This window comes from Micromys minutus (assembly GCF_963924665.1).
Source record: "Micromys minutus genome assembly, chromosome: 2".
NCBI classification, from domain to species: Eukaryota; Metazoa; Chordata; class Mammalia; order Rodentia; family Muridae; genus Micromys; species Micromys minutus.
The window spans coordinates 58,746,470-58,818,558 of NC_137971.1; the positions used below are offsets into that span (position 1 = coordinate 58,746,470).

The window sequence follows — 72,089 nt, forward strand, 5'->3', positions numbered from 1 at the left end:
GACACTGTGTTCCAGAGATAGCCAAGGTTGTACCTTGTGCTGTGGCTGGACTTGGTAATGTGTAAAAGTCACCCAAGTGGTACTGGTTTTGAAGGCATGAAGGGGTCATGAAGAGCAGCTGAGGCTCGGCATTGTGAAAGGCCATGGAAGGCCATTGGTGAAGGTGCAGCCTCAGCTGCAGTCAATAGCCCAGGACTGAAGGGGTCAATCACCAGAAGACAGCAATGTTTTGGAGATTCCAGTACCATGAGATGACCACCAAGAATAGCAGCAGCAGTGGAGAACAGGCATCTGGAGCCTAGAAGACAAGGTTTGTGCTACAAAGGGCAGAGCTGGAGAAATGACCCAAGACCTTGGAGGAGCCCAGAAGATTGTGAGTAGATCCCAGACATTGGATGTTACAGTTTGATTTCATTTTTGTTTGTGACTGTGCTCTGATATTTTCCCCTCTTGACAGAAGAAAGTATTTTAGTGGAGCCAACAGTTACAAGACTTTGGATTCTAATAAGGCTTTGAATTTTAAAAGAGATTGGATATTTAAAAGGGACTGAAATTTTAATATGTAAGATTTTGTAAAGACTGTGGACTCCTAAAGTTATTTAGATCTTGGCGATGAATAAGAAAGTAAGGGTTGAGTCTTAATAGTGATGTGTTTTGTGTCAAGTTGACAAAGGGTAAATTGTACTGGCTGGTTTTGTATGTTAACTTGACACAAACTGGGGTTATCACAGAGAAAGGAGCCTCCCTTGAGGAAATGCCTCCATGTGATCTATATGTAAGGCATTTTCTCAATTAGTTATCAACTGAGGAGGGCTCCTGTGGATGGTACTGTCCTTGGGCTAGTAGTCTTGGGTTCTATAAGAAAGCAAGCTGAGCAAACCAGGGGAAGCAAGTCAGTAAGTAACATCCCTCCATGGCCTCTGCATCAGCTTCTGCTTCCTGACCCGCTTGAGTTCTAGTCCGACTTTCTTTTGTGATGAAAAGGAATGTGGAAGTGTAAGCTGAATAAACCCTTTCCATGCCAACTTGCTTCTTGGTCATGATGTCTTGTGCAGGAATAGAAACCCTGACCAAGACACCACCAAAAGCCAATTGGATGCTTGTGCTCTGGGCTGCCACTGGAGACTGAGGGCTGTATTGCTAAGGCAGGACATGCTGATCAAACTGACCTTTGCTGCTACTTGAAGCCATGAGAATATCAAGGCCCATTCTGCTGCTGGGCCATGTTTGGGTCCTGGTCAAAAGCTTACATTGCCCATGATCCAACCCACAAACAATATGGAGCATAAAAAGAAGGAAGACCAGGGTGTGGATGCTTCAGTCCTGCCTTGAGGGGCACAGTGGAATTTTTCCAGTGGTGCTCTACACCAAGTTTTCTTCAACTATTAAAAAAACAGAAGTAGAAGGATCATCCTCAAACCCAACAAAGCCTGTATCACTCAAATATTCACACTAGAAAAAGGTGTTGTCTACATTCAGGTCAAGTCACTTTGCAGTTATACCTCACTCTGAGCTATAACCAGGAATGTGTTTCCACAGCAATTCTTAAAGCAATTTAGTTGACAATGAAGATTAACCATCATAAATTGAAAAGAAGTGCATGTCTATTTGCTGTCCTTTAAAATATACAAACATGTAACTATTACATTCTCACATTTCTAATCATGAAAGAAAATTATATATATATAATTTTATAATTTTATATTTATATTAATTTTTATTATATTTAAATATTTAAAATATATTAATTTTATAAAATTATATATATATATATATATATATATAATCACACACACAAATATATATATGATTGTGGTTGGATAATCCTATCAATATATCTATAATCAGATTACAAGGAGTGATTTCATTCCTTCTGAATTTGTAAAGTATGGCCTATTTTAGAAAAGTTTCTATACACACACACACACACACACACACACACATAGTATTTTATTCCATATACACTCTCTCTATATATATGATATATATATATATATATATATATATATATATATATATATATAGTACTTTAGTCTTGGTTTTCAATGAAGCAGAATATAGAATTCTTAACAATATAGTAGTTTAGAATTTTTTAAACTTTATTTTAAAAAACAAAGATAAATGTACAGATTTTTAAGCATTTTTGCATACACATATGTATATATGTAACCATAATATAGGAAAAGAGGTTATTAATTTGAGGAGATAGGAGAGAAACTGGGAGGGGCTTTAGAAAAAAAAGGAAGATGTGATACAGTTCTATTTTAATTAAAATATATTCTTTTTTTTCTTTTTTCTTGATCTTCACACAGTCTGTGGGTTGTTTCTGGGGTGTTCAGGGCTTTCTGTAGTTTAGAATTTAATACATATAGTATTTTAGTCTTGGTCCTCAATAAAACCAAATTTATGATTCTTAATATATTATACTATTTATTTCCCTTTGGCCACCTAATTCTGGGTTATTTATTAACACAATGTATACAAAGCATCTCTACAAGCCATCAGGAACAATCTGAGAACTGGGTATTCATTCACATTTCTAGAGTGGCTGCTGAGTGGAATCCAGTGAGCCTTACTTAGCATCTGTTCAGGGTAGGAGTCCACAAGACGCTCCCCAGTCCCCACTTCCATTAAGAAACCTGAGAACCCAGTGTAATCCAGGGCAGATATTTTGAGACCTTAGACTGGAATTGGGGCCAGCAAACTACCAGACAACATGGACTATTGGAGCACCTGAGTCATACACGAGCCAAGGTGACACCCCCAGGTAGAATGTGCCACAAGTGCTCAAACCCGATCTCTTATCTCGGCAGATGGCTTTAGATATAGCGTGGGTGGAGACACCCAGGTTTTTTTTTGGAAGTAGTGGTGAACTGAGTGATCTTTTTGGGAACTGGGAACCCGGCTGTTTAGCATGTTCACTACAGGTCCTTGGGGTTCTTTTCAGCAGGCATTATGGATCTACTCAGTATTACCGTGCTGACTGAGCATAGAAACTTTCTGTATTCTAATCCTAATTTTGACGACCTTAACTATTTTTTTTTAATTAGATATTTTCTTTACTTACATTTCAAATGTTACCCCCTTTCCCGGTTTTCCCTCTGGAATCCCCCTATCCCATTCCCCTCCCTCTGCCTCTATGAGAGTGTTCCCCCACCTACCCACTCTCTCCCATCTCTTTGCCCTGGCATTCCCCTACACTGGGGTATCTAGCCTTTACAGAGCTGAGGACCTCTCCTCTGGTTGATGCCTGATAAGGCCATCCTCTGCTACATACGCTGCTGGAGCCATGGGTTCCTCCATGCGTACTCTTTGGTTGGTGGTCGACCTTAATTCTGTTCCTAGTAACCATAACCCTAACCTTTGTAGAAGGTGAGACTTTCATGCTTGTTCATGCACTTGTCTCCAAAACTGGACAATCACTGCTTAGAAGGCTTCACTCCGACTATCTCATTTAAATAGGATTTGTGTTTGGTGGTGATGGTGATGGAGGGCATGCTTTCTTCCTGCGCATGCGCAGCACTGGTCACGTGGTTCTCTAGTTTACCGCGCAGCATACTGCGCAGGTGCAGTGTTTAACAGCCTGGAAGCTGCTGTGGCAGCTGAGGAAGTGGAGGAGTATGGCCTCCAGACCGCGGCCGCTGGGTGTGGAGCCCGAAGGACCAGCAGATCTGCTCCACGGGCCTGAGGGGGCCAGAGGTAGTGACGGAAGGGTGCCTGGGTTGTCCTGGTGAACTGGCGGGTGAGCAGGCCGCCTGTCGAGGTCTGAGGAGATCCGCGAAGGTGGGCGCGAACCTCGGGCGGGCGCTGACTGGGATCGCTGACTGGGATCTTCGCTGAGGAGAAGCCAGCTTACTGTCTCCCTGTGTTGCCAGGCCTAGTGCGGGGTTGTTGTAGGTCACACACCTGTCACCTTCAGAGCGGGCCTGTACCCAAGCCCTGAGGCACCAGGCCTGAAGTCCAGAGACCCTACCTGAGCTGGAGTCGCCCTTTTGCTGTCCAGAACTTGATGCCGTCTCAGCGTCCCTGGCATGGGGGTGCTGGGACTGCATCCGAACAAAACTACCGTTCTCAGAACTTTTCTGCCCTTTTCTGTATATGGGCGGAAAGACGGTATTTTTATTGTGATAAACTTAAGTTTGTACAAAAGCACAGAGCAAGGTGGGGTTGCGCTGTGACTCTACTGCCTAGCTTTGATGTTTATGACTGTTGGTCAGTCTCCTTCCCATCACTCAGTCCTCTGTTTTATGACTGACCACCTCAGACAGCCATGTCACCCATTAATGTCCCAATATGTGTCTAGAGGACAAGTACTCCAAAAAAAAAATAACAGTTGCCACAGCTATACAATAGCACTAACAATTCCACAATCACATAAAGTATCTAGTTGCTTTTAAAAATCTATTATTATTTATTATTATTATTATTTATTTATAAAAGTAAGCATTTAATTGGGGGCTTGCTTACAGTTTCTTCAGGGTTAGTCCATTCGTATCATGGCAGGAATCATGGTAGTAGGCAGACCACTAGGCAGGCATAGTGCTAGAGCAGTAGCTGAGAGCTTATATCTTTTTTTTAAAAAAATATTTACTTATATATATATAATTTTACAGTCCAGCTGTTGCCCTTCCCCACCCCTGTTCCAAGTTTCTCATCCCATCCTCCTTCCCTCTGTCTCCTAGAGGAATGTCCCCCACCCCCGCTTCCCTTTTCTTGGGGCCTCAAGTTTCTTGAGGTTTAGGTGCATCTTCTCCCACTGAGGCCAGACCAGGCCCTCTTCTGCTATATATGTGCCAGGGGCTTTGGACCAAGCCCTGTATGCTGCTTTGGTTGGTGGCTCAGTCTCTGGGAGCTTCCTGGGATCTAGTTGAGACTATGGGAGACATACTTCCTATGGGATTGCCCTCCACTTCAGCTTCAGTCCAATGGTTAGGTATAAGTATCTATGTCTGTCTCAGTCAACTGCTGGTAGGGCCTCTCAGAGGACAGCCATGCCAGGCTCCTTTCTGTAAACACATCATAGCATCACTAAAAACTGTCAGGCCTTGGTGTACCCCCCCCCAATGGATCCCAAGTTGGGCCTGTCATTGGACTGTCTTTCTTTCATTCTCTTCTCCATTTTGGTCCCTGCAGTTCTTTTAGACAGGAATAATTCTGGGTCAGAAATTTTAACTGTGGGTTGGTAACCCCCCCCCCCCCAACTTGAGGCTCTGTCTATCTACTGGAGGTGGACTCTTCGAGTTCCCTATCCCCACTGTTGGACATTTCAGATAAGGTCATCCCTGTTGAGTCTTGAGAATCTCTCACATTCCAGGTCTCTGGTACTTTGTAGAGGGTCTCCTCACTTCCCACCCCCTGAGCTGCATATTTCTATTTATTCTCTTGGTTCTCTGGGCTTTTCTCCTGTCTTCTCCCATACCTAATCCTGTTCCCACTTTCTACTGCCCTCCCCTCTCCCATTCATATCCCTCCCTCCATCTGCCTCCTGTGATTATTTTTCCCCCTTCTAAGTGGGATCGAAGCATCCTTGGGCTCTTCTGCTTGTTAATCTTCTTGTAGGTATTCTGTACTTTTTGGCTAATATCCACTTATTAATGAGTACATACCATGCATGTCCTTTTGGATCTGAATTACCTCACTCAGAATGACATTTTCTAGTTCCATCCATTCGCCTGCAAAATTCATGATGTCCTCATTCTTAATAGCTGAGTAGTATTTCCTTGTGTAAATGAACCACATTTTCTGTATATGTTCCTCAGCTGAGGGACATCTGGGTTGTTTTCAGATTCTGGCTATTACAAATAATGCTGCTATGGACATGGTGGATCATGTGTCCTTGTGGTGTGGTGGGACATCTCTTGGGTATAATATGCCCAAGTGGTATAGCTGGGTCTTCAGGTAGATCTATTTTCACTTTTCTGAGGAACCACCAATTGATTTCCAGAATAGTTGTACCAGTTTGTTCTACCAGCAGTGGAGGAATGTTTCTTTTTCTCTACATCCTCACCAGCATCTGCTGTCACCAGAGTTTTTGATCCTAGTCATTCTGGTTGTTATAAGGTAGAATCTTAGGGTTGTTTTGATTTGTATTTCCCTGATGACTAAGGACTTGGACCATTTCTTTAAGTGCTTCTCAGCCATTTGAGATTCTTCAGTTGTGAATTCTCTGTTTAGCTCTGTACCACATTTTTAAATTGGTTTAATTGGGTTTTTGGAAGTTAATTTCTTGAGTTCTTTATATACTTTTGGTTATTAGCCTTCTATCAGATGTAGTGTTAATGATTTTTCTCAATCTGTAGCTTGCCGATTTGTCCTATTTACTATGTCCTTTGCCTTACAGAAACTTTCCAGTTTCATGAGGTCCCTTTTTATCAATTCTGAGCCATTGGAGTTCTGTTTAGGAAATTACCCCTGCCCCTGAGCCACCAATGAATTTGAGTCTCTTTCCTATTTCTCTTCTACTAGATTCAGTGTATCTGCTTTTATCTTGGAGTCCTTGTTCCAGTTGGATTTGAGCTTTGGGCAAGGTGACAGATATACAACTATTTTCAATTTTCTACATACTGCCTGATAGTTAGATCAGCACCATTTATTGAAGATGCTTCCTTTTTCCCACTGTATAGTTTTGGCTTCTTTGTCAAAGATCAAGTGTCCATAAGTGTGTGGTTTTATTTCTGGGTCTTCAATTCTATTCCATTAATCAGCCTGTCTGTCTCTGTACCATGTGTTTTTAAAAAATCACTATTGCTCTGTAATACAGCTTGAGGTCATGGGTGGTGATTCCCCCAGAAGTTTTTTTATTGTTGAGAATTATTTTTGCTATCCTGGGTTTTTTGTTTTTCAATATGAAATTGAGAATTGCTCTTTTCATGTCTTTGAAGAATTGTTTTGGAATTTTGATGGGGATTGCATTGAATCTGTAGATTCCTTTTGGTAGGATGGCTATTTTTTTTTTTTTAACTGTCTGAATCCTACCAATCCTAAAGAGCCTGGGAGATCTTTCCATCTTCTGAGGTCTTCCTCAATTTTTTCTTCAGAGACTTGAAGTTCTTGTTATATAGATCTTTAACTTGTTTGGTTAGAGTTACACCAAGATATTTTATATTATTTATGACTATTGTGAAGAGTGTTGTTTTCCTATTTTCTTTCTCAGCCCATTTATCATTTGTATAAAGGAAGGCTATATGTTTGAGTTAATTTTATATCTATTCACCTTGCTGAAGTTGTTTATTAGCTGAAGAAGTTTTCTGGTAGAATTTTTAGGGTCGCTTATGTATATTATCATATCATTTGCGAATAGTGATGCCTTGACTTTTTCTTTTCCAATTTGTATCCACTTGGTCTCCTTTTTTTTGTCTTAATTGCTCTAGCTAGAACTTCAAGATATGATATGATATGGATAGAATAGATATGGAGAGAGTGGGCAGCCCTGTCTTGTCCCTAATTTTAGTGAGATCGCTTCAAGTATATCTCCCTTTAATTTAATATTAGCTGTTGGTTTGATGTATATTGTTTTTATTATGTTTGGGTATAGGCCTTGAATTCGTGATCTCTCCAATACTTTTAACATGAAGGGATGTTGGATTTTCTCAAAGGCTTTTTTTTAGCATCTAATGAGAAGATCATGTGTTTTTTTTTTTTTCCTTTGAGTTTGTTTATATAGTAGATTACATTGATGGATTTTTGTATATTGAACCATCCCTGGATCCCTGATCATTTTGATATGTTCTTGAATTTGGTTTATAAAGATTTTATTTTTGCATTGATATTCATAAGTGAAATTGGTCTAAAGTTCTCTTTCTTCATTGGGTCTTTAGGTTGTTTGGGTATCAGAGTAACTGTGGAAAAGAAATTTATAGAATGAACTAGGTAGTGTTCCTTCTGTTTCTAGTTTGTGGACTAGTTTGAGGAGTGTTGGTATTAGGTCTTCTCTGAAGGTCTGGTAGAATTCTGCACTAAAAGCATGTGGCCCTGGGATTTTTTTTGGGTGTGAGGCTTTTTAGCAACTATTTCTATTTTCTTAGGGCTAATGGGACTGTTTAGATAGTTTACCTGATCTTGACTTAACTGTGGTATCTGTCTAGAAAATCATTCATTTCATCTAGATATGCCAGTTTTGTTTAGGCTTTTTCCTGATTCATCCCTAGCCATTTGCCTTTTTGAGATAGGATTTCTGTGATGCTCAAGAAGTACTTGACCTTGTGATGTAGGCTAAGTTGGACTTAAACTGTTGATTTTCCTGCCACTTTTTCTAAGTTTTAAGATTATAGGTAAACATCATCACACCTAGTACCCCCCTCTCTAGTAAAATCTACTAGGTGTTACTAGACCTAGCTTTGATAATATCAGCAGCACAAGAGAATTTAAGTATAGCACTGCCCTGGATCGGTAACACTGCTCTGGTTAGAGATCTCAGCTAATCTTTCATTATTTATTTATTTATAATAAGAAGGATCCACTACGAAAGCTGATGCTGAGTTTGAAATGTTTGGTTTTATTTCCACAGGGCAGAGTAGACCCACAGAGAAAATTGAAGACTTACTGGAAATGGTGGAAAAGTTGCAGAAAGGTCACGTGTCTCTTTTACCTATGAGATTTACTCCGAGGTTTGAAGTCAGGCAGATGCAGATTCAACTGCAAGCACTGCTATTTACAAAAATAAGAAATTATTTTACTCACATTAACTTTAAAACCTGAATTTGAATGTGTGTCTAGAGAGATAGCCCAGTAGTTAAGAGCACTAGCTACTCTTGCAGAGGACAGCTTTGTTTCTGTGCACTCACATGGTGTCTCACAACTCTTAGTAGGTCCAGTTCCAGAAGATCTGATGCCCTGTAGGCACTAGGCATGTGTGTGGTGCACACACACACACACACACACACACACACACACACACACACACATATGCAAGCAAAACATTCATACACACAAAATAAAATTAGATGCTTCTCAACATAAGTTTTAATTTTAAAAAAAATTTGTGTGTGCATATATGTATGTGTGTAGTACGCGTGATTAGACATACTATGTCACAGAATGTAATGAAGTCAGAGGCTAGCTTAAGTTCTCTCCTTTTCCTTTGTGGGTTCAAGGATTAAACTCAAATTGTCAGATTTGGTAGCAAGTGCGTCTACCCACTGAACTGTCCCATTGGCCCCTTACATTTTAGTTTTTGAACTAAAAAGGGAGCCCTGATGATTCAAAGTTATAGCAGCATGAGAGTGAACAGAAGGCAAAATGTTTTCCCAAAACCCTGGTCCAGGTCTCTTTCGACTCAACTGAAGTCTGTTAGATCAAGAGGTTTTACCCACAACCCTCTTCCATCTCACAGCCTGCCACCTCCTACTCGATCATATGTATCTTATTTCCTTGTCAGTTCCTCCTCAGGGCACCCTCCACTTTACCCAGAGAGTTTGAGCGCCTTCCTTTCTTCCTTGATGGAAGGCCCCCAAGACACTTTCCGGTATCTGAGAACCACTTCCTGACTTTTGCCTATACACCTTCCCACTTGCTTCATTTCTCTTGACTGAAGTTCCTACAGCCTGACTCACTATCTCTGTCGGTCTGTACCCTGTCCCCACAATCCTAGATTGAGACCGTAATATAGCACCTGTACGTAAGAGATGCTTAGGAGATTTTGTGAAGTAGAAGCTGCAGAATCCCAGATAGGCATACTCTGTCAACAGTGAGCTTCTTTTTTGCTTTGCAGTGGGACGTCTCGAGCCCCGGATTGAGGTCCTGATTAACCGCATTAATGAGGTTCAGCAAGGTGAGCTCAGTGATTGGCTGTTATCCAGGACCAGCTACATATTTTAACAGGCCAGGCCCAGTAAAGAGTAGAAGCACAGGGGTCCTTGTTAAAATGTCTGTAGTTGTTTCATGAGAGCGTAAGTGCAGAGCTTTTCTTCATGCAACTGCCAGAGTCATTTGCCTGTGAACACGGCCCTGCTGCAACCCGAATCTAGCAGGAAGAGCCAGGATTTAAAAAGCCTTGTTTCCTGCTTTCCAATCTAGGCCCCCGTGGGTTTTTTTTTTTTTTTTGGGATGAATATGAAACCTCATCATTTGTGCTTGGGGCTTTACTAACCAAATGTTTGTCCTACTCTTTGGTAAAGCAAAAAAGAAAGCCAGGGAAGAACTTGGAGAGGCCCAGACTGTCTGGGATAACCTGCAGAAGGAACTGGACTCATGTAAGTTAACTGAGAGCCACTTAAAATTTCTATGATGTCTTAGACTTCTCCTGCAGGCACTTAATATCCTCACCAGGGTCATGCCTCTTCATCTCTTCCAGCCTCATTTCTTTCAGCATTCCCATCTTCTACGAGAGTTGTGAAAATGCCTTTGAGGACATGTCTGCCCTGAGTCCTTTGCAGAGATGATCCTCCATATATTGCCACAGATAACACACGTTACTGCCCCACACCAGCAGCTGTGTATTATTGGAGAGGTCTTTCTCAGCCATCTCACATTACCTGATCACATGGCCTTTTTGATTGCTGTGGTTTTTCCCAGTCCTAATGATTGTCATACATGGTCACAGATACCTTTTGTGAAAATCAGGGCACATTGTGTTTACAGGAATCTGGGTACCCATAGTGGTGGGAACTATCTGTCTTCAAGGAAACTACATCTGGGTTAGGGTTACAGTTATACCTTGCCTCTTAAATGACTGACTGCCTTTGACATTTCTGTGTTTGATCTTTAATACCTGAATCTTTTCTAGTACATGAAGAGAAAGTACGTCTGAAGGATATCTTGAGCAGAAAGGAAGGTATTCCCATATGTCCCATTTCTGGGCTATGTGATAACATGTCTAAGCCCACTCTGTCTAGTAGCTTGAAACTTAACAACCTTGTGATGTTCTTATGTCTTTTACTGGACCCAGAAAATGTTAAAGTCCACTCAAGTGTCCACAGATTTGACATGATCTGTTTTGTTCCATCTGCCAAATTAGATGCCTTACCAATCACTCAGAGGACCCGTTGTTATCCTTACAGAGACCCTGAGGATTATGCAGCTGCACTGCCAGGAGAAGGAAAGTGAGGCACAGAGGTAAGATGGCATGCCTGTAACCTCCCACACCACCGCCATGTGAGACACAGGACTGCATGCAGAGGAACAGAATAGAAGTCCCCAGCCAGGAGAGTCATCCAAAGAACATGGCTGACTGTTGGTTTCCTTTCTAGGAAGCACAGCATGTTGCAGGAATGTAAAGATAGAATTTCTTTCCTGAACTCTCAGATTGACAATGAGAAGGCCAAACTAAGACAACTGAGGTAAACCTCAAGGCATGAGGCTTGGGCTGGGGATGTGCTATAGATACAGTGATGCCCTGGATGGCCAAGCATAGTCTTGGATGATCAAAGGGTGAAGGTAATCCTTGTGGAAGAGTGGACACAGAGTCCCTGGGTGCTGTATAGACTCAGGCCTTGACCAAGCTCTGTGGTAGCTCATGACCATTATGGCTCTGTGCTTGGCTCCTAGGTTGGATTTTGAAGAACATCTGGAGACTTTGATGAGTCAACATAAAGACACCTTGGAATTTCATGTGAGTCATATAATGCAATGCTACCTATTATACTTTGTCTCTATGCAAGCCTTGGTGATTCTGCTGTCACCATAAATCCAGCCTCTGGTGACCACTCTTGAAGTATTTGATGTCTTCATTATTGGTCATTCACATTCACTCCTGTTGCTGTGTCCATCCAGTGTTCTCTAGGTGCTGTGATAACAACAAATGGAGTCATCCATTGAGAGTGTTCATGGATGTGCATGGGGCTGTCCCAGACACAGCAGATATAACAGGATGTGCATGGGGCTGTCCCAGACACAGTAGAGATATCACAGGATGTGCACGGGGCTCTCCCAGACACAGTAGAGCTATCACAAGACAAATAGTTGACATTTCCCAGTGGGAATTCCCAGACACCCAGTAGGAAAATAGGCTGAATGTCAGAAGAGAAGGTCAGTGAGGAGGCCAGGAGGGGAGAAGAGAGGAAGAAATGCTGATAACTAAATCCCTAGAGACTGGCTCAGGACTGTAGGTTTGCAGAGTTTAGGGTTTCGAGTACTTTCCCTTGAACCTCTTTACAGGGTTCAAAGGTCCAAGGAGAGGAAATGGCAAGATCAGTGCCCCTGAGGCTATGCCAGGGTTGGCATACACCAAGGGGCAGTGTACTAGGAAGTGAAACTTACTGAGAGGAGAAATGATTAGATCTATACAGGCTTCTCTGAAGCACGAGGAAGCCAGGAGATCTGACAGATCTTGCTTGTGCCTCCCCACCCCAGAAGCCTGAACATCTGACAAAGGAGATGTGTGCTTTGGACAGCAGCAGTGAGCAGCTGCTCAAGGAAGGTGAGTTCAGGGCTGAAGGGTGGCTCTCACCTGCACCAACCTGCCCTTACCTGCTTATTGCTTCTCTCTGTAGAGAAACTGATCAAGGTAAAGCTTGAGGATGTGAAACATCGGCTGTGTGCCCTGTGTGGGCCTGAGGGTTCTTCCACCCTCACTGAGGGACTCTTCCTCCGAAGCCATGAGGCAGCTGCAGCAATGTAAGATGCAGGGTGGGGCAGGAGAAGGAAATGCCCAGCACTGACTCCTTTTCACACTATCAGGCAGATGTTCAAGGACGAGAACAAGAAAGCTGAGGAGCTCCTAGAGGCTGCAGCTCAGCAGCACCAGCAGCTGCAGCAGAGGTGCTACGAGCTGCAGCAGAAACGGCAGAGGTGGGCACGGAGCTCCTGTGTCCCCATTTCTCCCAGGAGGAAGAATGTCAGCTGCCTCCCCTGTTCTGCCCTTATGTCCTTCACACTTTCTAATTGTCCCATTTCCATTCTCTTGGTTCTCTTCCTTAACAGGCTGAAAGAAGAACTGGAGAAGCATGGAGTACAGATCCTTGTTCAAGTTCAGAGTGAACAAAATGAAGAGGACAGCTCATGGAGGACGGTAAATCCGGGAGCAGAAGGGAAAGGAAACAAGTGGTATTCTCCAGAGTATAGTCTGTGGAAAAGGGCATTCCTGCAGGAGACACAGCTGAGGCAGAGGTGTACCTTATGGTAGCATTGGCATAGAAAGGTGGAAGGGGGGTGGTTGGAGCAGGGAAAAATGCCTGGGCCTTTACCTCCTACAGGCCAGTCCTAAGCCCTTAGAAGTCCATGAGGAGACAGTCCAAGAGCACCCATCAAGCAGGACCTAATATTCTCCTTGGCCTGGAAGATGGCGTATTAACTCTAAACATCGAATGGAGACATTTTGTGTAGTTTGCTTCATCTGAGTATGTGCTGGGTGGAAGAATGGGTGTTGGGGCCAAGCCCCTTCAACTCTTTAAACCTGGAGATGTTCTGGCTCAATTTGATTGTCAACTGGCTTAGGGTCCACACTGCAGGCCCTTAGTAAATGCTTTCCCTGTTTCTTGCTCACCACTAGTATCTGGAATACTCTTCTACTTTTGGACAGAAGGATGAAGATCTGGACCTTCTCACAGGATCTGAAGCCTCTTTGTAATTTAGTTCTCTCATGTAGGCCCAGTATAGCATAAACTTTGAAACAAAAGGAAGATATATCACCAACTCTTAATTCTTGCTATAAACCTCCTCATCCTTCAAGCAAAATAAATGTAATTTGAGTCTGCATGTGGTCTATATTGTTTGTGAGCAGCCCCAAACTGTTGCCAGGACCCTAAACTAAAAATGGAAGGGAGGACATAAATGGGCAGACCTTCCCCATCCATCGTTGGTTCTATTGGGTTCCTGTTTGGTTGTCATTTGTCTGTGGTTTTCCTGGTAAGATGCAAATGAATGTATAGGGGACAAAAGAAAGACACTATCAATTCAATCAGTGGGTAAGTGAATTAGCAGAGTGATTTACAGGAGCATGGATGAGTCAGAGGCAGCTGTACCTTTCTAAATTCTGCCTCAGTCAAGTTTTTGTCATCTTATAGAATGTAACATTTGGGAATTTAGTGGAATCCTAGAAGAGGATTTTGTAAGGGTCTCCTGAGGATCTTTTGATATTTCCCTTCCATGCATAAGTGAATGCTAACAGCCTCATAGACCTTGGTGTCTTCGGTGTAGCTTACTTCATTGCCATGGTTCAGGGACAAAGTTTTCTATAGGTTGCCACAGTGAATGTATTTTCAAGATGGCATGGGCATGCCAAGCTTGGAAGAATTATGTACACTGAAAGCAATAGTAAATTCCTTAAGGCCACACTGATTCTTCTAAAGAACTGTACTCTTGTTATTTGTTTCTTTGTTTTGAGACAGAGTCTTATTTTTAGTCCTGGATGGTTTGGAATTTGCTATGTAGACTATGCTGGCCTCAGACTCACAGAGATCTATCTGCCTACCTATGCCTCCTGAGTGCTGGGTTTAAAGATGTGTGTCACCATGCTCTTTTGCAACTGTATCTGTGAAGTTAATGATCTTTCCTGGAAAAGACAACCAGGCTTGAGCCATCTCAAGCTTTACCACTGAGAGACCATAGTTGGTGACTCTGCTGACCAGGTGTCAACCTTAGACAGTAGCCAGATAACGCTACAATTAGTTAATGGCCCTTATAGCTACATACATCCTATCTCTCCCTGTCACTTAAGAATTTTTGTTAATGTTAATCTATGAAGCTGAAACATCTCTGCCCCAAAGCAAATTTTAAAGTTACACTTTTTCCCCCCCTGGAAGCAATCTTGCCACTGTGGAGCTATGATGATCTAAACACCTTCAGTGGGGCCACTGTTGTGGTGTCTGCTAACTTTGGGTTTCAGTAGTATCTCACAGTAGATGAGCTGGAAAGTAGGGTCACATTGTAATTTCAAGAACCTATGGGCAGATAACTAGAACGCACCCATTGGCATATGCAAGCAGGTTATTATGAGCAGTCAGGGACAGATGAATTGGAAGATGTCACACTACTGGCTGTGAGATGCTACTTACTCAGTGGGGAACTTTCACATGGGCAAGGGGACAAGGCTTTCATTAAATCCACAACTAGTACATTTCATCGAGATTGTATTTTCTGTTTTATTATAGAAACTCTGTATGCTTGGAATTTTTTTTAAAGAGTCATATTTTTAAGGAAAAACAGTGGGCAGCTATAGCAAGAAGTTTCCAGGTCTCATGAACGGGGAATGACACAGAGTTTAAATTCGGGTGGGATACTGCCAAAGCCAATTGCAACGGGACTGAGGTCGATATCCTTAGGGTCAACCAGAGACTTCAGATTAAAATGCTGCAGAATAGCAGACAAGAGCAGAAACAGTTCCATGCGGGCCAGGCCTTCTCCAACACACACACGCTTTCCTAGAAAGGACAACAGTGTTGATGAGGTGCTGAGGGACCCTTACAAAGCTAACATTGGTAACATCGAGAGTTGGGGTGTGGGAAGAGGCTTCAGGCACACCACCTGAGCCAGATTCACCATCCCTGCCCATTGGTCCCCAAACACCAGTGGAAACACCAGTGGTTGTATGTTGGAGAACAAGAATGTCAGTGACACTGACTCAGGAACCAGCTACTGACACCATTCACTGAGAACTCTACTGCATAAACAAGTGGTACTTGAGGGAAATGGACCCTCACCAGCCATAACTTCAGGAAGGTAAAAATAGGCTGTTAAAGTTATCAGACTGGCTGTGGGATCTTCCTTTACAGGAACCCTAGGTGAAGCCCTGGGGAGGTCTGGATGCTTCCTAAGAAGAGTCCAGGTAGCTAAAGAACAGAGTTTAGTAATTTTTATTGAAACTTATGAAGAATTAGGTAATAAAGTTTTGAGAACTTTTTACTGAGTCTAGTTGGAGTAGAAATAGCAGAAAAATTAATTAGAAAACTATGTCCATTCTGTGATAATTCCAGAACTCTAATTTCCTGGACTCCTTGTGAAAGATGCCATTTGGCTTCTCTGAACGGGGAGAAATGTACTTGGGTTATGTTACAAGGGCATGATGGGGTTGGGATGGTAGACCTCACCTGGGATTGAAGAAGACAGTTTCCCAGGGAGGGCATCTCTCCTGAACCCTGCTTACCTGCAGAAAATGCTTTGAAATAGTCACTGTACTTGAACTTCCCATTTTCATTTAGAAAATGCTCAGGTTTAAACTTCTCTGGATCTGGAAACTCCTGGCTGTCATATAAAAGGGAGTCCAGAGTTGGAATCACAACTGTACCCTGGAAGAAGTAGAAGTTTCTATCAGTCAAGTTAACAAAACACAGACTTTATCTGAAAGACCCTTGTTAAGAGGGCTATTGGAATTTTACATATGTATGCTAGCATATTTTTTAATTTACAGTGTTGTTTATTTAAGGACTACTTAGGAAAAGAGACAGGGATTAGATCATGTCTAAATGAAAAGGAAATTCCTATGACTTTCATAGGGTGGGTCCCAGGCTGGGTTGTGCTGCCTTGGGATCTCAGTTTTAGAGTGACCCACAAGTCCTCTGGATTAGTTGAGATGTCATTTTCCATTTCATTTCTTTGGTCATGAGGTTATTGGGGTGACTTTGGGCGAAGCATTCTACAGGGCAAGAATGAATGCTGGCTTGATTCCCACATCCAACCATATATGTTGGTCTTGAGTCTCTATCCTGAAGGGCAGCCTAGGTGATAAACCAACAGGACAATGCCCATGGAGTGCTTTCCAACTCATGCCTTACCTTGGGGATGACATAGCCTTGGAACACTGTATCTCGGGTTGCTTCATGGGGCAGGTTGGAAGGAACAAGATTGATGAATCTCTGGATCTCATGCACCACAGCATCCATGTAGGGCATATCCATTCTGTCTCTGACAGCAGGGGCACGGCTTGGCCCAATAACCCTGTCAATTTCTTCATGAAGTTTCTCTGCCAAGATACGAATTAGGTCAATCTTAAGGGTTAATTCCAGAATTGATGTCTTTGTACCTATATCTATGATCAATTCCATTTACCTGTTCATCTATCTACCCTTGTAATCCGCTCACTTTTCCATCCACTTACCTAATTATTTACCCACCAGTATAGTACCCTCTACACTCTTACTCACCTCCTCATCAACTGTCCAATACATCCATCCAATGATCCCTCAACAGCCCCATTCACCTTCATATCTAATTATTCTTCCATACATCTGCCAAGCTACCCATTATATGTTTATGGAGAACTTAACCTGCACTTATAATCCCCAAGTACTTTGAATGGTTATATCATTTCCTTGCAAGTGTCAGTGAAAGTTAAGACCTGTGAGATTATTCACAGTTGACAGAAAGTTTGGGCATTGTATTGGCTGGTTTTGAGTCAATGACACAAGCTGGAGTTATTACAGAGAAAGGAGCCTCAGTTGAGGAAATGCCTCCATGAGATCCAGCTGTAAGGCATTTTCTCAACTAGTGATCAAGAGGGGAGGACCCAGCCCATTGTGGGTGGTTTGATCCCTGGGCTGGTAGACCTGGTTCTATAAGAAAGCAAACTGAGCAAGTCAGGGGAAGCAAGCCAGAAACATTCCCTCCATGGCCTCTGCATCAGCTTCTGCTTCCTGACCTGCTTGGGTTCCAGTCCTGACTTCCTTTGGTGATGAACAGTGATATGGAAGTGTAAGCTGAATAAACCCTTTCCTCCCCAATTTGCTTCTTGGTCATGATGTTTTGTGCAGGAATAGAAACCCTGACTAAGACAGGCATCTACTGTCATAGTTGGTTATAGTTTTTCCACTTCTCTTTATAGCCATATAATGTTTCATTTTTTAAATAGCTTCAAAGCAAATATCACAAAATGTCAATAGATGTTCAGTTTGAGAATCAATATATAGGTGCCTATCACATTTACTTACTCCTTGACTATTTTAGAAATTCATTATATCAATAACTTAAAACATTTAAAAATGTATGTTTCTCTAGCACAGTAATAAAAGTTCTAACTACCGTAATTTGTATATTTCTCTCCTTGGACTTTAGTTACCTTCAATTTTTTTCTTTTTTGTGTGGTATGGAAAATCACAGGCATTGCTGACAGGAAGGCCAGAGCTCAGATCTTGGCCCTGGACTAGACAGACATACAACCATGTTCTTGGGAAATATTAATTTGTATGCAGTAGCTGCCTAGATCCATGCTCAGCTCAGAGAATTCAGACCTTTGAGCACCTTCACCTTAGGTTGTCAGCCCCCTCAGTTTCTCTACTAATGGTGAGCCCCAGTGACTTATTTGTAGGTGTTATCACACTTCCTCTATCTAGTAAGTGTGTGTATGCCCCTTTGCACTCCGGTTTAAGGTCCCTGTGCCTACTTCAGGCACTGAATTCGTCCTGTCCAGACTGTGCTTTCAAAGCCTTGACAAGGAAGTGAAATGTATTTAGGACAGCCTCAATTGCTTCTCTTTCAGTTTCCACTTCAGAGCCTTCTGGGGTAAGATGCTCTGGGATGACTCCAGCTTGGCTCGTATTCCTGTCAGCCTATGAATCCAGAAAATGTTTCTCAGGGGAAATTGGAACATTATTTTCTTCATCAGAAATTATTTACAGAGCATAGACTCATTCCCCTTTCCATTTCAGCCTGGGCCATAACCATCCCAGGGGAGTGTGCTGAGGACCGCCCAATCTTGAGGAATCTAGGTCCTGGCACATACAAGGTCATGTGCTTTTAAAGAAGTTCATTTAGATACTGGGGCACTGAAGGTAAGTATGCAGCCACAGAATGACAGCTGAGGCCTGAATTGCACAGGGTGACCCTGACAGGTCTCAGCTGCGACACATGGGAGTTTGGCTTCTTATTCATGTACCTTCAATTTCTGGGTATTTCATGAGAATCAGGAGCCCATATCTCAGTGTTGTGCTGGTGGTCTCTGTTCCTGCAAAGAACAGGTCGGCCAAAGTCACAGAAATATTTTCCATTGTGTACATGGGTTCTTGGCTGTGTTTTTCCTGTGAGGTTGGAGACAAATAGGGACCTGGTAAGATCTCTTTAGGTGTAAGAAAATGATGCCCATTGGTCTTTATCAGGGAGGGACCAGCTTTTGTCAGACCCCCTGTACTATCGGGAAACAGTTCTTTCTGCCTCATGATGAGGGAAATTGATGTTTCCAGGAAATAGCAAAGCACAAGAAGGAGTTTCTTAACCAGGCCACAGCATCTTGCCTTGGTCAGTAGTGCCAGGGTTATCTGATAATGATAATGACCTAAGCTGTAGGTTCACCTCAGCTAGGCTAGGCTCAGCCTCTTTGCAGGCCCAAGACTATGCTTTTTGGACCAGGGGCAGGAAGAGGCTGAGCTGATGGCAATTTCTCAAGTGGAAATTATCTAGAGGAAATTAATGTAGGATTTTACATGTTTTCAAGCCATTACAGCAAGAAAGCAAGGGATAGGGCATGCAAGAGGCTTAGAGGCTGCTGGAAAATGAAAGTCGGGAGGCTTCTGGAAGTTAAAAAAAAATTGATTAATAAATACCAAAAGATATGCTGAAGTTTTCTCAGATAAGACTAGATTTCTCAAACAGTTGCAGTTCATCTTGGCCCAGAGGATGCTGAACAGAGGGCCTCTGCCATCCAAAAGTGACCAGAGAGGAGAATGGTGGCCATGCCGAAGCCAAGTGTGTTTACGACAAACCATTGTGCTCAGTGTGAACCCCAGAGAGTGGGTCATAGTGTAAGACCTGGATCCACTCTGCCCACCCCAGCCCGCCTCGTTCTGTACCTTCTCCATCTCTATGAGGAGACAGTCAGTCACATCCCGGGCATAGCTGATGTCCAGTGACTGAAGGTGTTCCTTGGCTTTCTCAAGTGTGTACTCTTTTATTTCAGACACATTTTTCATGACTTTTCTATGGCTTCCAGGTAGGTATCGTAGATAATCCGAAAAGTTATTGTAAAGCTAAGGAGAACAAAACTATGTAAGTGATAGGAACCTCCAAAGGGGGAAAAAAAGAAAGAAACTTATGGTTGTCTTTATCATACTATTCAGAATATTGGGTCCAATGGCATCTTTTGGAGGTGCTATACTCCAAGTAGTCAAATGCCTTCCTGTATGTTTTTGTAGTTTGATTTTCTAGACCTGTCCCTTTCACACAACCTGAATTTTACCTCTCCTTCTAATGGAAACAATGTGACTGAAGGTTTATGGAAAAGGAGGAGCATGGTCACCTGGATCCAGGGAGTACTCAACAGGTAGAAGTTTTCATTGAACAAACTCATGAGCCTCAGACACTTCTTGTCATTGTAATCAAAACGTTTGTGGAAGAGGATATCCGCAATGACATTGCAGGGTGCGCAGCCAATCAGAAAAGTGGGGTCAAAAGGCTGGCCTGGAAAATAGGTAGAGTGTGAGCACCTCACCATGGCTTTCCCTAGCCACTCAGTCTTCCATAAGCTCGCACTGAGGACACAGCGAATGTGTGAGCATCCAAGTATCTTTACTTTTCACTGTTACTTAGGCAACAACAGTCATGCTTGGAAGCCTCCTTTGCTCTCCTAGAAAGAGCTGGAACTCAAATTGAGAAGGCAGTGCCAGGGGACCTCCTCCTCCCCCAGGGTTCCTTTAGCTGCCAACTGCCTCCAGGTTGTTCAGTGTCCTTTGGAGTCTAGCCACAATTTTCCCAGACTGCTGAGATACTAACCTTTGGTCTTTTTGAGCTCTTCCACCAGGAAGTGTGCCTCCCTTTGGATGCGGGCCTCATTACCCTGTTTCCCCATTCCCCAATCTCGGAGGATGCTTAGGGAAAACCTCCGAACATCCTTCCATGTGGGTCCATTATTGAAAATAATCCCTAAGAAAAAGGGACCAACAGAGGTTACTATACTGAATTCTTGGAGAAGCAGGGAAGGAGGGGAAATGGTCTTTGGTGTAATGTGATTTATGGTGTGTGCCTGGCCCTTTAAAGGACTCCCAGTTGCTAGACCCTATGACCTGCAGTGTCCAGTTGACTCTTGGACTTCTGGGAAGAAGAGAGCATATAAAATGCCAGCAGATGCGGAGAGAAGGGATTTAGGGGGCCAGGTGGTAAAAGAGTATGGTCAGGGTCAAGAGTTAGTGAAGACACTTTGCTGCAGAAAGAAAGAAGATCCAGTAGGGGTTGCAGAAGAAGCTGAGTTGAGCCAGACAAGATATTGTTAGGGGACAGTTGAAAGTGAATTGGGCTAGCAGAGCTAGAAGCTGAGACAGGAGAAGCTGAGCTGAGCAGATAGGTTAGAACAGTTGTTATAGTTCAGAACTGCGGGTATTGGAAACACTGGGAAGGGTTGTTAGAACAGATTGTTGGGGACTTGAGGGAGGAATGGTGAGGTGAAACCTTTGAAGTGGCTGGGCTGGAAACTGGGAGGAGGACTGTAAGAGAAGTGGATGCTATTTGCAGGAAAAGGAGACATTAACAAAGTCATAAAGAAAGGCTAAGCTTGGGTCCTGGGTGGGATGTACAGGTTCAGAGGAAGCTCAAGTAAAGGGAGCTGACAGCCTGTGCTTCAGAGTTGTTTCTTCTGAATAGTTTTCTTTGACTTTCTACTTTGCTCTGAATTTTTACCATGCTAAATAAACAAACTGCAGGCAGATACTCTAAAAACGGACTCTCCTCTTTCTGCCTACTAATAGAATTCTTAACCTCCACAGCATAAGCCCTTCAACTTGAGGCTTTATGGTTTCATCTTTTACTAAAATCTAAAGGTAAGAAGATTTCCCAGTTCAGAGACGTTGGTCCATTGCCTGAGCCAGGCTAAAGGGCACATCCAGGTTTGTGCCCTTCCCAGCAGGTCCTTGTCACCTTGCTTGGTCCTTCTTCAATCAGTAACTCCTATATTGAGGACAAGGACTGAGACAGTTACTTCTGTCCCCCCACCAGACTGTACAGAAATCCACACTATTGATTAGGGAATATCAAATGCTTGAGGTCAAACAGTTTTGGAAACACAGACTGGGAAACCAAGCCAGACACAGAGGATAAGACGTAAAGCTGGCTGTGATTTGCTCTAAAATCTCACACAAAAGGAAAGAGCTTTGTAGACATTTATCACCATTGCTGACTCAGGCAGAAACATAGGGCATCTTATCTCTCATTTGCTTTGGGATACCTGGAGTGAAAAAACAAAAAAGGAAGAAGGTACAGAAGGTGGAGGCTGGGCAGGCAGGTGGCACCAGTGAGTTGGGAGTAGCTCTGTTTCTGGGTGCCCACACTCAGTAAAATATGGAGCTGTGAAAACAGAAAAATTAGCCTGCATTCCCATCTGCAAGGGAGAATAGGTGAGCAAGATTCAGAACAGAGCAGCCCCCCCGCCCCCCGCAGCTATAATAGAGGAAAGCAAATACCAACCAGAGGGCCAGGCAGGGGTAGGTTAGTGAACAGACTTGGGTGCATGGAACTAGCTGTGGCTCAGAGACAGTTGAGGTCGAGTGGAAAGAGTCCCAGAAGTGTAGAAAAGCACAGGGTCCGAGGAGGAATCCTCTGGGGGAGACTGCCTGGGTTCAGAAACAACCCATCTGCCATGCTCTCTAAGTCGATCAGGACTATGATGAGGGTGGGGGTCTGGAGGTGTCACTGGGTTCACAGTGCCTGCTCTGTACAACCTCAGAGCAGCTTTCGTGCTCAGACCTCTCTGAGCCTTTTGCCTTTGTCTTCATTCCATAGCTGTCACTAAGATTCGGAGGGTCAAATGGTTCCCATATTACTCTCTGTTAGTTTGCCAGCTTACCCTTGTTCCTGTACTCCTGGAACACAGGAATGTCCCCGCGGCCAGAGAACTCATTCTTGTGGTTCAGAAGCACCTCCTTGACAGCCTTGTAGCCATGCAGGACCACGATGCGCCTTGAGCCTAGGTGCAGTGTGAACACTGGCCCATAGCGCTTTGCCAACTGCAGGGACCAAAGCACAGAAGACAGACAGGACCCAGCCTGCGTTAGATAGACTGTATCTGCTGCATTGTTCCTGTTCTTTACAGAGAGTTACAGGGACTTGGGGGGACGTATTTTGTCTTGTCTGATATGGGAATACTCTTTCCACCTTAAGTTGCTGGGTTTTCGGGGGACCTTTCCTTTTATCTAGACATGATTCTCTTCTCTGCCTGTTTAATCAATGCCAACACTCATCACCCTCTCGTTTGCCTCTAAGGTTAAGGCTCTACCTTACCTGGTAGTACAAGCTAACTTGAAGTCAATGCTCCTGAAGCCTGTAGCTACCCTGCCATGTTCAAAGATAACCCTTAACAAACACCATGCATCAATTCCATGCCTGGGAGCACTTTGGGGTTGGTTGGGTCATGCAGTGTTCACAGCATTAGCACAAGGCAGAGGCTGTCATTCTGGTGAATCACAGTTGGCTCAGTATCTTTCTTTTCAGTCTGTTCTTTGACACAGGTTGATACCAGCCAGGGGTACAGCTTTTGTATCAGTTGGCACAGAATGGTACCAGCAGTATCAGTATCTCATAGTCATTTCAACCACACAGCCTCTGAGCCTGCACAGCCCTAGTCACTGTGAGTGTTCCATGCCCAAGATGGACTGAACTGTCAATTCAGTAACATGGTAATCTGTCTGTCATTGGATAACAACAGACAATGAGTTTGATCTACACACATTACATCTAATCTCTAACCTGTTTTCTTAACGCAGCAATGCTTTCCTTACCTTGGTGAAAGACTTGGGGATATCTTTCAAATCCAGCTGAAGAACGTTCCCTAAGATAGGAAGAGGGAAAGGTCCCGGGGGCAGGTTCCAACTGCTATAGATCTGCTTCCAGATGGACACAACGAGGAGGGTGACCATCCACACCAGCAAGGTAATGGTGATGCCGAGAACAGCCATGGTGCCGCTGGGGCTCCACTGTAAACTTGTAGGAATTTCCTGAGGAGAAACAAGAATTTTATAATGTGTCATTGAGAAGGAGGGTGGCTCATCAGCCAATAACCACACTTCTCTCTTGGTCTAAGATACTGGTTTATTATTAGCTGCAGCTGGCTATCATTTCAAAGGCTGAACTTTGGAGCCACTGCCTCTTAGAAGTTGCATCTACTGATCTGACATGGATGAGGCTGGGCTCTGACAATACTCTGGTTGCTGGCACCTGTCAAGAGTGCTGGTGAGTACATGCAGGAATGCCTCACCAACTCATAGGTCGGTCCTGGGGGTGGGAGGCTGTCCTCCCCTATGGCACTGGTCAGCATAGTGGGCATGCATTCAGATTGTGTTTGCGTGTGTTTGTTTGCTGGGGAAAGGTTTTTGCAAGGCACTACCAACCATTTACTGCTTATTCCAGCCCAAAGACAGCACTAGGCTGCAAACATTTAACTTCTGATCTGGCGCCACAGCACGGATGGTCTGTTTGGAAAATGAGGGCAGAACAGGAGGTCTCTATTTTTGGATCCCATTTCATGTCAAAGCAACCAGAAAATTCCATGGAGGAAAAAAAGGAGCAGTAAATAAAATTGATCGGCTTTGAGATATTCCGAGTGCATGTGTATGCTAATATTTTCACTGCCAAGGACCAAACCCAGGGTCTTGCACATGCTAGGCAGGTGCACCTAAAAGGTATTACCAGTCTTCCAACAGTCCCACTCATTTGTGAAAAAGTAAGAGGAAGATGTTTTTCAGAACATTTGGCCAAATTCTGAAGCAAAACAGATGATGACTTTTGTTGGATTTGTTTCCTGTATTTGCTCATCCAGGAGCGAAGCACTGGCCCACATCCCTCTGCATCACACATGTCAATACATGTGAAAATACTGATTATTTCTCTTGTACAGTCTCAATTCACTTTTCTGATATGGTTCTAGATATTTTGTGGATTAAAAAAAAGATGTTTTAAAAGACAAAGAAATATTTTTTGTCACATTGTCTTCTGATAATACAGAAAAGATATTAGTTTAAACCTTATTCATCTTATATTTTTGTGTAACTATGCATCTTTGGATGCATTAGAAACCATGACAGTGGATCTAAGTAACAGATTTTTGAGTTATTTATGGATCATGATTCTTTCATCTATATAAACGATGCTGTCCACCATACACAGTATTCTAACCTGAATGTTCTCTGAATAAACTGTTGGTACAGACCACTCTGTCCTTCACACCTCAGTTGTGGTTTTGTAATCTGCTCATTAATTAAGTCTTCTAGACTACCAGGGACAGTTGTCATTTTATTTTAAATTTATTTTCTTCTTATACATCACATCATGATCAAAGTTTCTCATCCCTCCATTTCTCTCTTCCCCAATCACTCCTCTGTTTCCCTTTGGAAAAGAGTAGGCCTCCCAGGGCTATATATTAAGACTAGGTATGAAACCTCATATAAAGGCCATATGAGGCAACACAAGAGGAAGAAAGGGGTCCCATGAGCAGGCAAAAGAGTCAGAGTCATCCCCACTTCCACTGTAGAAGTTCCATAAAACCACCAAGCTAACATCCCTGGCATACGTGCAGGGGACCTAGCAGAGACCCATGCAGGCTCTGTGATTGCTGCTTAAGTCTCTGTGAACCCCTATGAGCCCTATTAGTTGATTATGTGGGCAGTGCTTTGAGATTCTACCTTAGATCTGTCAAAATGTCTAAGATCAATAATACAAGTGATAGCTTATGCTGGTGAGAATGTGGAGCAAGAAGACCATTCTTCTATTGCTGGTGGGAGTGAAAACTCCTACAGCCACTTTGAAAACCAACATGGTGTTTCCTTAGAAAACTGGGAATCAGTCTACTTCAAGATATAATTATACCACTCTTGGGCATAGACCCAAAGTATGCCCCATCCTACCTCAAAGACACTTGTTCAACTATGTTCAAAGTGACTTTATTTATAATAGTTCGGAAACAACCTAGATGTCCTTCAACCAAATAATGGATAAAGAAAATATGATAGTACACTTAAAAATTGGAGTATTATTCACCTGTTTAAAAATGACATCATGAAATTCACAGGCAAATAGATGGAACTAGAAAAGATCATCCTGAGTGAGGTAATGCAGACCAGAATGACAGACATGATCAGTGCCTAGCCCAATCATCATTAGAGAGGCTTCCCCTGGCAGCTGACGGGAGCAGATCAGAGATCCATAGGCAAGAGTTGGGTGGAATGAGAAGCCAAATTGGAGATCTTAATAATGTTCCTCCTCTTGGAGCTTTGGGGACCCTGTGGAAGAGATGGAAGAAGAATTATAGGACCTAGAGGGGTTGAAAACAGGTGTCACTTAACTGGGACTTCAGAACCAATTGTTCCTGAGATGATAGAGACCTAATGGTGTGACTTGAAGATGAATGAGTCACTGTGTCCTGATTCTCTAGTGCACCTATGGGTGCTTGGAGGCTATGGAGGTAACATTTTCATTATTTAACACAACAGATGATGTCCAATGTGGCAGGCAAGAATCCACTAGAAATTTACTATTCTTAGCCTTTAGTTAAAAATCTAGTTAGAAATCTGGAGGTTTGGCTATCAGGGTAGAATTGAGTCACATGTTTACTTAAGATGGGAAACCTGAAACAAAGAAAGAGGGCTCTAAGGTGCCCTGCTGTGAAAAGAGACAAGATGGATGCTCTGAGTCAGAGAGCTGGAGAATGGGAGCTGCCTACCTCTTGGGGCAGATTTTGATTGAACTGTGAATTTGTAAAATTGAAATTATTTGCTTTTAGGATATATTTATATACAGATTTTGTCTGAATCACATGGGGAATTTTGCCTACAGTTTGGAACTAGGATAGGGAAAGTTAGTCACTGACTCCAAGTAGAGAGCAGTGATAATTTGCCTTTTATGTACAGGTATTAATTAATAAAAGTCTATGGCTCCAGGTAGAGAGCATAACAGATAAATATTATAAAAGGTATTAATATTAGATGTCTGTGGCTCCAGGTAGAGAGCATAACAGATAAATATTATAAAAGATATTAATAATTAGATGTCTGTGGCTCCAGGTAGAGAGCATAACAAATAGATGGAATATTAAGTCTGCAGAAAATGCATATTCTTTGAACGTGGACTTCATGGGAATTTTGGGTTTATATCCTGGCATGACAAATTAGAAAGGCCGAAATAGGCTCATACAGTATTTGTTTATTTACTTCATTTGTTTAAAATTGTTTTTATTACCAGAATGGGTGTGATTTTGAGTATTGTGGTTGTTTTATTGTTACTCTGGGACAGAGGGAAAGCTACAAGTTTTTCTGGTTGCCGGCTGTAGGATATAATGATTTGGGAGAAAGATTTTGTCTTTGTGTTTTTAGCTTCCAGAGCTATATGAATCAGATTTGATAGAGGGAGACCCCTGAAAAAACTAGATTCAAGAGAATAAAACAAAAAGGAGCAGAATTTCATCTTAACCAGTCTGTATACCCTACACAGACTGATATAAACCATACAGACATCTTTGGTGATACTTAAATTTTGTTTTGAGATTTGTATACTACAGAATGTACAGCTTTGACTAGATCCATCTTCAGACATGCTGAACTGACCTGCTTGAACTCCTGATCTCAGGGACTTTCAGTTAGATCTATTCAGGACAAACATCAGAGGCTACAACAATTGTTGGTATGGCCTCTTCTTTAATTTAATTTTTTCTTATTGTTTATTAGATACTCTATTTACATTTGAAGTATTATCCCTTTACCCTGCCCTGCTCCTATACTCCCTCCTCCTCCAGTTGCACATACTTCTGATCCCCCCCTCTCCACTCTATTGCTTTGTCATTCCCCTTCATTGGGAAAACATGTTTTCTCTGGAACAAAAGCCTCTTCTCATATTGATGCCAGACACTGCTATCTTCAGCTACATGTGCAACTGGACCAATGGGTCTCTCAAAGTGTGTACAGAGGTTGGTGTTTTACTCCATGGGAGTTTTGGAGGGTTTGGTTGATTGATAATGTTCTTATCTTCCCATGAGGTTGCAACTCCTTTTAGCTCCTTAGGTCCTTTCTTTACCAACCTCATTGGGATCCCCGGGTTCAGACCGATGGTTAGCTGCAAACAGGTTCATCTATATCTATATGACTCTAGCATAGTTCTTGAGGGGGTGTCTCTGTCTGGTTCCTGCCAGTAAGTACTTTTTGGGACCAACTATAGTGCTTGGGCTAGGTGACTGCATCTGTGGTGGATCCCCAGGTGGGGCAGCTTCTGAGTGATCTTTTCTTCAATCCTAGTTGCTCTATTTGATCTTGCATTTCCTCCCATGAGAGGTTTGTTCTCTTTTTTAAGAAGGACTGAGGCCTCCCCATTTTGGCCTTTCTTCTTTTTGAGCTTCATAATATCTGTGAATTGTTTCTTGGGTATTGGTTATTTTGAGCTTCTGGGGCTAGTATCCGCTTATCAGTGAGTGCATACCATATGTGTTCTTTGTGACTGAAGTACCTCACTCAGGATGATAGTCTCTAGTTTCATTCATTTGCCTATGTATTTCATGAAGTCACTGTTTCTAATAGCTGAGTAGTACGCCCTTGTGTAAATGTACCACATTTTCTGTATCCATTCATCTGTTGATGGACATCTGGGTTCTTTCCAGCTTCTGGCTATTATAAATAATGCTGCTCAGCCATGTGGTTGCTGGGATTTGAACTCAGGACCTCTGGAAGAGCAGTCAATGCTCTTAACCACTGAGCCATATCTCCAGCCCCAGGCATATACCCCAGAGACACTTTAATATACAACAAAGATACATACACCACAATGTTCATAGCAGCTCTATTTATAATAGAGCTGTGTGAAGTCCAAGAAAAAAAGAAAACAAAACAAAACAAAAAAAGTTGAATTAGTAAACCTATAATAATTTTGGTCATATGTAGAAATGTGTATTTTTGATTCATTAGTTATAATTTTATTTCTATTTATTTGTTTCTTCTTTGCAATATTCATTCATTAAAGGTTATTATATCATGGTTAAAAAAAATAAATCAAAAAAAAAAAAAAAGAATCTGGTATGACATGTAGCTGGTATGTCCTGAATATTTGGGATTGAATTTATAGGTTAAATTTCATGCTGTATTACGTATAGAATTCGCACTCATGTTCCAAATATTCCTATCAGCAGATTCACTTTTGTTAAGTGAAGTTCATAAGTCATAAATTAAATGTATAATAAAAAATGAATTTTGTTTTATATTTGAAAAAAAAAGGCTGCTATAAACATGGTGAAGAATGTGTCCTTGTTATAGGTTGGAGCATCTTTGGGGTATATGCACAGGAGTAGAATGGCTGGATTTTCAGGTAGTACTATGCTCATTTTTCTAAAGAACTGCCAGATTGATTTCCAGAGTGGTTGTACCAGTTTACAATCCCACCAACAGTGGAGGAGTGTTTCTTTCTCCACATCCTCACCAGCATCTGCTGTCACCTGAGTTTTTGATCTTAGCCATTCTAACTGGTGTGAGGTGCAATCTCAGGGTTGTTTTGATTTGCATTTCCCTGATGATTAGGGATCTTGAGCATTTCTTTAGGTGCTTCTCAGCCATTTGATGTTCCTCAGTTGAGAATTCTTTGTTTAGCTCTGTACCCCATTTTTAAATAGAATTATTTAATTCTCTATAGTCTAGCTTTCTGAGATCTTTGTATATATTAGATAATAGCCCTCTATTAGATGTAGAATTGGTAAAGATCCTTTCCCAATCTGTAGGCTGCCATTTTGTCTTCTTAATAGTGTCCTTAGCTTTACAGAAGCTTTGCAATTTCATGAGGTCCCATTTGTTGATTCTTGCTCTTAGAGAATAAGCCATTGGTGTTCTGTTCAGGAAAATTTCCCCTGTGCCTAAGTGTTCTAAACTCTTCCCCACTTTCTCTTCCAATAGTTTTAGTGTACCTGGTTTTATGTGGAGATCTTTGATCTACTTGGACTTGAGCTTTGTACAAGGGGATAGGAAAGAATGGATTTGCATTCTTCTACATGCTGACTGCCAGTTGAACCAACACCATTTGTTGAAGAGGCTGTCTTTTTCCCATTGAATGCTTTTAGCCCCATTGTCAAAGATCAAGTGACCATAGGTGTGTGGGTTCATTTCTGGGTCCTCAATTCTGTTCCATTGATCTACCTGCCTATCTCTATACCAATACCATGCAGTTCTTTTTTAAAAATCACAATTGCTTTTAATAATATAGCTTGAGATCAGGGATGTTGATTCCCCCAGAAGTGTTTTCATTTTTGAGAATAGATTTTTCTATTCTAGATTTTTTTGTTATTCCAGATGAATTTTCAAATTGCTTTTTCCAACTCTATGAAAAACTGAGTTAGAATTTTGATGGGATTGCATTGAATCTGTAGATTACTTTTGGCAAAATGACTATTTTTACAATGTTGATCCTGCTAATCCATGAGCATGGGAGATCTTTCCATCTTCTGAGATATCCTTTAATTTTCTTCTTCAGTGTCTTGAAGTTCTTGTCATATAGATCCTTCACTTCTTGGTTAGAGTCACCCCAAGGTATTTTATAGTCTTTGTGACTATTGTGAAGGGTGTCAAATTTCTAATTTCTTTCTCATCCTGTTTATCCTTTGATTTCTTTTTGTTGTCTAATTTCTCTGGCCAGGACTTCCAGCACTATATTGAATAGGTAGGGGATAGTGGGCAGCCTTGTCTAGTCCCTGTTTTTATTGGGATTGCTTCAAGTTTCTCTCCATTTAGTTTGATGTTGGCTACTGGTTTGCTGTATATTGCTTTTACTATGTTTAGGTATGGACCTTGGATTTCTGATATTTCCAAGACTTTTATCATGAAGGGGTGCTGAATTTTGTCGAATGCTTTCTCAGCATCTAGTGAGAGGATCATGTGTTTTTTTTTTTTCCTTTGAGTTTTTTTTATATGGTAGATTACATTGATGGATTTCTGTATGTTTCTGTAGCCTCTAAAAATCAAACAACTCCCCCATTTTCTCTATTCTCCCTCCTCAAAGATATCTCAAGGCCCATATACAGCTGGACATTTTTAGGAAGAGTCATCATCCCAGTTCCTTGGACTTGGGGGCTGGAGGAGGTAGTTATTCTAAGGTTGTCTTTCTGTGGAATTAAAAAAAATGGTCATAATTTAAAAGGGAAGAATTAGCTAAAATTGACTGTGCAGCCATAATTTTATTTGGTGGGAATCTGTATAACTAAGTCAGAGTTGTAATTTCTCACATTGGTACAGAATTTGTTTTGATGCAGAATCAGGGTTTTCATTGGCACAAATTTCCTCTATTGTTACAAAAATTTTAAACATACAAGGCTTGGACTCAGTTCTTCTATAAATGCCATTACAGACTGATATGAGATGATTAAGCATATAAGTTAAGGGCCAGGATAGAAAATTCTGAGTTAATTACTAGGGTGTTTTCAGGATATTTTTTATTAAAAATAGCTGAGAGTAGTGAACAGACAGCAGCCCATATTACTTTACATAGATAGATAGTTTTCAGAAAATGTCAGAAATCCACAAAATATAACACTTAATGTTATTTATTCACTTGTTGAGACATTAGCTGCTCCTAACAGCTCCCCATTTGTGGATTCAAAGGACCAGCTGAGCATTTCTACTTCCAGGTGAGGTTGTACATTGTGGCTAGGTGGCCACTGGGCAGAAATTGGCTACTTCTCCTACAGACCTTTACTGTTCTTGAGAAGACACAAATTATGGGTTAGGACAGTTAATTTTTGCTGAGACAGAATAAGCTAGTCCTTACTAATTCCTGTTTCACCAAGGTCTGTCAGATTTCTAGGCCAGAATGCTGAAGACCAATGCTCCAACTTCATGATATTCTGTGGCTGTATAGTAGGCAACTGTCTCTACAACTTGTCTCAGTTCTAGAAGCTGTGTTAGGCTTCCTATATTTTCAGATAATATTGGTTGTTCTCACATTTCTGATGGGGTGAAAGGCCAGTTACAGTGTCATAGCCAACCCAAGCTATTTAGAATTGAGAGAATATACTAAGAGGATAGTTTTTCAGATAGTATACAAGCTAATCAGGACATAGCATATATATTTTTCCATCTTTCCTAAGTTAGGATAGATAGCAGAGTGTTCTATTTGATTGACAAAAAGGATGGACTGGGTGTTAGGTGTATTCTGTACTTTGTAATTACAGAATGGTGCTATTTGTGTTCAACTTATATTTGAAAAAAAAGAGCCTTTTAATTAAACAGAAAGAGAGAAGTGTTGTGGATAGTCCTGGTGCTGTTTGTATTTTGATGCTAATTCCAATTCCCCATGAAGGGCTGCCTGGGACAAGGAGTGAATCACTCAGGTGACTTCCTGTGAACCTTCTCCTAATAAATAAAGATTTCTAGAAAACAGTCACAGGGTGAGGAGTAGGCAGGACTTCTGGGTCAGAGAGGATGTCTTAGTCAGGGTTTCTATTTCTGCACAAACATCATGACCAAGAAGCAAGTTGGGGAGGAAAGGGTTTATTCAGCTTACACTTCCACATGCTGTTTATCACCAAAATAAGTCAGGACTGAAACTCAAGCAGGTCAGGAAGCAGGAGCTGATGCAGAGGCCATGGAGGGATGTTACTTACTGGCTTGCTTCCCCTGGCTTGCTCAGCTTGCTTTATTATAGAACCCAGGTCTACCAGCCCAGGAATGCCACCACCCACAATGGGCTGGGACCTCCACCCTTGATCACTAGTTGAGAAAATGCCTTATAGCTAGATCTTATGGAGGCATTTCCTCAACCGAGGCTCCTTTCTCTGTGATAACTCCAGCTTGTGTCAGGTTGACACAAAACCAGCCAGTACAGAGGGGAAGAGGAGAGGCAGAAAAAAGGACTTGCTTTTGGATGGGGGAAGAGGTGGAGACCAGGATGTAGGTAGGGAAAACTCCCTGGTTCAGGAAATAGATCCATTGGGATCTGCTACCAGAGGGTGATAGTTGCTGCACCCAGTGATCGAGATACCTGATGATTCTAAACTAAAAAAAAAAAAAAAAAAAAAAAAAAAAAAAAAATCATAGAAAAAAAATCCTAACCTAAGAAAGGATATGCCTATAACAGTATAAGAAGCATATAGAACACAAAACAGATTGTACCAGAAAGAAAGTCTCCTCACCACATAATAATAAACATTATGTTTTTATTATTATAAAAATAAAATAAATTATAAAAACTAATCATACAGAAAGAATATCAAAAGCTGCAAGGTAAAAAGAGCAAGTAACAACATATAGAGGTAGATATATTAGAATTACGTCCAATTTCTCAGTAGAGACTTTAAAGCCCAGACTACTATACCCAACAAAGTTTTCAATCATCATAGATGAAGAAAACAAGATATTCCATAATAAAAATCAAATTTAAGTAACATTTATCTACAAATCAAGCCCTACAAAGGACATTAGAAGGAGAACTCTAACCCAAGGATGTTAACTATACCCATGACAACATCTGAAATAAATAAACTTATGCCAGGAAACCAAAAGAAGGAACACACATACACACACACACACACACACACACACTACTGCCACCAATAAAATAACAGAAATTAACAATTATCATTCATTGATATTGCTCAATATCAATGAACTCAATTTTCCAATAAAAAGACACAGACTATTAAAAGAGAATCCAACCTTCTGCTACATTCTAGAAACATACCTCAACATCAAAGATAGATATTACCTGAGAGTGAAGTATTAGAATAAGATTTTCCAAGCAAATGGACCCAACAAGCAAATTGATATAGTCATTCTAATAGCTAATAAAATAACTTCAAACCAAATTTATTCAAAAAAGATGAAGAAGGACACTTCATTTTCACCAAAGAAAAAATTTACCAAGATGACATTTCAATTCTTAACATCTATGCTCCAAACACAAGGGCACTTACATTTGTGAAAGAAACATTACTAAAGCTTAGACCACACATTGAAAGTGGGAGACCTCAAAACCCCACTCTCATCAATGGACAAGTAATAAAAAAACCAACCAAGCAAAAAACCAATTAACTAATCAACCAACCATACTAAATAGAAAAATACTGGACCTAAAAGAAATCATAAACCAAATGATCCTAACATATATACAGAACATTTCACTCAAACGCAAAAGAATATATTTTCTTCTTAGCATCTCAAAGAACATTTTCAAAAACCAACCACATACTTGGTCATAAAGAAAGTTTTAATAGACACGAGACAATTGAAATAAACCTCTGCATCCTATCAGACCATCATAGGTTAAAGCTAAGTTTCAATAACAACAGAAACAACAGAGAACCTACAAACTCATGGAAACTGAACGGCACTCTGCTGAATGACTATTGGGTCAAGACAGAGCAAAGAATGAAATTAAAGACTTCCTAGAATGCAAGGAATGTACAACATACCTAAACTTTCAGGACACAATGAAAGCGCTGTTAAGAGGAAAGTTCACAGCACTAAGTACCTACATAAGAAACTGGAGAGATCTTCTACTAGCAACTCCACACCATATCTGAAAGACCTAGAACAAAAGAAGCAAGAACACCAAAACTGAGTGGAAGGCAGGAAATAATCAAATGGAGGGTTAAATCAATAAAATAGAAACAGAGAGAACACTACAAAGAATAAGCAAAACAAAAGTTGCTTCTTTGAGAAAATAAAAAAGACAAATTCTTAACCAAACTAACTAAAAGACAGAGAGCGAATGTCCAACTTAACAAAATTAAAAATGAAAATGGTGACATAACAACAGGCATGGAGAAAATCCAGAGAATCATGAAAGCATACCTTAAAAACCTATATGCCACCAAATCTAAAGGAAATAGATAATTTTTTGATAGATTTCACTTACCAAAGTTAAATAAAAATCAAAGAGGCAGTTTAAATAGACCTATATGTCCTAGGGAAATGGAGGCAGTCATTAAAATTCTCTCAACCAAGTCAGTTTTAGTGCAAAATTCTACTACACTTTCAAAAGAATACTTTCCAAATCATTCCACAAAACAGAAACAGAAGAAACACTGCCAAATTCACTTTATGAGGCTATAGTCACCCTGATACACAAACCACATAAGATTCAATAATGAAAAACAGTTACCAGTTTCCCTCATGAACACTGATGCAAAACTACTCAACAAAATCCTTGCAAACTGAGTCCAAAAACATATTAAAAAGATCATTCAGCATGATCCCATAGGCTTCATCCCAGAGATGCAGGGCTGGTTTAACATATGAAAATGTGCAAATGTAATCTACCATATAAATAAGCTGAAAGAGAAAAATCACATGATCATTTCATTAGATGTTAAAGCACCCTTTGACAAAATCTGTAGAGAGCTGCGAGGTGCCTTGCCCCAAAGATGGCGCTGGTTTTCGCCTTCCACCTCCTTGATGGTGAGTGCTCTCAGTAAGACCTTATTTGGCTGTGCCTGTTCAGCTTGCCTGCTTCTGCATTGAAGCAGCCTATCTGCAGGGCCCAAGTGGCTTACAGGGTTGGTAGGTGCAAGGGGATTTAAGCCTGTGCGGGCCTTCCCTCGGGGGCGGAGACCAAGGCAGAAACAGAAGTAGAAGATTGTTCAAGGATCCTGAATAAACTGCTCGAAGAAGATCTTCCCCGGGTTGTGTCTTCCTTGCTGGTCGAGGTGGGGCGCGACAAAAATCCAATGCTTCTTCATAAAAGGCTTGGAGAGATTAGAAATACATAGGTCATACCTAAACATAAATTCAATTTACAGCAAGCCAGTAGCTAACATCACATTAAATAGAAATGAAAAGTCAAAACAATTTCACTAAATTCAGTAACAATACAAGGCTGCCCACTCTCTCCAAAGCTATTTAATATAGTACTTGAAGTTTTGGCTAGAGCAGACAACTGAGGGAAATAAAGAGTATAAATTGGAAAGAAAGAAGTCACAGCATTGCTATTTGAATATGATATGACAATATACACAAGTGACCCCAAAATTCTATCAGGGACCTTCTACAGCTGATAAACTTTTTCAGTGAAGTGGTTGGATAGAAGATTAAGAAAAAAAATCTGTGGCTCTACTATATGCAAATGACAAATTGAAAAAGGTATCAGGGAAATAACACCTTTCACAATAGCCATAAACAACATAAAATATTTTGGGGTAACCCTAACCAAGAAAGTGAAAGACTTGTATAACAAAAACTTTAAGTCTTTGAAAAAAGAAATTGAAGAAACCATCAGAAGATCGAAGGATCTTCCATGCTCATGGATCAATAGAATTAACATAGAGAAAGTGGAAAAGAACCTCAAACACATTGGCACAAGGGGAACATTTCCTGAACAGAATACCAATGTCTCATGCTCTAAGGTCAACAATTGACAAATGGGACCTCATAAAATTGAAAAGCTTCTGTAAAGCAAAGAGCATTGTCAATAAGACAAAATGGCAACCAACAGATTGGGAAAAGATCTTTACCAACCTTACATTCAATAGAGGACTAATATTCAATATATACAAAGAACTGAAGAAGTGGAAGGTGAAGGGAAAGGGGGACTGGGGGGGGGATGAAGGGATTGTAAATAAGGGTGGTACCATCAGGATCTGGAGATGTGAAAGAGGTACAAAGGGTCAGGAAATGGAACAAAAATATGTAGCAGGGGGCATGAGGAACTGGGTACAGCCACTGGAGGGTCCTAGACACCAGAGAAATGTGAGGCTCCGAGGACCCTACAGGGATAGCTTTAGCTGAAATGTGCAGAGAAGAGGGGGAGGAGGAATAGGTTCTTTAGAGTCCTCCTTCAGCAGATCAGCATGGCCCCTGGTGGAGGGATGGGGACACCCACCTATCTCAAAATTTTTAACACAAAAGGAAGAACAGGGATAAATCATGGAACAGAGACTGAAGGAAGAGCCAACCAGGGGCTGCCCCACCTGGGAATCCATCATGTCTGCAGACACCAAACCCAACACTATTGCTGGGGTCAAGAGGTGCTTGCTGACAGGAACCTAGTGTGGTCCTGAGGAAGTCTGACCAGCACCTGACAAATACAGATGTGGATGCTTGGAGCTAACCATCAGACTGAGGTCAGGGAACCTGGTAGGGGAGTTGGCAGAAGGTCTGGAGGAGCTGAGGGGGACTGCAACCCCATTAGAAGAACAACATAGGCTGACCTGACCACCCAGTTCTTCCAGAGTCTAGACCACCAACCAAGGAGTGTACCTGGAGGGATTCATGGCTCCAGATACATATGTAGCAGAGGATGGCGTTTCCTGACAGCAATAGGAGGGGAGGCCCTCTGTCCAGGGAGGCTTGATGCTCCAGCTTAGGGGGATGCTGGAATGGTGGGGCAGGAGAGTGTGGGTAGGTGGGGAAGCACTCAGATACAGGCAAAGGCTTTGAAGGAGGGTGAATGTGGAATGGGGGGCTGGTGGAGAGGTAACCTGGAAGTGGGATATCATGGGATAGGTGGTTGTGGAGTGGGTAACTGGGAAGTGGAATATTATTTGAGATGTAAATGAGCAAAATGATTAAATAATAATAACAATAATTAATAAAGATTTTAACAGTTCTAAAATGATTTGCTCTCAATGCCTCATTTGACTTTTGATGATATAAACTTACCTAGGGCTCTAAGAGTCATTACCTTTGACTTAAAAATGCTTCATTCTCTTTTTGGTTTGTAAGATTCTGCAAGGGGCAAACTTTCCTCTAAATCTTTCATTGAAACCTTTAGTTGGATTTACAATATTTGTGTTCCAATACTTCCACTGTCTTTGGAGACAGTGTAGCAGCATTTCTTCGATCCCTGCCAGTCCATTTGTGTGAGTCTTGTTCCAGGTTGTCTATGTTTAAAAAAATAAACTGATGAATTTCAACAGTTTTTAAAAAAAGTTAGACTCTAGAGAACAAAATAACCCTATTAAAAATGGGGCACAGAGCTATGCAAAGAATTCTCAATTTAAGAAACTCCAATGACTGAAAAGCAACTAAAGAAATGTTCAATATCCTTAGTCATCAGGGAAATGCAAATCAAAATGACCCTGAGATTCCACCTCACATCAGTCAGAATGGCTAAGATCAAGAACTCAGGTGACAGTAAATGCTGGTGAGGATGTGGAGAAAGAACACACCTCCATTGTTGGTGGGATTGCAAGCTGGTACTACCACTCTGGAAATCAGTCTGGCGGTTCCTCAGGAAATTGGACATAGTCCTACCTGAAGACCCAGCTATACCACTCCTGGGCATATACCCAAAAGATGCTCCAATATCTAACAAGGACACAAGCTCCACCATGTTCATAGCAGCCTTATTTATAAGAATCAGAAGCAAGAAAGAACCTAGATATCCTTCAACAAAGGAATGGATACAGAAAGTGTGGTACATTTACACAAGGACGTACTACTCAGCTATTAAAACAATAACTTCATGAAATTCTTATGCAAATGGATGGAACTGGAAAATATATTGAGTGAGGTAACCCAGTCACAGAAGAATCCCCATCTTATGCACTCACTGATAAGTGGATATTAGCTCTAAAGCTCAGAATACACGTGATACAACTCATAGACCATATGAAGTTTAAGAAGAAGGAAGACAAAAGTGCGGAGGCTTCAGTCCTACTTAGAAGGGAGAGGAAAATAATCACTGGTGATAGGAGGGAGGGATGTGGGAGGGAGAGAGGAGGGGGATGGAAAAAGCAGGGCAGGATCAGATGCTGGAGGAGATGGGTGAGAAGTACAGAGGGTCAGGAATTTGAAAGGAGGTGTGTAGCAGTGGGGGACGGGGAACTGTGGGTAGCAACTAGAAAGTCTCAGATGTCAGGGATTCACAACGTTCTCAGCACCCAACAGGAATGACATTAGCCAAAATACCCAACAAAGGGGAGATAGAACCTGCATTACCATATTCCATGGATAGGCACAGACCTTAATTGAGGGATGGGGCCACCCACCCATCTCAAAAATATTAATTCAGAATTGCTCCTGTCAAAAGAAAATGCAAGGACAAAGAGTGGAGTGGAGCAGAGACTGAAGGAAAGGCCATCCAGAGACTGGTCCATCTAGGGATCCATCCCATCTGCAGACAACAAACCCAGATACTAATGCTCATGCCAAGAAGCACTTGCTGATAGGAGCCTGGTATGGCTGTCCTCTGAGAGGCTCTGTCAGCACATGACTAAGACAGATGCAAATACTTACAGCCAACCAACAAACAGACTGAGCTCGGGGACCCCAATGGAGGAGTTAGAGGAAGGACTGAAAGAGCTGAAGGGGGTTGCAACCCCATAGAAAGAACAATATCAACTAACCCCTCACCTCCAGAGCACTTAGGGACTAAACCATTAACCAAAGATTAGACGTGGAGGGACCCATGGCTCCAGCTGCATATGTAACAGAGGTTGGCCTTATCTGACATCAATGGGAGATGAGCCCTTTGGCCTATGGAGGCTCAATGACTCAGTGTAGGGGAATGTCGGGGTGCTGAGACAAGAGTGGGTGGGTGGGTGGGTGAGCATACTCATAAAAGTGTGGGGGAGGGGAAGAGGACAGAGGTTTAGGGAGCAGAAATTGGCCATTCAGTTTCTAGTCAGAATTGAATCCTGGTCAGAATTGAAGACCCAGGGTTAAATCCACACACCTACAGTCACCTGATCTTTGAAAAAGAAGCCAGAAGTTTTTAGTGGGGGAAAAGACAGCATGTTTAACAAATGGTGCCGGTTCAAGTCACCACCAGGTGTGTAGAAGAATGCAAATTGATCTATTCTTATCTCCTTTTACTTAGTTATTTATTTTATGTATATGAGTATGCTGTTGCTGACACACCAGAAGAGGGCATCTGATCTTGTTATAGATGGTTTTGAGCCACCATGTAGTTGCTGGGAATTGAACTAAGGACCCCTGGAAGAGCAGCTAGTACCCTTAGCTGCTGAGCCATCTCTCCAGCCCCCTTATCTCCTTTCACAAATTTTAAGTCCAAGTAGATCAAGGACCTCCACACAAAACCAGATACACTGAAACTCTAATAGAAGAGAAAGTGGGAAAGAACCTGGAACACAGGGGAATTTTTTCTAAAAGAACATGAATGGCTCAGGCTTTAAGATCAACTATAGACAAATGGGATCTCATAAAATTGAAAAGCTTCTGCAAGGCAAACGACACGATGAACAGAACAAAACGGCAACCAACAGATTAGGAAAAGATCTTTACCAAGTCTACATCCAAAAGAGAGCTAATATCCAATATATACAAAGAACCCCAGAAATTAGACTTCAGAGAACCAAATAACCCTATTAAAAATGGGGCACATTGCATTCTAAAGGTTTACTGCTGCTCTATTATGATCCTTTTGTCTGAGGACATTTAGGCTTTATATTGTTATTTAACTTAAATAGCTTAATTAGTGAGCTTAGCGGAGTTTTTGCCACTCTCCACAGAAGGTGGAAACTTAGGAATTTCAGAATATTAGCTTTAAATTGGATACCTTTTCTTTTATAGATTAATTTTAGTAATGATACTAATGTTTGCAGTGTTCTTCTGCAGTGATTCTTTGTACTGGACTGGCCTCTTCCTGTCTCCTAGGTTATATCTGGTCCATTTTGGAGTCTGTTCTGGTTTCCTGCTCCCAGGCATGTGGATTCTCCTAAAGAAGATCAGTTTTTATGAAGAATAGGTCAAGCTTCACAAAGGTGCCAAAGGAACGTCCACCTCCTGGGTCCTGGGCTTCTCCACTTGGGACAGATCGCATGTCAGGCCTGGCGCTCTGACTTTCTGTTCCTATACACTCAAAGAAGAACTGTACTCAGAAGGCCACCATGGCTTAAAACATAGTAGGCAAATATGCCATTTTGGATACCTAAAAAGCTAGCTAGTAAGGTGAGAGTTGATTTCCTGTAAATGTTTTCTTGTTTTTGTATGGCAAACTGTCAGGCCCTTTCCAATTAAAAGGGGCCCAAACTAGACATTTGCTGGATAAGTAGCTGTTGTTTAGCACTACTTTTCATTAAATCTGCAGCCTTGACTGAAGCCCATAATTCTCTTCCAAGTAAAACAAAAACACAAAATACACAGTATCTGTATAAACAAGCTAGCCTGGCCTGGGGACAGAGTTCCCTACATCAAAGGAGTTGGAATCACTGTGTTGTCATCTGTCAGATGGCCTCCAAGTCTAAGCTTCTGTTTAACATTCTGGGAGCAAATGATGTTTTCCTATTAACAGTGCAAAGAGTTAGATCTGAGGGGTGAAGGAAACATCCGTTTTCCTAGTTCCCAGTGGGCACCAGCACTCTGAGACCCTAGTGGAGACGGTGCACAGACCATGTGCAACTTACCCAGGGCAGGAGGGAAGCCAAAGCCAGGGCACAAAGAGAAAGCAGCAAGGCAGCAAATGCTTCTCGTGTCCTTAATGATGTTTTTGAAGGGGTGCCGCAGTCCCTGTAAATGGTAGAGCATGCCAGCATCATCAGCACCTAGGCCTAATCCAACACCCGGATTTTCACCCAGAGCTGAAAATTGCCCCAAGTGTTGCTCTTGTCTCTGAGGTTTCTTGCATCTTTGCTATTGTTAATTTTTTAATCTTGACTTTAATATGTGATTTTATGACATTTGTGTTCCCAGAGGCCTGTGTTTTCAGTCATTGTTACCTCCGTGAGTTGCATCAGCTGTGTGGAATGTGCTGGTGGCCACTGAGTTCAAGATGCCACACTTTTTGGGGATTTTATAATTTATTTTGTAATGTGAACTTTTGTGAATATATAAACTTTAAGTTTATAATTATGTAAATAATTTCCAAGTATTACTAAGGAAAACATAAACAAATTGCTGAAGAAATTTAAATATGTTTTTCAACCAAGAAATCCTAACAGATTCTAAAACAAAGTTTATAAACAACAGAATAAGTATGGGCAGTTTGAAGAAACTTGGTTTTAGAAGCTCTTGTTCTACTCAATGTCCAGGCCAACACAGAACAATAGTTTACAGAAAGAAACAATATTAGCATTTTGGTAATGGTTGAAAGCTACAAGTGTAACGATCAGGAAAAGATATCAATGTTAGCATACAGACTAAACCTTTATTATTTTTCTATATTTATATAGTTTGTATTAATACCACATTTTCTTTTAAACATAGATTGTTGTCTGCCATCCTCAGGCTCCAGTGACCTTGGAGCTGTAGTGTCTGTTCTCACCTCCATCCTACCCAACCCTACACGGGGGGATTGGGGTGGAGTGCTGTCCTCAGGGACTAGGGAGGAGTGCTGTCCTCAGGACTAGGGAGGAGTGCTGTCCTCAGGGACTAGGGAGGAGTGCTGTCCTCAGGACTAGGGAGGAGTGCTGTCCTCAGGACTAGGGAGGAGTGCTGTCCTCAGGACTAGGGAGGAGTGCTGTCCTCAGGACTAGGGAGGAGTGCTGTCCTCAGGACTAGGGAGGAGTGCTGTCCTCAGGACTAGGGAGGAGTGCTGTCCTCAGGACTAGGGAGGAGTGCTGTCCTCAGGGACTAGGGAGGAGTGCTGTCCTCAGGGACTAGGGAGGAGTGCTGTCCTCAGGGACTAGGGAGGAGTGCTGTCCTCAGGGACTAGGGAGGAGTGCTGTCCTCAGGACTAGGGAGGAGTGCTGTCCTCAGGACTAGGGAGGAGTGCTGTCTTCAGGAACTGGGGTGGAGCTGCTGTCCTCAGGGACTGGGGTAGCTGCTGTCTTCAGGGATTGGGGCAGAGCCGAACCACCTTCTGCTGTTCTCAGCCTTGATTTTTCTGTTTCTTTGTTCTTCTTACCAGCGCAGTCACTTCTTTCCCAACTTCCAAGTGTTTTCTCTCCTCAGAACACTCTCTCCTTATCTAGACTCTTGTCACCCAGGGGATATTTGTTTTTGTTTTAACAACAGAGTTTTTGTCTTGGGTTCAATTTCTTCACTCATAATCATTTTGTTCTGGTGTATAAAGCATCCATAATTCTGTGACCATGAGGTACTCTTAGTTTCAGGCTGTCTATTCCATTTGCAATTGTTGGCAGTGGCTGCTTAACTCTTCTGTGAGATCTGTTATACTGTCACCTCCACTTTATTGGGGTATTCTGTTTTTTCTTGGATAAGTGAATTCAACCATCTTCTGCTCATTGTAATGTTAACATGTAAGGACTGACTAATGTGTTCTGTTAACATTGGCCAATATTCTCTTTTCTTTCTTTGGGTTAGATGATGTCTATAGTGGTACACTTTAAGTCTTCTCTTCTTAACCTTGGTATATCTATTGCAGACTTAAGCATTTCAGTCCATCAGTACCAGTGTAAAACATTTGTACTTATAAAAATTATTTAAAGCTAATATAAATAGATTTTATCCATAAAAATGTGCATTTCTTCTCCACCTTTAATTTTTTTGATGTTCATAACTTAATATTTTCATAATGTATATCTCTTAACAAAATGTGAGGTGCATTTTTGTTCATTAACACAGTTTGAGAGATGCCAAGAAAATTAATAAACTATACTTATTTGGCTTCCAAAGACCTGTGACATGTGTGTATGTGTAAGAGAAATAAAATGGGAAGTCTCCCTTGAATGTGGACAACTCTGTCCAACAGGATCGAAGCCCAAATGGAACAAAGGTTGAAAATGTAAAGCAAACCATGCCCATGCATGCAACCAAGCTTGATACTTGAGGATGTGGCTTGTTTTTTCTTTTGATTGAAAGACCCAAATTTATTTTTATTTTGTTTATTTATTTTACTTATGTTTCTCTCACAGATTTCATCCTGACCATGGTTTCCCCTCCGTCCACTCCTTCTGTTCTTCCCTTCTCCTCTCTCCCCCAGATTTACCCCTCTTCTGTTTTCCTTCAGAAAAGAGCAGGGCTCCCAGAGATGTCAACTGAATGCAGCGTTACAAGTCACAATAAAACTTGGTACAAACCCTCTTATCAAGACTAGATAAGACATTTTAGTAGGAGTAAAAAGGTCCTGAGAGCAGGCAAGAGAGTCAGAGACACTCCATTCCCACTTTAGGGGTTCCACAAGAACATCAAACTACACAACCATATAATATATTCTGAGGACCTTGCTCAGACCCATACAGGCCCTGTGACTGTCACTTTATAGTCTCTGTGAGCCCTTATGAGCCCTCCTTAGTAGATCCGTGTCCCTCCTTGCTCCTATAATCCTTCTGCAGCCAAACATTAGGCAGAACTCAGGAATCCTGTGGAAGAATGTGAGGAAGCATTAATTGTAGGAGCATGTGGATTTTGAAAATAATTTTTATTAATTTCTTGAGAATTTTGCATAATGAGTTTTGACTATACTTGTAGCATGTAATTATTAAAAAACAACCCATGCTAATGCCAGCAACTTTCTGTTGTGTCAGGAGGACATTGTTCTCTTGTATTTATTCACTGCCTCTGGCTCTTATACTCTTTCTACTTCCTCTTCCCCAGTGATCCACCAGCCATGGGAAGAAAGAGTATAGTATATATATGGTCCTTGTAGGACTGAGCATTCCTTAGCCTCCCATTCTTTGTGCTTTGGCCAGTTTTGAGTCTCTGTGTTAATCATCACCTATAGAAAACAAAAGCTTCTTTGATGAGGGTTATGGGTATGAAACCAAATCATTAGGAATCTATTTAATATCACATTTTCTCAGCAGAATAACAGCAGTAGGGTTTCCCCTGGGGACTATGATCCGTGTAGTCACAAAATGGTGCCAGGTATAGGTTTCATCTTGTGGAGTGGGACTAAGTCTAATGATAAAGTGATTTGTCACCTCCATAATGTTTATGCACCAGTGGGCATGAGTTGACAAAGAAGACATTATTGTAGTTTTCAGAGTTCACAGGTAATTACTTCTTTTCTCTAGTAGTGTGGACAGCACCTTTCAGCACAATGAAAACTATTCAGTGGGTTTTAAACTTCAAAGTTTGTTCTCCATGATTTATATGGTATCCTAATCAATAGGGTCTTACTGTTAAGTTCTGGAAGGTAACCAATATCATTGGCAATTATCTGTAATGTTTGGGGGATCTACAGGACCACACTGAATAAACATTTCCAAAAGATAAAGCTCATTCCTGCTTGGCACTGAGCTTTTCTTTTCCTTTTCTTCCCTTCGCTCTCTAGTAGGGTCATTGTCCCATTATAGGGTAACTACTTTATGGTCTTACTGCCTTTCAGAAAACCCTTTCCTATGTCAATGAGCTCAAGTGTATTATCTACTTTGTTCTCTAACAGATTCAGGATAGTGGGTCTTACATCGTTGTCCTTGATGCATTTGGAGTTGAGTTTTATTCAGGCTGAGAGATAAAGAGTCAAGTTCCATTCTTCCTAATGAGTAGCTAATGAGTTCGACCATTTAACAAGACCATTTCCTGAAGATGGATCTTTTCTCAAGTGTGTATTATTGATTTCTTTGTCAAAATCCAGTGGCTGTAGGAGTGTGAGTTTATGTGTAAATCTTAGATTCTGATCTACTGAATGCGTCTGTTTTAGCTGGTGCTATGCTTGTTTTAGAATTATATCTTTGTAGTATAATCTGGGATGTTGATATGTTATTTTTATTGCTCAAGGTTGTTTTGGCTATCCTGGGTTGTTTGTGTTTCCATATGAAGTTTGTTTATTTTTCAATTTTTATGAAAGACTTCATGGAATTTAAAAGAGACTACACTGAATGTGTAGATTGCCATTTTCACAATATTAATCTTGCCAGTCCACCAGCATGGTAGGGCTTTCTATCTTTTGGCATTTTTTTTAACTTCTTTGGTTAGTTTTACTCCAAGATATTTTAGTTTTGTTTTCCTGGTCTTGTTTCCCTGGTTTCTTTCTCTGTGCTTGTTATTTGTATGTAGTAAGATACAAATGTTATTTGTATTTTTATGTGTTAATTTCATATCTTGCTGCTTTGTTGAATGTGTTTTATCAGGTGTAGAAGTTTCCTGGTGAAGTATTTGGGGACTTTTATGTATAATATCATGTCATCTGCAAAGAAAGACATTTAACTTTCCACTCTTTTTTTTTTTTGTCCAGAAAAGGATGTGTGTATATATATATATATATATATATATATATATATATATATATATATATATAGTAACTGCAAATAGGAAACCAGAGGGGAAGCCCCAGGCTGGGACAAATACTGGACACCCCTCTCCAAGGGGAGGTGGTCCTACACCCTTTCCCCATCAAAGTGCCCCCCACTCTGCGGCAGCATCCATGGGGCAGGGATCTTCTCTAGTGTGGGGTAGTCGGTAACCAGCCTGCTGTGCTCCAACCCCCATTTCCCTAGAGTGTACGGTGTGTGAGGCGTGATATAGGCAAACTCGGGAGGATGAACATCTGGCGCTGGTAGCAACAGCAATGGTGGGTGTCTAAGAATGAACATTGAACAAAAAAAAACCAACACAACTGTCCAGAGGTAGTTTGTGAACAGAGGAAAAGATGGAACCAGAACCTTGGGGGACAGGGAGGAGCCAAAGGAGGGAGGGGACAAGGCTAGCTTCTTAGTACCTTCCTGGAAGAGCCTTATTGTTTGTGGGGGAGGTGTGTTGCCTTAGGTGGAAGGGAGATAGATCTCATTCTGGAGTGGTAACAGCCCATCTGTCCCAGGTGAGAGCAGCAAAGTGGGTGGAGCCAACACCATCCTACTTCCTGTTGTCCAAGGGGCCCAGCCAACTTCATAGGGTGGGGCAGAAGAGACTGAGAAAGACACCCGGTGACACTTTGGTGGGGAACATGCTGGGATCTAAGCATCCATGGCACGGACCACACTGCTGCTGCCAGGTCAGCCATTGGGGCTTGTCAGAATGAGACGGGGCGGGTGGGGGGCTCTTAAGACCAGGGAATGCTCCCAGGACCCTCTACAGGGAAGCTAGGAATAGCAGGGTAGAGAGGACCCCACAAAACAAAGCGCCCAAAGAGCATAGGCTCTGAGTGAGGTGCGCAGCAGGCCGGGCTGTGCCTAAGTGGGAAGGTAGCCTTGTCAGGAGGGGGAAGCTGTGTTGGGGAGGAGGACACAGGGACTGAACCAAATCCTGCTCCCGTGGGTGAGGCAGAGCCTGAAGCTGGTGCCTGGTGCGGTAGGGGCCGGGAGGGACCTGGGAGCAGGGCTTCGAGTCCCAGGGGAAAACTGCTCCTTGGTGGCTAAGGAGCAGGCGGCGTTGTGAGTGGTCACTGATCCTCTGAGGACTCTTGGGAGATGCCCTTCTTCTCTTCTTTTTTCTCCAGTTTCTTGGGTCTGCCCCTTGGTATCCTCCCTGGAGTTGAAGTGGCTTTCCGCATCTTGGTAGTGCCCTTATTCTTGCTTCCCTTTGGTCGGCTTCGGAGTTGGCACTGGGCTCCTTCTGACTCCGTACTAGTGCAGTCCCAGGACTCACCGAAAGCTGCTTGCTCGGCCTCCCAGTCCCGCTTCTCAGTCCCATCCTTTTCCTGCTTGGAGGCCAGGGGCTGGCTGAACTTCGAGCCCGACTCACTCATTCTCCTTCTATATGTTTTGGGCAGCTAAGAGTGAGTCTGGAAGGGAAAAAAGAAGCTACCCGAGTGACGGCGAACTCACACCTTCTTGGACCTGCGCCAACACCAGAAATAGCCCTGACTCGCTATTTCTGGAGTCCCAATTAAAGGAGCCCACTTTTCTATCTATATTCTCTTTATCTTCTTCAGTTGTCTTGTTGCTCTAAGACTTTAAGTGCTATATTGAAGAGAAGGTAACAGAGTGGACATAACTGACATTGTTCCTGATTTTACTGACAGTGCTTTGGGGTTTTCTCTATTCTACAAGGTACTGGCTATAGGCTTGCCTTATATTGCCTATGGTGGTTTGAATATGCTTGGCCCAGGGAGTGGCACTATTAGGAGGTGTGGCCTTTGGAGTAGGTTTGACCTTGTGGGAGGAAGTGTGTTACTGTGGGGGTGGGCTTTGAGTCCCTCCTTCTAGCCAGGTGGGAGACAGTCTGCTCCTGGCTTCCTTTGAATGAAGATGTAGAACTCTCCGCTCCTCAAGCACCATGCCTGCCTAGCCGCTGCTGTGTTTCCTGCCATGACAGTAATGGACTGAAACTCTGAAACTGTAACCCAGCACCGATTAAATGTTCTTTAAAGAGTTGCCTTGGTTATGGTGTCTGTTCACAGCAGTAAAACCTGAACTAAGACAGTGTCTTTCTCATGCTGAGACAATGTATCTTGTATGCCTAAATTTTCTAGGGCCTTTATCATGAAAGGATGTTAAATTTTGTCAAAGGTCTTTTCTGCATCAAATGAGATGATCATGTGGTTTCTGTTCCTGAGTCTATTCATATAGTAGATTAAACTTACTGATTTATGTATGTTGAACCATTTCTCCATCTTTGGAATGATGTCTACTTGATCTTACTGGTTAATCTTTCTGATGTGGGGATAACTTGGTCAATAGAATAGAATGGATTACCCAGGCATAAATGCACATGACTACAGAAACTTGGTTTTTTTTTTTTTTTTAAACAAGGCTCTAAAAACACAATAGAAATTCTCATTAGCAGGTAGACATTGCTGAGGAGGCTGGGCTTTCTGGTGGTGAGATGTCCCCGGGGGTAAAGTCCCTGCTGTCTGAGTCAATCTCCAGAATCCAAATGCTGTTCCCTGACTTCTACACACATGCTGCATTACCAGACAACAGTCAAAAGAATGACCCATGAACAATGTCTTGGGGATTGTGTTCCTCATTCTTGGAAGTGATTTTTGTGCCTCCTGTGTTAAACATTTACATTTTGTTTATAAGACAAGTTTATTCTTGTTGGATGTCAGGACATAGCTGTAGAACCCAGTCTGATGACAGGATGGGCCCAATGCTGTCCTCAGTGTGCCCTGAGTCTGGCCATGGCCTTCTGCCTTGATTTTGTGATTTCACTGACATACTTTATCGTACATGCCAGGAAATTGTTTTTAATTTTTTTTCTGAGGAAGTTCTGGGAAAGTGCTGTTCTGTTAATATTTAGTATGTGCTTAGTGAAGTTACTTGTTTTTCTGATCATTTTCCCCCCTGAACTCAAATAACCTTTCTTGGATCATTGTTTTTTTGTCACATTCATGTCTAAAAGTCCACCGAAGCTGGAGTAAGATTGTCTACATTAGACTGTAGTCTGCCCAGTTCTTTTTTTTTTTTTTTTAGCTTTACTTATTATTGGTTATTTTATTTGTTTACATTTCAACTGTTGTCCCCTTCCTGGTTTTCCCTCTGCAAGCCCCTCTCCCCCTGTCTCTGTGAGGGTGTTTCCTACACCTACCCACGCACTCTCACCCCACCGCCCTCTACACCTACCCACGCACTCTCACCCCACCGCCCTCTACACCTACCCACCCACTCTCACCCCACCGCCCTCTACACCTACCCACCCACTCTCACCCCACCGCCCTCTACACCTACCCACCCACTCTCACCCCACCACCCTAGCATTCCCCTATGATAGGGCATCAAACCTCCACAGGACCAAGGGCCCCCTCTTACTGATGCCAGTTAAGGCCATCCTCGGTTACACCTGTGGTTGGAGCCATAGGTCCTTCAATGTGTAAGTTTTGGTTAGTAGTTTAGTACCTGGCAGCTCTGGGGGGGGGGTGGGTGTTCTGGTTGATTGATATTGTTGTTTTTCCTATGGGGTTGCAATCCCCTTGAGCTCCTTCAGTTCTTCCCCTAACTCCTCCATTGGGGTCCCTGTGTTCAGTTCAGTGGTTGGCTGAGAGCATCCGCATTTGCATTGGTCAGGCTCTGGCAGAGCTTGTCAGGAGACCAGTATTCCAGGCTCCCGTCAGAAGGTGTTTCTTAGCATCAACAACAGTGACTGGGTTTGGTGGCTGCAGATGGGATGGATTCCCAGGTGGAGCAGTCTCTGGATGGCCTTTCCTTCAGTCTTTGCTCTACTCTTAGCCTCCCTATTTTCTTTAGACAGAAATAATTCTGGGTTAAAAAATTTCAGATGGGTGGGTGGCTCCATCCCTCAACCGAGGCTGTGCCTATTCACTGGATATCTATAGGTTTTTTTCTCTTCTATGTTGGGTATTTTAGCTAATGTCATCCCTGTTGGATCCTGGGAACCTCTTGCTTCCCTAGCATCTGGGAATTTCTAGTAGCTAGCCCCTGTCCCCATTCCCCACTGCTACACATTTCCTTTCAATTTCCTGACCCTCTGTACGTCTCCCTTATCTCCTCCCACACCTGATCATGTCCCCCATTTTTCCCCCCTCTCTTCTCATTCTCCCAAATCTCTCCTTCCTTCTTTTAAGTAGGATTGAAACATCTACCCTTTGGTCTTCCTTCTTGAGCTTTACATGGTCTGTGAGTTGTATCATGGATATTCCAAGGTTCTGGGCAGATATCTACTCATCAGTGAGTGCATTCTTTAAAGTCTTCAAATCCCAGGCCTTGCAAACAGATCTGCATAAGTCAATGAAAGTTGACACTGCATCACATGTGTGCCCACAAGCATGTATGGCCAAAATAATTAAAATAAATAAAAACGAAACCAGATTTCCATCTGTAGAAACAAGATTGGTATCTTTTACCCTGTGCAAAAAAATCAAAACAGACCACAGATGTTCATATATAACCTGAAACTTTTTTTTTGACTTTACTGTAAAACATCCACTATTTATTAGCAGGATTTTCCCTCCTAAAAACACAAACATGAGAACTGAGCACCTGCGGATAGGGAGACACCAGGACAGAAGCTGTGGAGATTTCTGTGTACCCCATGTCCCGGCTTCCTCATTCACTCTGTGGCTCCAACACTACTTCTGACAAGAAAAGGAATCATTAAGATTCCCAAGCACGGGAAGGTCACAACAACCTTAAGGCTAATGATGCTAACGGCCATACTCCAGTCTGTAACGCTAGCATATCAAAACCCACTGTCAAACAGTTGCTCCCACTGACCCTTGTCCTGACCAGCTAACCTCCAGCCTGGCTTCTGCAAACTACAGAGCACAAGGGCTAACACACCCACATGCAGTGTCTGTGTTCAGGTATAAAGGTTGGTTCAGAACAGCCCATGTCACTGTAGTGCTTAAACCTCTGTAGTGTCTACTGTGGTCACACCCTTCGACAGCCTCGTCAAAGGTGATACAATCCATGAGCTAGTATGGGCAACTGCTCTCCATCCAATATGGACACCAGTGCAGTCAAGGCCAAAATCTTGACATCAGTAACGACACGGTCGACTAAAGTATATTCATATGAAACAGGAATCCATTTCTTCGTTAAGTAGAGCTTTCCAAAGGGATCAGGCACATCCTGAGAAAGCATCTTGGGATGGCACTGGAGGATCCTGGCTTTCAGATTCTGGAGGGGAAGCTGGCACACCAAGAACTGGTGAATTGCTCGCTCTATCTGTGGCCCGAAGATGTGGTTTAGTTTGGGGTCTATCACTTGAGAAATGATCCTGTCCACTTCTGCTTCTAACATGCTCGACTGAACCATGTTCTGCCTCAGCCCATTTCGAAGCTGGTCTTGTTCATTGCAGGATTCCATTCCTGTTTGTCCAGATGTGTTGACACAAAATTATCCACCTTCTGCCTCAGGTTCTGGTAAGATGGCTTAGTGTCCACGTCGGCCAGGCAGTCCGGGCGGAAGCTGTCAAACAGGCCATAGTTTTTGAGCTGCTCCACTATGAGAACTGGTTTGGTTTGGTTGAGCTGCGGGTGTCCTGGAGGCAGCAAAGTGGAGAAGTGTGGTTGACCTAGCCGTCACCCCCCCCACACCCGCCCCCCTCGCCCCCGCCCCCCACGCCCCCCTCCCCACACTCTCTGCCGTGGAGATGCCCCACGCCCAGCCCTACTGCTGCTCCTCCAGTAATGGAGGCAGTGGCGACGTTGGAGGAGGACCTGAAATTTCTAATTGCTAGAAAGCATAGATTAAAAATATCTTAATATATAAAAGTAGGAAAGGCTTTTTGTAAGTGCTCACCAACAGCACAAGTTGCTTATTGTATACAAGGGAAACAATTTACCAGAATGAAGAGATAGCCTACAGAATGGCTCCAGAAACAAAAACAAAAAACAAACAAACAAAATAAAACCCAAAAACAAAAAACCAAACCAAACCGAACCGAACCGAACCAAACCAAACCAAACCAAACCAAACCAAACCAAACCAAACCAAACCAAACCAAAACAAAACAAAACAAAACAAAACCAAACCACCACCAACAAAACTTTGCAAACTGCATATCAGGGAATTAATTAAAGAACAGCAAATATTTTTAAAAAATCAAGTAAAAAATTTTTTGGTGTGTTCTTGGATTTATTTTGCAATATATATATATATATATATATATATATATATATATATATATATATATATATATATATATAGAGAGAGAGAGAGAGAGAACTTTTGCATTCATGTTCACCAGAGATAATGGCCTATTATTTTGTTTTTATTAGGTCTTCGGTTTTAGCATCAAGATAATACTAGTTTGGTAAAAAGAATTTGCAAGTATTCCCTTCTATTTTATTTTATTAAATAACTTGAAGAGTATTTTGTTAGTTCTTCTTTGCAGAACTGATAGAATTGTGTATTAAACTGATCTTGCCCAGGGCCATTTTCATTGGGAGATTTTATTTATTTATTTATTTATTTATTTAATTTTTTATTGGACATTTCTTGCATTTACATTTTACATGTTATTCCCTTCCCCCAATTTTATCCCCCCCCATTGCCTCCATGAGGGTGTTTTCTCTTCCACCTACCCTCTCCCACCTCAGCACATTGGCATTCCCCTACACTGAGAAAACGAGCCTTTGCTGGACCAAATCATTGGGAGATTTTAAATTAGTGTCTCTATCTCATTGGATGACTTGGGTCTGTTTAAAGTATCTGTTTTACCTTTAGCTAACTTTCATAGGCTATATATTTTGGTTGGTTTTATGTGTGGACCCCAGGCTCCACCATTTTCAGCTTTGAATGTAGAGTCACATCAGAGCCCTTGTAGGGAATTTTACACCTTCAACCTCAGACTTGGACATCTTATTTATCTTGTTATGAAGCTTCCAGTTTCTTGTAATGAGAGCTGCTAGTTTCTCCAGCTGTATAGCACATACACAGTTATTGTGGATATACTTAGTCCCTTGTCATGTAAGCCAATCTAATGCATTGTTTTTATATCTATTAATTATCTGTAACTACCTGTTAACTTTGTATCTATTTACCATTCTGTTATATGCCATCTGGCAGTCTATCTCTGTAGAGAACTCTGGCTGACATACAAATTGTTACAGCTATAGTAGTTATGCAGCTTTCCTTCTCCCTTTTAATTGAAAATGTATTCTTTTCTCACATAATAATACATATTGATAACAGTTTCCCCTCCCTACCTCTTTTTCCCTCTGGACCCACTCTCACTGTAACCCTCATTAGGAAAGTCTTCCTTTATTTTGATAAAAATTTTACTAATTATTTTATTTGTTTACATTTTAAATGTTGTTACTCTTCCTGGTCTGCCCCCCAACAACCTTCAGCCCATCCTCTTCCACTATGCCTCTAAGAGAGTGCTCCCCCCACCCCTCTAGCACCCCTGTTTTCTGGTGCATCAAGTCTCTATAGGACCAAAGGCCTCCCCTCCCACTGATGCCAGATAAGGCAGTCCTCTGCTACATATGTATCAGGAACCATGGACAGACCCATGTATACCGTTTGGTTGGTGGTCTAAGTCCCTGGGAGCTCTGAGGGGGGTCTTGTTAGTTGATAATTGTTGTTCTTACTGTGGGGTTGCAATCCCCTTCAGCACCTTCAGTCCTTCCCCCTGAGCCTCTCAGGAGACAGATATACCAGGCTCCTGTACGCAAGTACATCTTGGCATCAGCAATAGTGTGTTTGGTGTCTGCAGGTAGGATGGATTACATGGTAGGGCAGTTTCTGGATGACCTTTCCTTCAGTCTCTGTTCCATTTTTGTCCCTGTGGTTCCTTTAGACAGGAATAGTTCTGGGTTAAAATTTTTGAGATGGGCAGGTGGTACATTTACGCAATGGAGTACTACTCAGCTATTGAAAACAATGACCTCATAAAATTCTTAGGCAAATGGATGGAATTAGAAAATATTATCCTGAGTCAAGTAACCCAGTCACAAAAGAACACACATGGTATGTACTCACTGACAAGTGGATATCCTCCCAAAAGCACAGAATATTCATGAACAACTCACAGACCATATGAAGCTCAAAAAGAAGAAAAAACAAAGTATAAGTGCCTCAGTCCTATTTAGATTGGGGAACAAAATAATTACGGGAGGCAGAGGAAGAGAAGGATCTACAAGGGTGAGAGCATGGGGAGGAAAAAGGGGTACAGGATTGGGTGTGGGAGAAGACAGGGAAGAAGTACAGAGGGTCAGGAAATTGAAAGGAAATGTGTAGCAGTGGGGAATTGAGATCTGGGGAGGTAGCCACTAGAAAGCCCCAGATGCCAGGAAAGCAAGAGGTTCCTTTTTTTTTTTTTTCTCAGCCATTGTAATTGGTGTAAGGTGGAATCTCAGGGTCATTTTGATTTGCATTTCCCTGGTGATTAAGGATGCTGAACATTGCTTTAGGTGTTTCTCAGCCATTTGAGATTCCTCAGTTGAGAATTCTATGTTTATCTGTGTACCCCATTTTTAAATTGGGTTATTTAGTTTTCTGGAGTCCAACTTCTTGAGTTCTTTGTATATTTTGGACATTAGCCCTCTCTCAGATTTAGGGTTGGTAAAGGTCTTTTTTCAATCTGTAGGTTGCTGTTTTTTCCTATTGACGGTGTCTTTTGTCTTTACAGAAGCTCTTCAGTCTCATGAGGTCCTATTTATTAATTGTTGATCTTAGAGCCTGGCCCTTTGGTGTTCTGTTAGAAAATATTTCCCTTTGTCATTGCATTAAGGCTATTTTCCACTTTCTCTTCTATTAGATTTAGCATATCTGGTTTTATGTGGAGATCCTTAATCCACTTGGACTTGAGCTTTGTACAAGGAGATAAAAATGAATCAGTTTGTGTTCTTCTACATATATATTGCCAGTTCTACAAGTACCATTTGTTTAAAATGCTTTCTTTTTTCTACTGTGTAGTTTTGGCTTTCTTGTCAAAGATCATGTGACCATAAATTAGGTGTGTGGGTTTATTTCTGGATCTTTAGTTCCATTCTGTCGATCTACCTGTTTGTCTCAGTACTAATAATATCATGTGGTTTTTGTCACTAGTGCTCTGTAATACAACTTGACTCAGGAATGGGAATTCCCCCAGGAGTTCTTTAATTGTTTTGAATGTTTTTACTTTGCTAGGCTTTTTGTTTTTCCATATGAAGGTGAGAATTGCTCTGTCTATCTCTGTGAAGAATAGAGTTGGAGTTTTGATGGGGATTGCATTGAATCTGTAGATTGCTTTTGGTTAGATGGCATTTTTACTATGTTACTACTACAGATTCATGAGCATGGGAGATCTTTCCATCTTCTGAGGTCTTCTTAGATTTCCTTCTTCAGAGTCTTGAATTTCATGTTATGCAGATATTTCCCTTGCTTGGTTAGAGTTATATTAAGATATTTTTTATTATTTGCAGCTATTATGATGGCTATCATTTCTTTAATTTCTTTCTCATCCTCTTTTTGCTTTGTGTAGAGAATGGCTACTGATTGGTTTGAATTAATTTTATATCCATTCATGTTCCTGAAGTTGTTATCAGCTGTAGGTTCTCTGGTAGAATTTTTAGGGTTGCTTACATATACTTTCATGTCATCTACAAATAGTGATACCTTGACTTTTTCCTTTTCAACTTGTTTCCCTTTGACCTCTTTTTGTTGTCTAATTGTTCAAGCTAGAACTTTGAGTACTGTATTGAATAAATAGGGAGAGAGTGGGCAGTCTTGTCTTATCAATGGTCTGAAGTTTTCTTTTCTGTTGAATCTTTGTGTGGTTTAGGTATCAGAATATCTATGGATTCATAGAATGAATTGGGTAGTATTCCTTTTTTTCTATTTTGTTGAAGATATTTTCTAGCCCTCTGAATTGGGAATCTTCACTCTCTTCTATTCCTATCATTATAATTGTCTTTTCATTGTCACTGAATTTCCTGGATATTTTAGGTTAGGCACTTTTTGCACTTTCTACTTTGTTTGGCTAGAGAAGTTTTCTCCTGTTTTTAAATTGTCCTTTTTATTTCTTTCCCACTTCTGGTACAGAAACCATGCTAAAGAACACAGAGGTACTTTGGAGGACTCCTGCCTGCAACCCCCAAACCAATGAGATACAAAGCAACCAACGAAAGCAGCCGGGAGTCTGTGATCTAGGATGCTGGAGCCCACATTTAGACTACAGACAAGTGGAAGGAAGAAGAAGGGGACTCACCTCTGAAGAGCACCATGGGAAGAGCATCGTATCTAGGTGTCAACAGCTGGACAAAGGCTGAATTAGACACATGACCAACTAGATGCATGACCACTTAGCTCACCACAGATTATGTAATGTCTTTATAAGGAAAAGTAGAATCTCCGTATTAAAGATCTCAACCAAGCTGGAGCAGCCATCTGCTGAAGGGTATTAACATCGGGGCTCGATTCAGTGTTTGTAGTAGTGGTGTGGACATTGACTACAGAAGGAAAGGTAAGTGTAGAATCTCACACACTAGTGTCCAGTCTAGTGTTTTTTTTTTTTTTTTTTTTTTTTTTTTTTTTTGTGGCTTATCTACTCACTTTGGGGAGCTACCTCACACTGGCATGCAGGGCTTATCCATCATCTGAAATGCAGGGTTTCTGTGGGGTATTTTGCATGCACGACAAGATGAGAATGGTCCTTCACAGAATGCAAAATGATGAATTGATGTTTAGCCAAGTCCTGCACAATTTAGCTAGCAAAATTTTGATGTTGCTCATTCCTGCCTCTTCAAGCGATAATATTTTTTGGAGTGAAAAAAAAGTCGACGAATATGTTTACAACAGCTCACCCATATATACATTGAGGCTGTTATACTCTTCTGGGACTATAACATTGATGGTTCATCTGTGTTTCAAAGAGCATGGCTGAATCTATGTATGGGAAGGAGTATGTGAAATCTGGGTATCAGGGAGTATGTGAAAAGCTTCAAGAAGCTTCACAAACAGTTCCATGTTGTAGCAAGTGACCCAGATCTCAGCAAGGTTGCTTCTCCATCTTACAGGAGCTGAGCTTCAACCAAGAAGAAGGTTGCTAAGGGGCTTCACCATGCTCATGTCCTGCAATGTCTATAGCTGCAGCCCAGGCCTGGTCTGGAGCCTTGGTGAAAACACAACACTGTCGAAAGGCCACTTATAGCTACAACTGTGTATTATCACCCAGTCCTCATTATTTGGCTCTTTATTCTGACATTCTAAGTCCAGGGAATCCTTTATTTAGGTGTTTCCCAGTCACTCCAGCCCAACTTCTAGCTGACAGGGCATGACCTGCTCCAGAGGGACTGGGATTGCGTTGGCACTTAAATGGGCGTAAAGGTCATTTTCTGTCTTCAAACAGGCTAATGGGCAGACCTTGGTGGCAGTATCTTACTATACTTCCTGTGGGTGTTGTGGCAAAACAGAGGGAACATCAAGTCCTGTCTGCCCATGGATACCCATCATGTATTCTTTTAGAACTATTGTTTCATTTCCAAAGTAGTGTATTGTGGATGCTGAGTGAGGAGTCAGGTTTAAACATTAGCTTAAAAATAGCATGTGAATAAACTCATAACATAAGCTAGACATTCTGCTGCTCTGTGATGGAGTACAAACAAACCCACACCACCATCACCCTATTAAATGCCTGATCTTTTGAGAACACAGCGATCTGTGGTGCTGGCCTTCTATGCTGAGGCTCAAACACTGGGGCACTCTTATGGTGAGACGTGGGCTTGGGAGTTTTATTTTAGCCAAGAGTGTTTCAGGGCGGAGGGCAAGGTCCACCAACCGTGGTGTCGCAATGGCCTCTGAAGTTGTCTCTCAAAGTGTCTCAACCAAGATATATTATGTTCTGCTTCTGTATTAATTAAGTCTGTGTCTTCATGAGACCAGGGCCAGACATTCATCCCGAGAGTCCTCATGATGGGAACTGAAGGAATCAGCTCTCAGGAACAATTAAAGTGATTTAAGGCTTCAGGACTTAACCTCCTCTTAGAGATGTGTGGCAGAGGTGGGCAGGGTATCCTCACACTGTGAGTGGAAACCGGCCTTCACTCTTCAGAGCCTTTGTTCACACTTTCCGAGGTCACTGGGTTAAACACCCTCTGCAGAGGGTGTCATCACGTGTCAGTAGGGTTTACCTTGATGCTGTTGTCTCAGCCTCTGTCCCTGTGGACACGTCATCTGAAATGGACACACGTGGAAAAAGTGTTTACCCGAGTTTTTGTACTCTGATTGCGTTTCCCCTACATTTAGCGTATTGTTCACATGCTTGTGTGTCTTCACTCCATTCTTTTTGCTACACTTGACACCCTAAAGCAAGTTTGCAGAGCTCATTGACGAGTTTTATTCAGGTAGCTTATTTCTCCCTATCCAGATTTTTGTTTTAATCAAATTTACTTAGCTTTAAATATTCTTCTTTTATGAAGATTTCTCAGCAAAATAAGAAACATCACAGCTCTTCCTCATCCCCATAAAGGACACTTATAAAAACTAGGAGCTTCTGTGATTCATGGTGGTGAAACTAAATATTCACCCTGCTCCCTCTAAAATGTCCAACTAGCAATTCTTCCTCTCAGCATGTGCTAGAAACTCGCATCACTACCCGAGGCTGAAAAGATGTGGAGGAGAGGCTGGGGAGTAAGGAAAGGAAAGAGTCTGTTTTTGATCTATGCACAACATGACTCATGACTTTGTGATTCCATTACAGAATGTCTCTTAAAAGAAGCAAATGAGGGCTGGAGAGATGACCCTGAGGGTAAAAACCCTTTTTCATCTTGTAGAGGACAAGGGACCAGTTCCAGGCATGAGTTCAACTCAAAACCACCTGTGACTCCAGTTCCATTGAGTCTGATACCAGCTTCTAGTGCCTGCTGGCTCATGCTTGTATGTGATGTGCATATATGTATGCTCAGGTACTCACATATAAAATAAAATAAATAGAAATTTAAAAAGAAGCAAATGGGTTCATCAGTCCTAAAGAATGGAAAACAAATGTGTAAAAACAAATACTTTAATATCTTCATACTTGTGAAGAATAATTGAAGATTCATATACTAAACTATACTCAATAGAGTATAACAGGAAATGCTTCGATACTCCTTTTACAGCTGTTCATCAAGACTGAGAAACATTGCTTAAAGAAATTGCAAAGACCGGAATAGTGGAGACATGGTCTGTTCATGTATGTGGAAACTCAATATACTCCAGTGTTAATTCCCACACAATAATTTATAGTCCAATGTACTTTCCATCCAAATCCAGCAACAAGTCTAGAAATTGACAGGCAGATACTCTAAATGCATGTGACACAGGAACAGGTAGATAAGAGGGTAAGGGATGGCTGGATGGTGGATAAGTGAATAACACATAGCTGGATGGTGGATAAGTGAATAATAGATACCTGGTTGGTGGGTGCGTCAAATAATGTGTGGGTCTTTAGTTGTATGAATAATAGTAGATGAAACCCACCTGCTCCATCCTTGGGGTTTCTTTTGTGGAAGTGACATATGTGTGGCCTCCTAAGAAAAGGTCCATGCCATAGACACTTCTTGACATTCATAGCAAAGAGCAGGGGCTCTGTCGAAGTGAGCATCCTGCTCTGGCTGGGCAACCCTAGAATCCATAGGGATGAGTGACAGGTTCTGCTACATTTACTTTTCTTGGAAGGCATCTACCTACTTTCACAAAAGCCAGTTATAATGCACTGAAAACTGGCTAAATCATTTACTTAGAGTCTTTTTATGAACCAAATAATAGGAAATACACGACTTGTGTATAAATGAACAACTAGTCATATAAAGCAAGATGTTTCTTATATGCAGTAATGGGATTTGCACAACAGAAAATTAATTAAATGTTCCTGAAATGCGAATATGGAGGTGGGCTAGCGTCAGGTGACTGACAAACCTATGAATGTGACCTGATGGATCCCTGGAGCAGTACGCTGAGATGGCATATAACCTCAGTGACCTTCCCATGAGTCTTATCCACCATCAACTGTGAGGAAATGCTGGACCATCTGCAAATACTAGTCTGGAAATGTGTCACCTTCCTGACAGACAAGAAAGGATGAAAGAAAGTGAGAGACATAATGGCGAAGGGCCGAGAAGAGAGAGAAGGGTCCTCATTGGAAAATGTGGTAAATCTTAAATAGACTCTGTACCCAGTGACTAAATGGCATTACATGGCCACTCTCTCCCAGGCTCCTGGGGGGACACAGCGGGCGGGGGAAATAATTCATTATTCTTCAGCTCCTCTCGACAGATAGCATTCTTTTATGCTATTTTTGCAGGCTATGTGAATACTTTTGGCAGCTCAGACTGGAAGGAACATTGTACAAAGGTGGAGACGAAAGAAAAAGAAAGGTGAAATGTTGTCATTGTTGTGAAAGGTCTTACATTTGTATATAGGTTTAATTAAAAAAATACTGTGGAGAGCTCTTGGTGCCTGCTTATAGAAATTTGGCAAGTACTTGTCACTGGGCTCAGGGAAGTAGGCTCAGATAGGAATATTCCCATTTGGGCCAATACAAAGCTCAAGGTAAACTTAGCCTAGGAATGTGTGGCATTCCTTTTATCTTGGTCATCCTGACAAGCCCCTAGAAACAGTGACTAGGGGGGCTTTGTTTATTACCTTGTTTGATTATTTTGGCTTTGATCTAAGAATTGACTGTATCTCTAGAATGGTATAAAAGCTGACTAAAAATTAAACCTGCTTCAGCCACAGCACTGGGGGGAATCATGTTGCAATGTTGTCCAATTGTCTTTTTCTTTTCAATCCTCACTCCCTCCTTTGAGGCCCTGTTGACAGACTGAGCTGGCTTGGTCAATATATATTGCCCCTAATTTTAAATTTAAAACAATACATTTCCAGCACAGAGAACATAAGTTGCACCTTCACTCTGTTTCTCCATTAGCATTTTGTGATGTGAAGGCATTTGCTATCCTGAAATTTGTTCCTTGAGGAATAAGAGAAACCATGCCAGTGAGGAGTAGGTCCATTTAAGAACATAGGACCACTACATTTCAGGAATCTGGACTCTCCCAGCTCCAGCCTGAAGGAGAACACAGAGCCACCCAGCTTCTGAGGGTCTGGGGCATGTGAAACTGCAGCCTGTCTGCCCAGACTCTTGTCAGGAAATCCTGTAGGAATCAGCTCTCTACTCACCTCTGTTGAGATGATCTTTCCCCACCCATGATACATGTTACCAAAGACAAACAGATTTCCTCATGAATGGACTCTCATAGTTAGAGAAAAACTGACATCCTTTCCTGGTGAACGAGAACCTGTGAGTAAGTACCATGACCACGAGCCCTCCCTTGCTGTAATTCTACCTGCCTGAGACTTGGAGGCAAACAACTGAGCAGGTACTGGGCTGGCAACTGGCTTCTGGCCACAGACAGCAGGAACACAGAAAAACACCTGTCACCTATCTGTCCTGGGAATAATCTTCTGAATAATCTCCACTGTGGTCTTGGCTGTCAGGTACAAGGACACATGACCCAGTGCTTGGGAAAGACCTCCCATGGGGCATAGGTTTTCTTGGGTTGCATCACACAGCAAAGGCTGTCCAGATATGAGTCAATACTCCTTGATGTTGGTAGGTAACTGTGGCTGGACTTTTTGGCTACTTTATTGGGTTCACCTTTCTCCACCCCAAACCCTTCCAACCCCCAAAACTAGATCAATAGGTAGATAAGAAACATTTATTTACTTATTAACTCATTTATTTATTTCATTGGAGATCTTCTGTATATAGGTTTCAGATGTTATCCCCTTTCCCCCAATTCCATCCCCCTCCCCCTCCCACTGCCTCCATGAAGGTGCTCCCTCTCCCAACCACCTTCTCCCACCTCAGTGCCTTGGCATTCCCTTCACTGGGAAAACAAACCTTCTCTGAACCAAGGCCTCTCCTTCCATTTATGCCAGAGAATGCTATCCTCTGCTGCATATGCACCTGGAGCCATGGGTCTCTTTATGTGAACTTATTGGTTGGTGTTTTAGTCCCTGGGAGCTGTGGTGGGTTTCGTTAGTTTATCATTTTGTTCTTCCCGTGGGGTTGTAGACCCTTTCAGCTCCTTCGGTCCATTCTCTAGATCCTTCATTGGAGTCTCCATGTTCATCTGATGGTTAGCTACAAGAATCCTCCTCTGCATCAGTATGGCTCTGGTAGAGTCTCTGAGGAGGCATCTATATCAGGTTCCTGTCATTAAGCACTATTTGGCGTCAGCAATAGTGCTTGGGTTTAGTGGCAGCATATGGGATGGATCCCCGGGTGAGGAAGTCTCTGGATGATCTTTTCTCTAATCCCTGCTCCTCTATTTGTCCCTTTATTTCCTCCCAGGAGTGTTTTGTTCTCCCTTCTAAAAAGGTCTAAGGCATCCACTATCTGGCCTTCTTTCTTTTTGAGCTTCATAATTTCTGAGAATTGTTTCAGAGCTTTTGGGGCTGGCATTTGTTTATTAGTGAGGACATACCATCAGTGTTCTGTTGTGACTGGGTTACCTCACTCAGGATGACAGCTTCCAGTTCCATCCATTTGCATAGGGATTTTATGAAGTCATTGTTTTTAATAGCTGAGTAGTACTCCATTGTATAAATGTACCACACTTTCTGTATCCATTCCTCTGTTGAAGGACATCTGGGTTTTTTCCAGCTTATGGCTATTATAAATAAGGCTGCTTTGAACTTGGTGGAACATGTGCCCTTGTTAGATGTTGGAGCTTCTTTTGGGTATATGCCCAGAAGTGGTATAGCTGGGTCCTCAGGTAGTACTATGTCCAATTTTCTGAGGAACCTCTAGATTAATTTCCAGAGTAATTGTACCAGTTTACAATCCTACCAACAGTGGAGGAGTGCTCCTCTTTCTCCACATCCTTGCCAGCATCTGCTGTCACCTGAGCTTTTGATCTTAGCCATTGTCTGGTGTGAGGTGGAATTTCAGGGTTCTTTTGATTTGGATTTTCCTGGTGACTAGGGATATTGAACATTTCTTTAGGTGCTTCTTGGCCATTCCATATTTCTCAGTTGAGAATTCTTTGTTTAGCTCTGTACCCCATTTTTAATAGGATTATTTGATTCTCTAGAGTCAAATTTCTTGAGTTCTTTTGTATATATTGGATACTAGACCTTTGCAAGATGTAGGATTGGTAAAGCTCTTTTCCCAATCTGTTGGTTGCTGTTTTGTCCTTTTGACAGCGTTCTTTGCCTTATGGAAACTTTGCAATTTCATGAGGTCCCATTTGTTGATTCTTGAGCTTGGAGCATAAGCCATTGGTGTTCTTTTCAGGAAAATTTCCCCTGTGCCTATGTGTTCTAAGCTCTTCCCCACTTTCTCTTCTATTAGTTAGATGAGATTTGTTAAATGGTAAAGGGGGCATAGATCTCTTTAAACTAATTCCTAATGATCAGGGGTGTTGAGTTCCTTGGGGCAAGTCCAATCTTTATTGTCTAAATATCTCCAACCAGCAATCCAGCAAACAGCAAACCAAAATTCAGCAACCCAGCAAATAACAAAAGCAGCAGGAGGAACCAGCAGCAGGAGGAACCATCAGCAGGAGGAACCAGCAGCAGGAGGAACCAGCAGCAGGAGGAACCAGCAGCAGGAGGAACCAGCAGCAGGAGGAACCAGCAGCAGGAGAAACCAGCAGCAGGAGGAACCAGCAGCAGGAGGAACCAGCAGCAGGAGGAACCAGCAGCAGGAGGAACCAGCAGCAGGAGGAACCAGCAACAGGAGGAACCAGCAGCAGGAGGAACCAGCAGCAGCAGAGGAAGGAGCAGCTGCTACAGCCTATTGGGGCTCTGGCATTTTTACAACCCTCTCAAGAATGGTCCAGAATTCCAAACTCGAACTATCTTCAGCTGGCAGAAGCACACCTCTGCAAGAGCACGAGACAAATCAGTTAGCTGCTGTGGACAATTCAAAAGCACCATTTCTCACATCTGGGATTAAAACAGAAACCTAAACAAGTGATTTTTTAAAGAAACCAAAATGCTTACTACAGATATCTCTGAACTGTGAACATCAAGACAGAAGCCTTTCAGACTGAATTGTGTAGTGAGACCCTGAGGAACCTCAGACCCAGCTGGCTTCTCTTTCAGCATCTGGGTGTCTGTAGCATATTGAAAACTGCCACTTGGGAATTCAACTAGAAAATTTCCTAGTTTCATAGGGCCATGGGGAGTGTGTTTCCTAAAAGCAAGCATTTCATCTTCAAACAGAAGTTTTTCTTAGCATGTCTTGTTCTATGCAGAGCAGTTGTAGGTTAGCTGCAGGAGCACTTAAGATAATATTCCAGAATAGTCTCTGCTTATTAAGTATTAAAATCAGTGGGGTGGAGAACCTTGGGAACCTAAAATGTTAAGATGTAAAAGTTCACCAAGAAAGAAGAAAAGAACAAAACCGTCTTTGGGATAAGCAGCTAAACCAGAAAGAGTTCATCCTTTGTCCTGCTTCCTATAATCCTAGGCAGAGTTCCTTCCTCCCACCTTCTATGGGCAGAGGGGAGCCAAGGTTGTCAAAGGGACAAACTATTATTTGTAATTCTTAATACAATATATATGCTAGAAAAATTGTCATATTGAAGTTTAAGGAAATTATGATAAGAAGAAAGTCTGTATATAATTAGTACAGGATGTAATTATGGGAGGGGGAGGGACAGGATTTTGCTTTGTGATATATGCTGGCTTTGAACTAGTGTGTGTGTGTGTGTGTGTGTGTGTGTGTGTGTGTGTGTGCGTTATAAATGTATTTCTAGAGTTTGGGACATTTAAGATCATGAGTGTCTTCTGTGTCAGAAAAATATGGATGCATATCTGCAAATACTTCTGATGTCTACAGAGGAAGTCACAGGTTTGCTTTCTCACAATCTATCTATCTATCTATCTATCTATCTATCTATCTATCTATCTATCCATCTATCTATCATCTATCTATCTATCTATCTATCTATCTATCTAGATTTCTGTCTACTAGCTACTGGATGTCCAGCCCCAAGCCTGCATCCATACAGATAAGTTCATACTTGTGACTTTTCCTTTTCCAGTGTTTGGGAATTGAAGCATTCCTGGCCCCAATGGAGTTTATGTGCCTTATTCACAAATACAGAAAGATTCAGTGGACACATATTGGTCATGATTCAGGAGTGGTTGGAGCCAGATCCCTGATACATGATCTAGAAGATGTTTAGAGAGAACCTCTCAGCAGCAGCTCCTGTCTCTAGTCTGTCTGTCACCATAAAAGTGACACAGTTACTCTGACTATCTGTGGATCTGTCTATCTCATCCTCTTCTCTTTAGGGGCAGCATGCAATGAACTCACCTTAGTTCCCCAAGCAGGAAGAATGACCCTATACTGCATCTGTCTCTTGTCTTTCTCAGCACTCTAAAGAGACTGTATAGGCAGCAATCTTCTCATGACCCCTCTGGAAAATAGGTATCCAGGAGAGTTGAGATAGTATCAAGGGGATTTTCAAGGCCATATGGCACTGTGGTTCACTTCTCAGACCCCCGAATCTTGATACAGGGAGTTTGCCAATTGCTGCTGGCCTCAAAGACATGGAAATAGAGTGGCATTTGGTAGTGCCTTAGCTACCATTGCAAGAGAAAATATGGGCTTTTTCTCTTTTTAGATCTGCAAAAAGTACTGTATAATTAAATTTTTCCAGGCAAGATTTGGGACATACTTTTACTAAGGTGTACTAAAGTTTATCTGGTTTTCATTTTAATTTTTATTGTCTCATATATTATGTTTCTACTGCAGTTTCCCCTTTCTCCTAACATCCCAGTTCCTATCCTCTATTCACTCTTCCTTTATTTTCCTTCAGAAAAGAGCAGGCTTCCAAGGGATACCAACCAAATACGGCATATCAAGTTGCAATAAGACTAGGTACCTCCCTTCATATTAAAGCCAGGTAAGGTAACACAGAAGAAAGAAAAGGGTTCCAAAAGCAGGCAAAAGAGTCAGAGACAGCCCCTGCTCCCACTGTTAGGACTCCTACAAGAAGACCAAGTTACACAAATGGAACATTCGTGTAAAGAGCCTAGGTCAGACTGATGCAGGCTCCCTGGTTGTGGGTTCAGTTTCTGTGAGCCCCTATGAGCCAAGGTTATTGATTTTGTGGGGTTTTTTGTTGTGTCCTTGACCCTTCTGATTCCTACAATCCTTCCTTTCCCTCTTCTGCAGGATTCCCTGAGCTCCATCTGTTGTGTGGCTGAGGATATTTTCATCTCCCTCCTCTGATGACAATTATATCAGGCTCCTGTCTACAAGTAAAGTTGGCACAGAAATTGTGAGAGTGGCCAACCAATGACTGGATTAGCTTTAGAACCATGCCACAGAAAGAGCCCACCCTTGATACTGCCTGGAGGGAGGGAGGCTGGATATCCTAGAGACCCAGGATAGAACCAAACATGATTGGTAAAAGAAGTCAATGAAATGTTTCCTAATGATACCTTGGCTTTTTTTAAAACTGGCAACTGGATCTGGACACGAGGTGTTCAGGACGCTGTATACATACCATAGGCATTGGCCAGTGACAGTCTTCTTGAAATTTAGGGCAGCCTGGACAAACAAACAGTGTCTAGAGGGCCTTGTGGTTGGGAAGGTAAAAACACACAGAGTGAAGGTTTATCCCAGGAAGTGGTTGCATATGCCTGCCGGTTGTGACAGGACCTTTATCATATTGACATTGATTTTCTGGTTGGTAAATGGGAGCAGAACCAGCATAACACAATCTTGCTACATCTCTCTTCCTACAAGACCCTAGCAGGAGAGTGATCTGAGCATCACAGTGTTGTAAGAACTTCACCAACATGCACCTAATACCTTAAATCTCTGGGAATGAGCTCTAGTATAGAATAGCACTTTCACTAGAAGTCTGAATCTCATTTTCATCCTGGCTTTGGCTAAGAGCACTTTGTCACACTGTGTACCTGCTGGTGAGGCCATGGTGGATAGTACAATAGGCTTAACCTTGTCCCAACTGTGGACTCATGGCTCATATCCAGGGAAAAGCTCAGTATTCACTGCACTGATTGCCCAAGTCAGGTTACGGGCTGTGCTCATTGCTAGTACACTTCTCTAGTTGGCAGTGGCATCTTGTCTGCTCTAGGTGGCCCCATGTGGTTCAAGCACATGTTGGAGTGGCATATGACTATTGGTGTTTAGTGTTTCAGAGCCAGCCTGGGATCCTTGTTTGTTTCTTTGGGAAGCTCTTCTGAGTCTGGATTGAGGACTAGCTTCCTTGCTGTGGCCCAGAATCCGAGTCATCTGAGATACTCTGACAGCTAGCAAACCTTGACCCAAGGGGGTCCAATCTAATTTCTTGGGTTTGGCCTGTGTCCTAGGTGCCTTGCCCTGGTCTGATGGCTCAGGGAGAGTGAAGCTCCTGGAATAGAGGTGCAGGACTTTTTGCTGTCACATGGATGACGAGCTGCATCGTCAGAGTGAACACAGAGTCTGTCTCTGGAGAGTCTGTCATTGGCTTCAGGATCTGAATGCTATAGTCTACATTCTGGGTCAATAGTTGCATCAAAGCAGAGGCCTTACTGTCCTCTCACACTCTCCACATCCCTTTTCTGATCTTATTTTCATTCCTAGCATCACCACATGTCAGCTTGCTGAAGTGTGGCCAACTCTGACTCAATGAAAAGTCAGGTCCTTGATGCATACAAAATTTTCTCAAAGACTTGACACATACTATCAAACCCACATTCAAAAGCTATTTTCTTATGTTCCTAGCTTGCTCTTTTATTCAACTTGTGATTCAAGAGAGTAGAAACTAAAGAAAATGTCCAGAATGCCTTTTAGTTATGTAGATGAAGAGCCGCATTGTCTTGGAGATCACGCTTGGATTTGTCCGTTGAGTCTGTCATCTGCAGAAGGACCTGCATGTTATTCTCCAGACTCTAAAGCCAGAAAGCAGGTATCAAAGCTAAGCCTTCAGACTGCCTGGCAAACTGCACAGCCTCACTTCAGGTTGTATTCTTTTAGCACCTCTTCTGTTCCCTTCACAACAGAAGCTAACCTGTCAGCTGGTGAGAGTGTTTCCAGAAAGGATTTACCAAAAGGGAGGATTAGTGTCCATATGAGCAGTGGCACCCCCAGGACTGGGGACTGGGGACTGGAAAGCATGGGCTAAAGGGAAAAGGAGAAAGCCGGCTGAGTACAGATGTTTCTCTTTTATAGGTTCTAGGCAGCCATGATGGGAGGAAACTTCTCCACCACATATTCACTATCTCATTATAGGACAAAACAATAAGCCTGTCCACGGACTGAGTCCTCTGAAGCCACAAGACAGAATAAATGTTTTAAAAGGTATTTTGGTCACAAGGATGAATCGAAAGGTACTGCAACATACCTAATTTACATCACATGCACAGGCGTGGTGCAGCCTTCTTTAGGAAGAAGAAAGGAAGTTGATAAGAACGTGTTTAGTCTGAAAAGGATGCAGCATCTTTTCAGCAGCAGTTGTTGCAGATGCTGCCCTTTCTCCACTGCATTGAAGTCCCACCAGTGTTGCAGTGGCCACATTTGACCTTCCCATCCTTCCTCCTTTTCCTCCTTGATGTTTTTGGAGTGTTTTAAGAAGTTTAGCCAGGAGTAATAAGTTAATGCGAAATGAAGTTTTTTTCCCCCTTACTGGCTTAGATTTGTTTTGTGTTTTTGAGTTTTATTTGGAAAAGAGAGAAGAGATTTTGGATGAGTAGGCTAGTAGGTAGGTAGTACCGGGAAGTTACGGGAGGAGAAAGAATGTGATTACAATAGGTTGTGTGAAAGAAGAGTTTCAGCCCCAGCGTTTTTGTCTGTGTATGGTACTTGTCACAGAGAGTGTGACAAGGCTTCCCATTCACCCTCTGTGTGCAGTCATTCATCTAGTTTCCCAAAAGCTTTTTGTTGGAAATAATGAATCTTTCCTATGAATTTGGTTGTCATTATTGTCATAAGTAAGCTGTGTGACATATGTAACTTCAGTTTTGAAATGTAAACTTTACCTCTGTTCCATAAATGACCTTTTCCTCCATGTTAGTTTTGACTTCCACACCTCAGTAGGGAGCTGTGAAATGGAGAAGCCAAGCCACTGAACTTTGTCCTTTCTGAGACACTGTGGCCATGCTGGCCCCTCAACCTTCCTTGTGAGATTTAGATTCTAAGTCCCAGTTCTTAAACAAGGCCCTGTGATACTTGCAGGAAGCAACTGGATGAAAGAGATTTATTCTGTGACACTCACCACTGTCACCCACTGAAATCTTCCAGTCCAAAACATGGAATCTCTATTTAGATAAACTTTAATTACATTTGAAATGGTTTGTACTTATCAGGAAATAAAGCTTGAGTGTTTTGTTTACATTGCCACTAAGAATTTTGTGGGTTTTGAGGTTACAGTGAGGGAAACTGTCCAGTTCTTGCATCATACAAAGGTTTTCTAAAACAGTGATAGCACCTTGCTCCATGAGGCTGTTTTCAGGAAGGCCTATTTAGGACTTGCCCAGGCCAAGAGAACTGCATATCTGCACATCTCCGCTTAATGTGAGAAAGAGGGCAATATTCTGCCCAGGGCGAGCTTGACATCCTTGTTCCTCAGTGTGTAGATGAGAGGGTTGAGGGTTGGGCTGAGGACTGAATACAGCACTGAGGAAACTTTGCTTCTTTCTGGGCTGTAGCTGGAAGCAGGGCTGATATAGGCACAGAACACAGATGAATAGTACACAGAGACCACGATGAGGTGGGATGAGCAGGTAGAAAAGGCCTTCCTCTTGCCCTCAGCAGAACGCATGCGCAGGATGCTGGCAATGATGTAGCCATAAGATAACAGGGTTAGCACAAAATTGATGCCTCCATAAAAGGCATCTGCCACAAGAGTCATAATGCTGTTCACATATGTGGGGCTACAGGAGAGCAGGAGGAGTGGGGGGATCTCACAGAAGAAGTGGGTGATGACGTTGGGACCACAGAAAGACAGTCGTGCCATTAGACCAGTGTGCACAGATGCATTCACAGCACAGATGGTCCACACACTCATGGCCAGAACAGCACACAGCTGTGGACTCATCCTAGAGCTGTAGTGCAGGGGAAAGCAAATGGCCACATAACGGTCATAGGCCATGACTGTGAGCAGCAGCAGCTCAGAGGATGCAGACCACACAAGGAAAAAGAGCTGGGCCATACATCCTCTGAAGGAGATGGTGTTTTCCTCAGACACTAATCCAACCAGGGCCTTGGGAATCACAGAGGAGGTGCACACAATATCCATGGTGGCCAGGTTGCACAGGAAAAAGTACATGGGGCTGTGGAGCCCAGTGCTGGAGGTGACCAAAGCAATGATCACAATGTTTCCCATTAGAGCCATTGTGTAGAGGGACAGGAAGCAGCCTATGAGGAATAATCTTAGACCAGGGTGCTCTGAGAACCCTTGCAGGACAAACTCTGTCACTACTGTCTGGTTGAGAGACAGCATCGCCATGGAGAGCGAGAGTACTAGGTCCACTGCTGTGTCTGTCAGGTTCTGAGAAAATATCACCATTTATCACTTCAAAGTCTGCTTCCAAACTGTCTGCTGTCAGGAAGGGAAGGAGTTAATATATTTCTTTCATGACACCCTCTTGTATTTTTTTGTCTGTACCACACCATTGGCAAACCACATGTATTTCATTTACCTTTGATTTCCTACCTAGAAATCAAGAGTGACATCTGTGCCTGCCTCGTCTTGAACGTGTGGAAAGCGTTCAAGTTCAGTGAATGGAAGCAATCCTCATTCAGGATCTGCTTTTGCTTTCTTTCCCTGTCACCACTAAACCATGCTTTGCAACACAGCTGTCCCCCTCACCCCCACAGCAGGACACTGAGATGACTTTTGTATGCTCCTTCACACCTGGCTTCCTAGCCTCTGAGTCACTTTGTCTCTTCTGATCTCTTGAGAGGATGCTCTATGTGTAATCTCAACTTGATAATGGCATCCCATGGCCAAGTAGCCAAGAATTTCCTGAATTTTACTTGTTATCTGTGGCTTCTCCTGTACTTGAAACTGTCTTGACTCTAATCTACTTTAAATCTGTCACCCAAGTGAATGTTTTTTGAAACCCAGTCCAATAATTCTGAGGTCACTGTGGAGAGGAAGAAGAGGAGATGACATACAATGTTTCACATATGGGAAGAAGAACATTAGATAAGAATGATGAAGGGAGGTGGAAGTTGGGAGGAAGGCTAGAGTAAGGAACATGTGAAGAGATAAGCAACACTAAAAGTTTCCTGAAAAATCAGAATTCTGTGAGCTACAGCAACATCCTTCTTGGTAATATGTGACCATTGATGCAGTAGTGCACACATGTTATATACTAACCAACTAATTTTTCATCCATCCATCCTTCCTTCCTTCCTTCCTTCTTTCTTTCTTTCTTTCTTTCTTTCTTTCTTTCTTTCTTTCTTTCTTTCTTTCTTTCTCTTTAACTAAATTTAAGGCCCACCTTCTTAGCTAGAGCCCAAATGAAGGAAGTCTTGTTAACAAGGCAAAGCACTGTGACTAGATGTATCATAGCCCTCACTGTCTTTCTACTAAATGACCACAGCATTAGAACAACTCTTCATAATTTATTGTGATACCCATAGGTCAGTCCATCATTTAACTCTCATCAGAGAACCCTCTTCTTGCAGCAGAGGACAATTAACATGAAGGTCTATCATTGGCCAGTGTACACAGAGAAAGGAAGCATAGCATGCTCAGACTTAAATGGGAGGTTTAGATCACAACCCTTTCCTCAAAATGTAGAAGTCTTTATGGAGGATGTGAGGGAAATATGATTGTAAGAGCCTGAGGTAGAGGACATCAAACAAAGGATGTCTGGAAACAATGAGGAAGATGCACATATGAATTCACAGAGATTTCACAGCATACAAAAGATCTCTGCAAGACATAAAACAAACAAACAAAACAACAAACAAAAAACCAGCACCAGGAGGGGCTAGGCTCAACTTTTGGTGGCAAAAGTAGAGTCAGTTAGTTTACTGATGTGATCTCTCTTTATAGATTACACTCCAAAATAGACTCTATACTTAAAGATTAGTTGACTAACCTCCTGTAGCTAGGCAGGACCCTCAGTGGAGGGATTAAGACACTAACCCACTCACAAAACTTTCAATCCCAAAATTTATTCTGTCTAATAACAGTGCAGAAATAATGGAGCAGAAACCAAAGCACTGGCCAATCAATAACTGGCCCAACTTGAGACCCATTCC

At 42.1% G+C, this 72,089-nt stretch overlaps 3 protein-coding genes and 1 pseudogene across 4 annotated transcripts; 1 reads left to right on the forward strand and 3 right to left on the reverse strand.

The window, feature by feature from the left end:
- Nucleotides 1–3,620: 3,620 nt before the first annotated feature.
- On the forward strand, nucleotides 3,621–13,196 carry SYCE1 (synaptonemal complex central element protein 1; the record flags this gene model as incomplete). The annotated part of the gene is made up of 13 exons (XM_080912532.1): nucleotides 3,621–3,699; nucleotides 8,507–8,569; nucleotides 9,710–9,769; nucleotides 10,116–10,190; nucleotides 10,724–10,771; nucleotides 10,998–11,052; nucleotides 11,187–11,276; nucleotides 11,485–11,548; nucleotides 12,289–12,355; nucleotides 12,429–12,552; nucleotides 12,616–12,726; nucleotides 12,859–12,946; nucleotides 13,131–13,196. The coding sequence occupies 13 exons, from the start codon at nucleotides 3,621–3,623 to the stop codon at nucleotides 13,194–13,196; spliced, it is 990 nt and encodes a 329-aa protein (XP_080768658.1).
- A 1,915-nt stretch (nucleotides 13,197–15,111) lies between these two features.
- On the reverse strand, nucleotides 15,112–23,741 carry CYP2E1 (cytochrome P450 family 2 subfamily E member 1; the record flags this gene model as incomplete). The annotated part of the gene is made up of 9 exons (XM_080911397.1): nucleotides 15,112–15,296; nucleotides 16,019–16,160; nucleotides 16,647–16,834; nucleotides 18,743–18,884; nucleotides 19,653–19,829; nucleotides 20,099–20,259; nucleotides 20,572–20,721; nucleotides 22,634–22,793; nucleotides 23,565–23,741. The coding sequence occupies 9 exons, from the start codon at nucleotides 23,739–23,741 to the stop codon at nucleotides 15,112–15,114; spliced, it is 1,482 nt and encodes a 493-aa protein (XP_080767523.1).
- A 23,176-nt stretch (nucleotides 23,742–46,917) lies between these two features.
- Nucleotides 46,918–47,223, reverse strand: LOC308417621 (high mobility group protein HMG-I/HMG-Y-like; annotated as a pseudogene). Its single transcript has one exon. The product of its transcript is annotated as a high mobility group protein HMG-I/HMG-Y-like (transcript).
- A 22,158-nt stretch (nucleotides 47,224–69,381) lies between these two features.
- Nucleotides 69,382–70,338, reverse strand: LOC308418204 (olfactory receptor 13A1-like; the record flags this gene model as incomplete). Its single annotated transcript, XM_080913581.1, has 1 exon — nucleotides 69,382–70,338. The coding sequence occupies exon 1, from the start codon at nucleotides 70,318–70,320 to the stop codon at nucleotides 69,382–69,384; it is 939 nt and encodes a 312-aa protein (XP_080769707.1). The 5' UTR covers nucleotides 70,321–70,338.
- Nucleotides 70,339–72,089: the final 1,751 nt, after the last annotated feature.